This window comes from Nannobrachium achirus, assembly GCF_963921795.1.
Source record: "Nannobrachium achirus genome assembly, chromosome: 7".
NCBI classification, from domain to species: domain Eukaryota; kingdom Metazoa; phylum Chordata; class Actinopteri; order Myctophiformes; family Myctophidae; genus Nannobrachium; species Nannobrachium achirus.
Window position 1 is genome coordinate 30,316,848 of NC_137816.1, and position 72,089 is coordinate 30,388,936.

The 72,089-nt window shown below is 43.0% G+C and overlaps 1 protein-coding gene across 1 annotated transcript; it reads left to right on the forward strand.

Annotated features, from left to right (window-relative positions):
* Window positions 1-1,865: 1,865 nt before the first annotated feature.
* Window positions 1,866-37,671, forward strand: aldh1a2 (aldehyde dehydrogenase 1 family, member A2). Its single transcript, XM_080729838.1, has 13 exons — window positions 1,866-2,055; window positions 17,625-17,729; window positions 19,217-19,357; window positions 21,703-21,832; window positions 24,480-24,541; window positions 25,957-26,085; window positions 27,381-27,494; window positions 31,419-31,521; window positions 33,763-33,947; window positions 34,484-34,648; window positions 35,185-35,342; window positions 35,803-35,877; window positions 36,724-37,671. Exons 1-13 carry the CDS (start codon window positions 1,939-1,941, stop codon window positions 36,794-36,796), a joined length of 1,557 nt encoding a protein of 518 aa, XP_080585964.1. The 5' UTR covers window positions 1,866-1,938; the 3' UTR covers window positions 36,797-37,671.
* Window positions 37,672-72,089: the final 34,418 nt, after the last annotated feature.

Consider the following 72,089-nt stretch of genomic DNA (forward strand, 5'->3'; position numbering starts at 1 on the left):
ATCTGTCGCTAAATATATAGCCTACATATAGGCCTACATGCCTAAGTACCTTTCTCTGCTAATAACTGACATTGAAAAATGAAAAATGGTGATGTTCATTTGAGTCTCTTTTCTCCTCCCCCCAATTCTTAAAATACAAAAAGTAGGCTATCTATAGAAAGTAGTCATATAGCCTATGCAGAATTATCCATTCCATACGTTTTCAAACATGAAGATATTTGAAAATAGCAGATAGGCCTATATAAGATTTTTTTTTCTTCAAATAATTGTAGTGGAGTAAAAGTAGGCCTACAATATTTGCCTGGAAATATTGCAAGTAAAGTAAAACTTAAAATTTAAGTACAGTAGCCTTACTACTTAAGTAAATGTAGACTAGGCCTACATTAGGCCTACTTTACACCACTGCTGTGGTGGGCACACAAAATACCATAGTCATAAAGAACACGTTTCGTATCGTTTGACATGTTTAAATATTTGCCTGTGCCGTTTATCAAAGTTTATCTAACCCAAGAAACACTAAGCGTTTGAGGATATGAGCGTGTTTTCAATGTGTTAATACATGTGTAGCCTATGTTAATGTCCTGTTGTTTGCACAGACACCCTCGCATCAGGCTATTGAGCCCGCGGCCTCCAGTTCATTAGAGGAATGTTTATTGAGAAGTTAGGAGCAGACGTGCTAGTGGGAATGATTATCACCTGGCTGGCAGAGATCACTGAACGCACCGTAGGACGCAGTGATGACTGCTAATCCTCACACATAGTGGCCTAACATTTGAAGTGCGTGTAGAATACGCTAAATCAGCAGTGGCAAACTGAAAGCCAAGCCATCAAAGGAGCTCAGCACAATCATGTCATTTAAAGAACAAAGCATCCAGCAATAATGTTCACTTAAGATCCTGTGAGTGCGATTAGAGTGTGATTATGTGAAGATCATACATTAATGATCTGCTTCACTCACAAAAAGTTATTTATTTATTGCTACTTTACCAAAACATTCTACAATAGGCTAATAGCCTACAATTTAATTCTCACTTTCACGTTTATGGACGGTCACTGGAAATGTTATTCTAATCCATTGGAGTACAAAGGGGCCCCAATAGAAACAATCCTAACGGCTTTGTTGTGGTCTATCCTTTTTAGTTGACCATGTAGGCCCTCCTAGGCTACCAGTGAACTGTAGGCTACTGTCCGGTAGCCTACTTTTTCCTATAGGCTATGTAAACTTCTAAGCAGTCAGTCAATCAATCAATCAATCAATCAATCAATCAATCAATCCTGCAATTATTCTGCAAAACGATAGACAACTAATATTCAAGGACAAACTAATTTTGATTGCGAAATTAATATTGGCATTTGTTTTCTTCTTTAAATAGGCCGACTACAGCTAAATCAATTGCCGTGTTTATTTTGAATTGATTGATTGGTTGATTGAATAGGCCTACTTTATAAGTTTGCATAGGAAAGGGTACAGGACTCTGATACAAGGTCAACTAAAAGCATAAAGACAAGAAATCTGTCAGGATTGTTTAAATTGGGTATAGTAGGCCTGCTGCTGCTGTATCTATCTATAAATGTTCCCTTTTGGTAGCTGAAGTGAAAGTAGAACGCTTTCCTCTGTCGGCGGGAGGGGGTGGGCTATAGATGGATTTCTCCTCCTCAATACGCATGGCTGACACAGAGAGAGGGAGAGAGAGAGAGAAGAGGAACTTTATGTAAATGTGGGGATTTAATTTTCAAAGAGGGACGGCCCTTTTCTTTTACACCAATAAAAATGCACCGCGGTTGACACCTGGTTATAAACCCCAGGAAGGGATCCAAAGTCCTAATCAGAGAAAAATTGTTGAAGGGAGGGGAGGAAAAAAAAGCGAAGACGCCACTTGCAAAAAAGACGCACTGATCATCCACGACAGACAGACAGACAGACAGACCTGTAGCATTATGACTTCCAGTAAAATAGAGATCCCCGCTGGAGTGAAGAGCGACCCCGCTGCGCTCATGGCCCAGCTCCAGCTGATGCCCCAGCCGGTGCCCGACGCCGAGATCAAGTACACCAAGGTACGTTTTGATAACAGTGGTTCCCCGGGACCTAAACAGTGAAAAAACAGCAGATCGGCTGTTTTCACTAAACTTCTTAAACATTTGTGTTCTAATTTATGGAATTTCTTTGATTTCTCTTTGATTTCTTCATGAAATTACTGGGGGGAAAATATAGAATTTTGTATTTGATTCATGAAAAAAATAGCTTTTTTGGGGATGTTTTTTGAAAATATTTTTGAATAGGCCTAATAATAATTAAAAAACTAAATGTAGGAAACAAAAAACAAAGGGACCCATACAAATCTGTCTGCGACCCACAAATGGATCCCGACCCACTGTTTGGGAAACTGTGTTTTACTTCTTCAGAAGCAGTGGTTCTCAAACTTTTTTATGTTGTAATTTTCAAAGGAGCTCCCAATCCATAACTCTTGGGGTAGATGACTCTGGTTCCATTTGTAGACTACACTCTGAAGAGTCAGAGTTACAGACCTGCCATGGTCCATTTGGAGAGGATCACTGCGGACCACATGCACTTTTTGGGAACTGATCCATTTGCTTTGAATCTGTGATAGGCTAAGTTCGAACAAACACGTTTCCAATGTGTCGATCGACATATTTTGAACTCGTAGCCTAAAGAAAAAGAAAAAGGAAAGAAAGAAAAAAAAGTTTGATGTGTCCATGGTTGTTGAAAGCGTAAAGCCGGTGCGCCGCTTTACGCACAGGTGATAAACTGTGGTATGTTGGTGTTTTTTAGCAGCGTGTAGCCGTGTAGCCTACCTGTAGGCTTTAGTGACAAAATGAGCTGTCGGCTGTTTTCGTTTAGAATCGTATCTCAGATATTTTCCATCGGGCATCGGCTTATAGCTGGCCTCTGAATGCTTAAAAGTTTGGCTTTGCGTGACTTTTAGGAATAGATGAAGTCTATCGATTTACAGTATAAAGATCTTCAACATTGTAGGCCTGCCTATATAGTTTTTAAGCTGTTGGAAATGAATATTATCTCTATTGGCAGTTGGTGAAAAAAATCAGCCTTGTCCATAGCAAAAGCCATATTAAAAAAAAAATAGTGGAAAATAGCAGATCTGTAAGCCCACAACGCGTTGCATCTTGAAGCGTTGTGAGCGTTATAGATCTTCTCCTTTTTTTCCCTTTTTTTTCTTTTCTTTTTTAAATATATAAAAAGGGAAAGAAAAAACGTCCATAATGACGTGCCCAAGATGTGGGCGCCAGGTTGAAAGTGTTTTGGATACACTTTTTGCACACTGATTTAACATTAAAAATAACGGTGTGTGTCAGACTCAGCAACCTTAGGCCTATTTTATTTATTTATTTTTAGCTTAATTTGCTATTCATAGGGTGTGTCATGATTGTGTGTGTCGTGACTAAGAGGAATATGGTTTTAATCACAAAGTAGTTTCTTGGTGATATAATGAGCAGTGTCAGTTTTCCACTCTGTTGACAATGAAAACATTGGCTCCATATCTCAGAGATTATAAGAGGATCCATGGGCAGTAATCCATATTCACTTTGTTAAAAAAATCACTATTTTTGGCAAATGAAGGAGAAAAAAAAGATTTTATAGAATTTGGACTGACATAATTCTTTACAAACAAAGTGATGTTAGGTCAAACCACATGCAGTGTTAAGGTGAACATCAACTGCTCGATCTACAGTACCTTTTGTCAGTTTTAATTTGACTTTTTACTGTAGAGTATAATATTTAGTTTAAATGGGATTATAAGGAAAAATGTTGCCATCAATCAATCAATCAATCAATCAATCAATCAATCAATCAATTTAAAATGCTCATAATTGTGTTCCATCTTAAAAAAAAAAGAAAAGACGAAAAAGCATTACGTAAACACAGTCTGCATTCAGGATGGTTTTGTAATCTATGGACTCCTGCAGTTTCACCAGTTGCCTTATCTCATTATAAAATGACAATATATCATACATAGCATGTTACAAAATCTATTATAGCCACATCGTAGCCTTATAAAACATGGTCCCATAGCACAGACATTAAAGGAGTAGTTCACCGAAGAAAAAAAAAACGTATTTCCTATCAGTTACACATCCTACGAAACCTTGAATTCACAGAGAATTTTAGTTTTTTGTCACATTCCGAAGCCAATCATTTGATGCGCGGCGGAGTTTCCGGTAGGAGATGAGTTGAGACTTGAGTCTCCTACTGAACAGCCACCCGGTCATTATTATTGGCTACGAATACGAATTATTGGCTTAGTAATGCGAAAAGAAAAAACATAATTGAAGGCTTCATGTGGTGTGTAATTGATAGGAAATAAGTCATTTTTGGGGTAAACTACTCCTTTAAGTTTAAATGTTCATGTTGTTGATGGAAATCCACTATCAGAGTGATTTTTGGATCGGTCTACTCTGCCTCCTCGGAAGTGTGTGGGTGGGAGAGAGAGGGGATTCAGAAACAGCTGGATGAGGGCTTTAGTAATGCAAATATTACACTTTCAAAGCCTCTGTGCTAATTTAACATCTGAGCGCGTACAAATGTAACCAAATGGACCCGTACAGGTCCATTTGGTTATGTTTACTCGCTCAGAGTCACAAATGAACACATTTTTACTGTGTGAACATATTATGTTTTCTCCTTCACAGACAATTTCTCTTTCTAAATCTTTCTTTCAAAGTGGAAAAGGCAAAGTGATAGTTCTGCTTGTGGTGATGCAGACTATGTGGGGAGAAAAGTACTGAGGCACTCTTTCTTCAGGTGAAAAAAACATTTATTGCCGTGCAAGGCAAACATAGAAGGACCAACGCGTTTCGACACTTGGGTCTTCAACAGGGTCAAGGAAAATAATAGTGTTTTCCATATTGCAGACCAACATCTCATATGAGACTACAGTCCCAATAATTAAATTCCTCTCACTGTACTCTAGTGTAATTTAAAGCGCTAATGAACTTATCTTGTTAACAATTTACTGTAGAACCAAAAGAGCCTTTGTGTGTTTCATATGACCCCTAACTTATGAACCAGCCAACACATATATATATAGGCTACATGGAGACTGTTGAAAACAGATTTTGCAGTCCCTTTATCACCCGTAAAAAACATCTCTGTGAAATCTCTTGATAGACTTGTTTTGCGTTTTACAGACTCTTTGGGCCTTTATGTAGGCTATGTTAAGCCAACTCTGTAAATTACGTTTGGGGTATGACATGAGAGCATGCTGATTAGCTGTTTGTGTATAAAATATTTTCTGATAGGCCCAGCATTGAATGGATGTATTGCTATTAGATGACTGTACTGCTTGGATTCTGGCAGTGTTTTACAGTCGCTGAAGTGAAGTTGGCTGGGAAGAGTTATACTCATCCTAAACAGTCAGAGATATAACGGCGTCCTGGTCCAACCGAGACTTGATCTCTCACTGCAGAACAAATGCTTTTATGATTGTGAAGAGTAAAGGGCAGTTTTAGATGACAGTTAAATCATGATAGCGTAGCATAACTTCATTCACAAATCTCTACGTTTTAAGTGCAAAGGGCACATTGCTGGGGCGCTGTAAAGCGTAACGGGAAATACAGTGGATTATGTTAAGGGTTGGACATGAATACTTGATGTGCCACTCAAAGCTTTCCGTTTGCTTTCATAACGTCCAAAAATGTTGTCTAAAGGATCAGACTCAAAGGTGTATGGGGGAAAATTTAGAGTGCGACTTGGTGAATTAACCCCCAGGAATTTGGATCATCCAGTCCCAGTAGGTTTGGTGGACGTAGGGGGCAGGAGGGCCCTGATTTATGGGCACCCCTAGCGCGGGCTCCCCTCACACCCTGTTCCTGTTCTCTCCACCCCACTGCCTGCTAAGGGAAACATGGAACAGCGGTTTTATCTGAGCTCCTCCAACCCACTAGGGCTTGTGGACGGGGGCCTTTCTTGCCTATAGCTTTTTTTTTTTTTTTACAGAAACCTCTTATCTCCACATTCTAACTTTTTGTGTTTTTTCGTAAATTAACGTCCTACTTGATCATACTACAGCTTCACACAAAAGCATCACACAAAGTAGCAGGTCTACAAGCTTGTAGATCTGCTACTTTTGCTGTTTTTGAATTTGAATCCTGAAAAGTAACAGTTTTGGACATAATGAGGTTTCCACCCGACAGAGACGATATAACACATCTTATCTATGACGATATGGGTTAGTCTATGACTGCATTGGTTATGCACTATGTCACCTTTTCTTTATATTTTGCAACACAAAGGTCGTGACTCGAGTGGCCATGAAAATATCAACGCAGATATAGATACAGGCTGCGATCATTACTTAACAGGTTTACTTCGGTAACAGATGCAGAGGTGAGATAAAGTAGTGTTATTGCAGTAGTGTAAAAATGCCCCTTGGTCCCTCTCACCGTGCGGTGAACTGTTCCCCCAGCCGTGAACTTGTCTTATCGAAACAGTTTGGTGCGATTGTCAGTTAAAAGTCATCTTCTTTGCGGAGTGATCGTGTGCATCATGCAATGCGTAATGGGGTTGTGGGCCTTTTTTCCAAGTCTAAAGCAACCAACGATATTGAATAACATTACCAGGAATTACCAATGTATGAATTACCTAGTACTAATTCAGCTAGTGTAAAATATTGACCCGTGACCTGGGTACAAAGGTCAATTCTTTGCACTCAACATTAAATGAAACACAAGAGGATATGACTGTGTAATGTTATTCATTATCGTTGGGCACTTTAGAATTGGAAAAAAGCCACACTTCCCATGTCAGCAAAGACTGTCTCCTATACCCCCGTGTTACTATTATTTCTAGCAGCCTTAAAGCTTGGTTTATACTTAGCTGCTGTTAGGTGTCACATACCAAGAAATAGCAGATCTCCAAGCTCTACAATGCGTCATGCTTTGATGCGTTCTGAGCTTGTAGATCTGCTATATTTTGTGCACAGCACCCACCAGCAACTAAGTATAACTCAGGCCTAAACCCGGGGTTTTAACCACTTAAACCATAGCATCCGTAATGCGGGGAAAGCTTTCGCTGAAAATAGCAGATTGACAAGCGTTGTTCTGCTATTTTCAGCGAAAGCTTTCCGCACAATGACGGTAAACGTAAAAGACACTGGTGTAGAGCCCAGAGGGACTCCGTTCAACCATATGGGTTTAAGTGGTTAAACTGTGTTTGAGTGGCTACAGGTGAAAGGAGTCAGCCTGTGTGAGCTATCTGTCTGCTGGGCTGATAGTACCACTAAGGAAGCCATAAATTAGAAAACCCTGATGGCTATTTATTGATGTTTTTCACTTGTGATGAAGTAGAGAAAGGCTAAAGAGTAACTATGCTTTATGGGTAATTAACACAAACAGAGGAAGCCTTCTCCAGCCTTTACTGTGGTGGCTGCCCATGGCCCTGGTGGTGGTTTGTCACACCATTCAATGATGAGTTGTTAAACTTAACACCCGGAGGGATAAATCTTACAGGATTGGAGAAAAGCACACCTCCGGATCGTTTACTTTTGCTCTGAAAGACTGTCTGTAAAAAAAGAACAGTCTATAAAAAAGCTGGTTGTGTTGTAAATAAAGTATAGGCCTATTTCCAAGTTGTCGGCTAGGTTTGTAACTGCCGTATTTTATATAATACAGTAGCATTTTTTTATCAGTCACTCACTAAAGGACTAGAACAGAAGCAACATTCTTAGAAGTTAATGTTAAACTGGACCCACTCACTGTGGCATGATGGTAGTTGGGATCACACTGATGCATGTGTTTGCTTACATGTGTAGAATGTAGTTTGTAATTTAATACTATTCAACTATGTAATGGTAATCATTTCTTAACAGGGTCCCCCAGTTGTCTATACTAGCCCTCCTCCTTTTGTCCCTGTACACTAAAATCTCTTTGCTGAAAATATCTGATCTAAACGTGCCTCGCCACGACGTAAGGTCTGCTCGTAAATATGCTGTTTGTGTTTATTTCGCAGAATGTTAGCCCCAGGCAGTGTTGTTTTTGACAGCACATTTTGATTTCATTTTAGTCATAGTCTTTTGAATAAAATGTAATTTAGTTTTAGTCATAATTTAGTCACCTGCAAAGTTTTAGTTTTAGTCTAATTTTTAGTTTTAGTCTAAATATCATAAGATTTTAGGTGACTAAATCTACAGTTGATTTAGTCAACTAAAATGTATTTTGGCAGGCCTTGGTGGCATCGTAATGATTTTACACTTGGTTGCGTGCTGAAAATAGCCGATCTACAAGCTCACAATGCGTCGCAGCGCTTGTAGATCTGCTATTTTCAGCACGCAACAGCTGAGTGCAACCAAACATAAAATGACTCTCTTCTCCATTAGTCCCTCAATAATGTTTTAGTCTAGTTTTTATTTTGTTGACAAAATAGTCAATATTTAGTCTTAGTTTTAGTCATCACAGTTTAGTTTTTATTTACGGTAGTTTTTATTTAGTTTTCGTCAATGAAAAAAACAGTCGAGAAACATTTTTCGTCATAGTTTTAGTCGACGAAATCAACACTGGCCCCAGGATAGGGCCGCTATAGGGCTCATGTGCTTTAGTCTAATCAACGGTTGTAAATTTTCTTTGTTGGTTTGCACGTGTTGGCATTAGTGCATTTTCGCCATAGGCGCCTATGTGGAGACCTGTCCATTGTAGACAAGAAGTTTTTGTAAAGTAATCTATGAAGAGAAGCCCCAGTCAGTTCGGATGAATAAGAGGCCCCATCAATCTGTCACTGATTGAGATAGTACAGATGGGAGGTTGGGGGCTGCTGTCCGCCAGGGTGTAAATTATGGCCCCGTCTCACCGTGTGGGTCAGTGGCCCTGCCTTGCCAGAGATTGACCTGCAGTTCTGGAGTTTTTCACTTCAAAACCACCATCTTACTGCGATCAACATCAAACGGAGCCAAAGTTAGAGGATACTGTGCAACCAAATGATTTATCACAACAAGCACAGCTAGTGTTCCCTTCTTCTTTCTCACCCGTTTCCCTCGCTCATTTTCCTCTCCTGCTTCCCTCCCTTCCTCCCTCCTGCTATCCCCCCCTCCCTCTATCCCTCCCTCTATCCCTCTCTCTCTTCCCCCCTCTCTCTCTCTCACTCTGTCTCTCTCTCTCTCCCTCTCTCAATCCCCCCCTCTCTCTTTAAGCTCGCCTTCGCTTACACAACCTCCCCGTCTCTCGCATATCTTCTGTAAAACACACACATCTTTGTGATTGTGACAGAGTAAAAGCACAATTCGTACGCCAATCGCACCCGGCGGTGTCGATTTGCCTAAAAACAACAGATCTTCAAGCTAAACGACACGTCATTAAGCTTGAAGAACAGCCATAATGGCCGGCAAAGCGACGCTGGAGTGTAAATTTTAGGCCTAAGTGTGCGCCAGCCATGAACATGTCGGTCGGTGTGAAAAGGCAGTTTGGTGCGGGTCAAGTGTAAATTATCGTCCTTGTAGAGACGCGTCAGCATCGTTGTCCCCTGTCTCTTAATCACTGTGCAGGGAAGAGCGGTGACAGGGAGGTGACAGGGGAGGTTGCCCCTGTTAACTCTCCATACCGTGGCTCTTCAGCCCCCACTTGACATCAACGTGTAAATCCTTATGGTGACATTATGAAAAACACTTGGCTCCATAAATCCATCTGAAAAAGGGCCCATCCACCCCCCCCCCCCCCCCCCCAGCGAGACCCCCGAAACACAGCAGGCACAGCAGAAGCTCTTCTAGGTGTTTACTTATTATTGGCACCAAAACTTTGAGGTGCACGTTTGGGGACCCTGACTGGTCCATTTGGTTACATTCTTTTGTTGAAAATGGATAAATGGACAATAAAGATTTTGCGGCATAGATTTGCTCACACTAAAAAAGACCCACAATAAATTAATTCCTTGAAAAAGATACAAAATAAATAAAAATGCTATAGCACAGAATGACTTACAAACTTACAAACTACCACAGCCTAAACATTAAATCCATATGCATATCAGTTTCACCCATTGGTGCATTCATGTCAAGTTGTCAACAAGTTTGACTGTTGCCTATAGTTTGTCTTTGAGCGAGGGTTGATATCTTTGTAATTAGATTTTCATTACTGTGCATTCCATTAACTTAACATTCGGGGGACCATGCTCTTTATCCATGTCCAATCTTTAATAAATAACATCTGTATCATATAATAATAATGCTGTATCACTGGATTGCTAATTGAGAGGTGACGTTCTAGTGTTCTTGTTCTCTGCTTGATTCAGAATGACTGGAAAAGTGCAAAGCAATACGAATAGATGGGAAGTGAGTTGGAGGGAGAAGGGAGGGTGTTATGCAGAATTATGTCACTTGTTGACTGCCCACGTTCTTAACTTCCACACAGATGAGGACCTAAGTCGAAAGTAACCACTTAATCCCTATATAAGTTGTCGCTCGTGCCTTTCTTCCCGCAGCTGATCTACAAGCTCACAACACACCACAAGGTGAATATTTGTGTGGTAACGTTTTCCTATTACCTCTGAATGTTGGCCTACAAGGACATTATGCCCAGGATAGGGATGCTAGGATTTGTGTGGTTAAAGGGGAAAACCACCCATTTTCAACATTGAACTATGTCATTAATATACCTGAGAGGAGAAAAAAAAAGTCCCCCCCCCCCCTTCTGTGTTGCAACTTGCAACTGATTGATTTTCACACCGTGATGACATCACACTGGTGTGGTTTGCAATACAAACCCCAAAATCAATCCTCCTGTTCTATAGGCAACACAGAAGGGGAGGAACCTTTTTATTTTTATTTCCACACAACTCCTCTAAGGCATATTAATGACATAGTTCAATATTGAAAATGGGTGGTTTTCCCCTTTAAGTTCCCCCTTCTTTTTAGGCATATAAAATACAGGCTGCTCAGCTGGAGAAAAAAAAGAAATAGAAAGAAAACCTGACCAATGAGCAGTAATAGCACTTTGTTTGACTGAAACGCCATTGACACATTAGCATCACATAAGACGGGCTACTGTTTATAAAAAGGCACCTCAACTGGGCACTCTAATGACATGCAACAGCCTGCCTTTTCGATCTTGAGCGCCGGGCCGGGGCGCACAGTGGAGAGAGGTTATTTCTGATCGCCCTCTTTGCATCAAAGTTTTGTTTTCACATCACTCCGGAACAAGAGGGAACAACTCTCTCACCATTTGCCCACACACAGACGTGACAAAGACGTTTTCCACTGGGTGACAGCGGAGGTCAGCCCCTTGCCAAGCGCCAGGAGTGCAGGGGTGGCATTGTCTGGGTGTGTGAATGAAAAACATAACGCCGCCGTCCGGGGGCCAGAAACCTCGTATCTCCTCCACATTTCAACTTTTTAGTGCTCTGAGGCCGATTCTACAAATGACTTTAGCTATAGTTAGTTCTCACTCTTTCAAGACTAACAACAAAAACAAGCTCTTAGGCTTGTGGGAAGTAGGTAACTTTCTGCTGTTTTTGAATAGCCAATGCGAAAATCTAATCTCTACTATCTAATAAACTATACTAAACAGTGTCACACAAAAGTAGCAAAAACAACTGCCGATCTACAAGCTCACACAACGTGTCGCGACACAACGTGCCGTGAGTTCGTAGATCTGCAATTCTTTAGCTATTTATTTATCAGTATAATTTTTCAAGTGGAAGTGGTTTAAGTGTATAGCCTATGTGTGGGGTGTTTATAAACATTTAACCAATGAAAAGTATGAACAAGAGCTATGTGTGACTAAATAGTATACGATCTATTGGAACACAGATTATTAATATTTTTTATAAATTTCCTGATACAGTCTTGGGACATACTAGGTTTCCACCGGACAGCGACGATAAAGGCTCTGCAGAGTCAGACATGCGTGGAGGGGTGTGAGGTGGGTTTGGGGGGGACGGGGACCCTAGCAGCTGGTCTCCAGTTTCACATGCTCTCTGGTAACAGTAGTAATTATTATATAAATGAAACACACAGAGGAAATAGATAGGAGAGGATATGAAACTTCCTGGACAGACATGGTAAAGGTTGCAGGTGCCCACCGTTAGAATTCTGACTGACTCGTGCGTGTGGAATCTTTGGGTGTGTTGTGTAACATCCAACATAATGCACATTCACTCACACACACACACACACGCACACACACTCACGCACGCACGCACGCACGCACGCACGCACGCACCATATTATGTCCAAAACTGTTACTCTTCAGGAGTAAAAACAAAAAATAGCTTAAACAGCAGATCTACAAGCTTGAAAAGTGTCACTTTGTTCTATGTTTCAATCAGATCAGCGGCTTTTGCTTTTTATAAGGGAGTGAATTTATGTAAAACACAAAAACTGAATGTTATGAGAGAGAGAGAGAGAGAGAGAGAGAGAGAGAGAGAGGCAGAGAGAGGAGAGAGAATATATAGTGTTCTATAGTAAAGTATAATGCAACCCATTCCAAAGAAGCCATGAGCTGAGTACCATTATATATTCCTTAAGCCGTTAGCATGTGAGCCGTGAGAAGATGTTAGCAGCCAAACAGATGTTTTGCTGCAGCATTCTGGCATACTCTACACAGCCATTACTTCCATGTGCATTTTGCTGTGAAAAATCACTGAATAAACTTGTCACAACTAATTCGCTTAAGATGGGAAATGTACTTCTTTTTCATTTCTATGTTCGTTTTTACTACAGCCTGCACTACTATGGTAATGTACTAAGGTCAATGTTTTATTATGATGTCATTATAGACACATTATAATTGCAATACAGGTTACAATAACTTTTGTTGAATGAACAACACACATAACACAATGCAGCACAATAACCCACTGCAACTCAAACCTAATTATATTACTACTGAATAATAACTGACTAAGAAGTAAGCAATGTGGTTATTATTTGTACATGATTTGAAACATTTCTAAAAGTGACTGCAAAAATGTACACACATTTACCTCCACCACCTGAAATCACGTCTACACACACGCACGCACGCACGCACGCACGCACGCACGCACGCACACCTCATCTGCCAAAACAGGTTCTCTCTGCCATGATGTGATGGACATGTTTAGGGGGTTTCCGAATGGAAGGTGGGGGTCCGCGGCCAAATACATATTATTTTGGGGGTCCTTTAAACGAAAAAGTTTGAAAACTATGATATATAAGGCATTTGTAGAATTGGCATCATGTTTTGATGGGTTAAAACATTTTCTAGTTGCCAGTTCATAATGATTTCAAGTGTCTCATGTGCAGCATCTGAAAAACCTAGGAAACAGCTTATTTATTCAGATGTTATTGTCTACTCATGGGGTACCAACGTTCTCGTTAGAAGTGTTAGGCCTACATGATAATGATTTTTCAGCCAACATGAAACCCAACATGTGAGGCGGTTAGTAACAGCCCCCGCTGGGAACGGCCAAGGGGGAAAAAAAGAACACCATTTATCATCTGAAAATGTGCACTTTTGCACTTAGTTTTTCATCCCTGTGCCCCCCCTCCTCTCTCTCTCTTCCCAAATGAACCTAAAAGCAATTTTAAGAAAAACCTTGAGAGTTTGATTTATCACGCAGCCGTGTCATCTTAATCAAGTCGCTCAATGGAAACGAGACAAAAGTCCAACAGCGCCCGAGCCCCGTGAGAGGGTCGAGCACAAACAGGCAGGGCCTGACGGTTGTCCTTTTCTAGGCCATGATTTAGGTGGCGGCCCTGGTCTCCATGCAGTGTTCTCCTCCGTGCTCCTTCAGCCCTGTCTCCTTTTAGCAGGGCCTTGTGTGGAGAGGGGTTACACCGTGCATAAAGCTAACCAGAGACGTGCAGAGAATGTTACGAGAGGCAGGGGCTTACATTTTTAAAAGGGCCTTTGGTGAAAATATTGAAAATAGCCGACCTCCATGCTCACATGTTGTGAGCTTGGAGGTCGGCTATTTTCGGTACTTGATACCACACTAAACTAAGCATAAGCATAATCAAGTGAATACTGGAGATGTGGCGTAACGGCATGGATTTCTACACAGAGACAGAGAGTGCAATTCTTTCAACATAAGATGCTGCATTCAAGTTCAGGAGAGTTTGGACAAGGCAATTCTCTTGAATGCTGCCTTCAGGTATGGCATGGAAAGAGGAGGGCATTTGCATTTCTCTCACCATAGTAAAAACTGCATTCATGGTCTGGAGAGGGCACTTTTTACAGATGGATAAAAGAGCAGGGGCTCAAGCCCCCTTTGGTGTCTATGTGCCTGAAGCTAACCCACGGCTCCTGCATTCTTGCCCAGCACTAGTTGAGCCTGTCAGAGGACACCCTCGTGATTTAGGGGCGTTCCACTAACAGTGGCCTCTATAAATTTTAAAAAAACTAATTCTGTGCTCTACAGGGCTTTCTGTTTTTGTTAGCGGGAGCCCTCTTTGCTCCTTATCGTTACTGACAATTTTATGAAGTGCCCTTAATGAGAGGCAGATTAAAGGTATATAGGGCCTCTGGTGGAAGGAAGGCGCCATGAGAACACTATGGGCCCGGGTGAGAGAAGAGGAGAAACCCACTGTGGTTCTGTGTCTATCTTATTGTCAGTCCAGATAGGGGGGTAAACGTGCAGATGAATAGAGAGAGGAATGAGTCTTTAGTATAATACGTTGTGTGTGTGTGTGTGTGTCTGTGCGTGCGTGCGTGCGTGCGTGCGTGCGTGCGTGCGTGCGTGCGTGCGTGTGTGGAGTGGTACGTGCAGATACCAAACACCCTGAGATGGGTTTTTTTTTCGTGTGAGTTATTCATGTTCCTGTGTGTGCTGAGAGTTGGAAGCTGCGCTCCTATTTCATGCCTTCATTAAAATACACTTCAACCCTATAGTCTCTGTCGGTTGGAAACCTCATTATGTCCAAAACTGTTAAAGTAGCAGATCTACAAGCACAAAACCCATTGACTCACTTTGTGCCGAGTTTGGAGCTTATGGAGCTTATGGATCTGCTACTTTTGATGCTTTTGTGTGACGCTGTAGTAATAGTATGATCAAGTTGGGTGTTCATTTACGGGGGGCGGACAGAATATGGAGATAAGAGGTTTCTACAGCGACAACGATGACTTAGACTAACACTTAGTTACTTAGTTGACCGGTCTCCCCCAAGACTCTCTCTATACATGGTCCGCAGGTATTCCCCTTCTACACCAAATCTCCTCCTCGAAAATGGACGATCACGTCGCAACAAGCGTGTAGATCGGCTATTTTGGCTGAATCTTCGCCCCCTCCTCACTACAAGAGACACTGGGTTTCAAGTGGTTAAAGTAAACACTCCTAACAGTTTACAGCCAATTAAATAGTACTTAAGCCTGTAAGTTTATGTAGGTAAACATGGTGGCGGAGTTAGTGAGGCCTAGGCCAGTGGAACACTTGAACCCTGTCTCTCAAAGGTTTGTGCCGGGCGTATGGCTAGCTCCTCTCAAGTAGAAGAGGACGGTAAGAGCGTGTGTATACACAGAAGGATTTGTGCCAGTGGATGTTCTCCTTGCACTCCATGTATCACGCAGACTGACAGCCATTAACAACAGTGTGTGAGTAGCCCCCCACTAATGGACCTAAACATGTTTTATAACCAGCACTGGAAAGTAACCAAGTACGTTCACTCAAGCACTATGTACTTCAGTACAATTTTGAGGTACTTTTATTGTACTTGTCTTTTTTTTTACTCGACTACATGATCAAAGAGGAAAATATCTTACTTTTACCTTTGGTAGTTAAAGTATTTTGATTGTACTTTTCCCTCAAATTAAAAAACTTTGTAACAGACAGTATTGCTACATTGTGGTATTGCCACTTTTGCTAAAGTAAATCTAAAATCTGAGTTTTTGTATATACTTCTTCCACCACAGTTTATAATTTACTCACTTCTTACGTAAGTTATCCTCTCAATTTCCAAAGCCACACCTTGTGGTCATGTTGATCTTGCGTGGGCCTTTCTGCAGTGAAAACCTTGCGATGGACTCATTGTTGGAAAGCATCTCTCTGTAAACAGCCGCTCCACCACAATTCCCACCGTGTTTTTTCCTTTGTTATTTGTCTAAACATTTATTTTTCTTTTGTTGCCCTATTAGATCTTTTGACTATGTTCCCTGTTTTTGGAAATCCTGGGCGGTTGTTTAACGGGAGGCTTGCTTTAACGCATCACAGAGACCAAGTGCAGCACGTGTTTTATGATCTCGTAAACGAGCAGAGATGTTGTGAAACGTGTGTCTGTGCTTGAGGGGAAGGGGCGAGGGAGAGGGGGGTGTCTGGTGTCTGATAGGGATTTATCTGCCCCCCCACCCCTTTTGTCTGGATGGTGGAGCACTCCCCAGAGAGCCATGCTGGACAGGCAGGAATCTCTGTCCAGATTTCCCAAAGATTCCCTCCTCATATCCCTCTCTTACACAAGACCAGGGCAAGAGGTAGGCCTACTGGGCAGGGAGGAGGCCCAAGGCCCAAGCCTGGTTGGTTGTTATTTTTCAAACAATTCAGTTGGTTCCCAAACGTTTTAACGTTTAATGGACCCCCAAATTGATATGTATTTGGCCGCCGACCCCACCATCTGAAAAATATGTTGTGTCCGGGACCTCCAGATGAAAACGCAGAATGAGTGAGTGAAAATAATGTCAACAGCTAATACACTGCAAGTGAAAAAACTACACGCCAGCATGAATATTAAAACCATTTAAACCCTATACACATTGTTGACCGGGGCCGCCAAGGGATCTATACTTGGCCTCAGTGTAGTTCTTTTCTCCTTGCAGCGTATTAGGTGTTGTCATTATGTCACTCAGAGTTGAGGAAATAATTGAGATGATTCTGCGTTTCAACCCTGCCGTCAGAGCAGTTGTCATTTCGAAATCTTCAATGAGCTACTTCCCGTTTAGTTCTAGAATCCCCCTGATGGTTGCTCATGCATTTACCAGTAGAGAGAGTACGTAGATCCCCATATTGTAGAAATCAGCAGAAAACTACTTATTACAATTCAACTCAATAAAGAGTTTTATTGGTGTGAAAAAACATTGCCGAAGCAAGAGTCAAATAAAGACAATCAAAACGAAGAAATGTATGTACAAATAGTACAATAGCAGATCTACAAGCTCACAATGCGACGCGATACAGCGCATTGTGAGCTTGTAGATTAAAGAGTTTAAAGATTTTTGCTACATTTTACATTTGTGAAATTGGACATTCTACCTCTACAAAAGGAGTTCTTTTTACTTTTGGTATACTTTAAGCATTATGTATGTTGATACTTATGTACTTCTATCAAGTACAATTTGACCTCTACTTGTAACAGAGTACATCTACATTGCATTACTGATTACTTAAAGGAGCTATAGTCAACTTTTTCTTGAAAAACGGATGCTAAAATAAAAAGAATGTTTCGAAAATATTTTATAAAAAAATAAGCTTCATATATGTGTTTCAATTAAAAAATGACCACAAAAAGCGTAAAATAATGATAAAATAATCATTTTGGCCCTTTGTTTACATTTACAGGGCCCGTACTTTGTTTACATCCTAGTCTGTAGACTAGGATGTACACCTACAATGAAAAAGTTGACTATAGCTCCTTTAAGTAAAACATGTGAGTATTGTCCCATCACTGACAAAGAGCACTATCTTCCTCTCCCTGCAGATCTTCATCAACAACGAATGGCACGACTCTGTCAGTGGGAAGGTGTTCCCGGTCCAGAACCCCGCTACCGGAGAGCAGATCTGTGAGGTCCAGGAAGCAGACAAGGTATTTTGTTTATTTTAGACACTTTTTGCATAAACTATTTAAATGAAAAACAGTCATTTCTCTCCATTATCGTCGCTGTCGGGGCAGAAACCTCCTATATCCATATTCCAACTTTTTTAGTTTTTACAAAAAAAAAACTGCCTAGGCTACTTGATCACACAAAAGCATCAAAAGTAGCAGATCTACATGCTCGAAAATGCGGTGTGAGCTTTGCAGATCGGCTGCTTTCGCTACTTTTTCATTTGAATCCTGAAAAGGAACAGTTTCTGGACTTACGAGGTTTCCACCCGACGGAGCCGATATGTTATGAGAATCAGATACGTTCTCTAAGGTAAAAACCGCTCCCTTGTTTTCCACATTCTCTAAGTAATCCGCCGTACCCTCTGGCACCCGTTCCCTCTCGTTGGTGCGATGCACGTGTGAACTGTTTGTGTCCAAGAAATTAAGAAAAGCAAACGCGGTATGGATGAGTTTAGTCTAATGTGGTTTGGTTGTCCTGGCAGTGTGTCTGGTCTTTCCCTAAATCAGCACCTCTGGTGGAATAAGGGGGGAAAGGCAGAAGGGGGAGGTGGGTTGTGTGTGTATACTTGTATTACTGTACTTGTGTGAGGGCCAAGTGTCCCCATTGCATGCACAGTAGATTAGAATATGAGAAATAGACATTGTGAAGAAGACCATTCGCCTGCTCCTCAACAGAACTGCTTGTTTTATGGTAAGAATATATGTAGGATATACACTTGGTGATGAATCTAATGTCGGTGTGCCGGTGTCGTGCATTGAAAATAGCATATCTACTGTACAAAATAGCAGAAAATAGCAAATCTACAAGCTCACAACACATCGCAAGTGCAAACTGTCAGGCTTCAGGGTTACAATGACAAAAAGAAAAAGAAAATATCTTAAAACCACTGTTTTGTGTGTGTGTGTGTGTGTGTGTGTGTGTGTGGGGGGGGGGTCTACAAACATAGTAATGACAGATCTGGAATAGAGACAGATTTCATTCTAGTCCGAGGGTTGCAGAGAAACACCTGTTTATTAGCCCTCTTCCCACGGCGGCCATTTTGGTCTTCTTTGACAATTGGGGGGGGGGGGGTGTTAGTTCCCACCCGCGGAGCATATGACGCCCCCCAGGTGTGAAGGAAGAGCTAAATGGTCCGGAGACCCCCCAAGTGCCCTTGAGAGGGTTCCAAGGGGTCCCTTTTCCTGTTCAAATATAGGCGATGAGTAGAGAGATTGTAGCAGATGTACAAGCTCAAAATGCGTCGCTTCATGCCACATTTTGAGCTTGTAGATCTCCTACCTTTGATGCTTTTGTGTGATGCTGTAGTACGATCAAGTAGAGCGTTAATTTATGGTGGAAAACAGGTTCGAATATGGAGATAAGAGGTTTCTGCCCGACAGCAACAATATCAATATTTGGGAGTGGTTGACATGAACATGTTCCTGATATAATAATGATCATGTCATTCAAACGTCTCCTGCTACAGGCTGATGTCGACAAGGCGGTGCAAGCGGCTCGTCTGGCGTTCACCCTGGGCTCGGTGTGGAGGAGGATGGACGCCTCGGAGCGGGGGAGACTGCTGTCCAAGCTGGCAGACCTGGTGGAGAGAGACAGTGTCTACCTAGCAGTGAGTAGTACACAAGATACCTGGTGGAGAGAGACAGTGTCTACCTAGCAGTGAGTAGTACACCAAAGACCTGCTGGAGAGAGACAGTGTCTATCTAGCAGTGAGTAGTACACAAGATACCTGGGGAGAGAGACAGTGTCTATAGCAGTGAATAGTACACAAAGACCTGGTGGAGAGAGACAGTGTCTATCTAGCAGTGAGTAGTACACAACATACCTGGTGGAGAGAGACAGTGTCTATCTAGCAGTGAGTAGTACACAAGATACCTGGGGAGAGAGACAGTGTCTATAGCAGTGAATAGTACACCAAAGACCTGCTGGAGAGAGACAGCGTCTAGCTAGCAGTAGGGCAGTCACGATTATGATATTTTACATGACAATTCATTGTCACTCAAATAATAGCGATTAACGATTTAATTGTGTCTGACATATTTGACAACTTTATACTTAAAAAAAATAATGTTGATATCGGAAATAGCCGATCTACAAGCGCACAACGCGCCGCATCATGGCACGTTGTAGATCGTCTTATTTCCAAAAATGTTGAAAATATGTGAACATTGTTCAACATGGAAACGATTATGACGATTATGACAAAATAATTGCGATTATGCCAAACAATTGCGATTAGACGATTATGTAATAATTGTGACAGGCCTATCAGTAGTAGCAGTGAGTAGTAGTACACAATAGGCTCAGTTCAAACAGCAGGCAGATCCCATTTGCCATCGGTCTCTCAAATACACTCTTCAGGACTAACTGTCCACTAGGGTTGGGATCCGGAACCAGAGGAACTGAGGATCCGGAATCGGTTCCATCACATTTGGAAACCGTTTCTAGAACCGGCTTTATCTACACTGTCACTCAGAGCTGCTATGTGGACTTCACGTCTGCTATACAATTCCAGTGGTTCTCATCCTTTTTAGTTGGCCCAAATTATATAGATCAGGGGTCTTCAATGTTTTCAGGCCAAGGAGCCCTTAGTTGAAAGAGAGATGAAGCAGGGACCCCCACAACCTAGATTCCATATAGTTCCATTGTTTGACAGCACAATCAGTGTATTTTGGATTCAGATATTTAACCACTTGAGCCGTCATTACCTGACAAACTTGACCTTTTACTCTGTACTTAGTCTGCTCTTTTCCCCCTCTACACCAAACCTATTTGCCAAAAATAGCTGATCTACAAGCTCACAACGCCTCGCAGCGCGAGGTGTTGTGAGCTTGTAGATCAGCTATTTTTGGCTACAGTTCTCAGAATGTGGACACTAGGGTTCAAGTGGTTAATATCCACAACTTTCCAACATCCCATAGTGCATTGCGCAGAAGTTGTACGGAGCTTACGGCACCGCAGCCGAGTGTGATCTACAAGCTCACAACGGTTGCATCTGCGACGCGACGTGAGCTTGTATGTCTGCTGTTAACCGGAAGTGTGGTGCAAAAAATTCTACCAGTAAATTCCCGCGGAAAGAGGTGGATAAAAAGGATTGGAAGATTTGGAAGACCCCCTGTAGTAACTCTGAGGACGCCCTTGGGGTCCCGGACCCCCTGTTGAAGACCCCTGGTATAGATTGTTTTTAAATATTGTTAAAGGGAACCGTTAATGAATCAGACCATTAAGAGGGAATAGTTTAGGAACCTAATGGATCCCAACCCTGTGATTCACACATTATTATTCGCAAGTGATCAGATGTGTGTATTCATAAATCATGGACATATCATGTTGGTTGCTGTGGTGTAACAGCATAACGACGTAGATCAGGTATTTCCGACGAGAGACACTGGTCGTACGTCAAAGTATAAATCTGGCTTCAGTGCTTGAAGTGTCCAGACTGAGGCACGTCTTTAGAAATTAGACTCAAATTTCGTTTCAAACCACGTCTACTGTAGGAAAGTGGTTCAAATCTGTTTGGCAAAAAATAGGTTTGTGTTTTTTTTTTTACTGTTTTGGCTGTTTAGGCTGTTTAGGCAAACATCTGGATATGGGGCTGCCGGTCTGAACACAGCCTAACTACTAGCAGCAACAGTGAACACCGACCACATCTGTACTCTTAAGTAATGGACTATGAAAGAAAATATCGCCCCCTTCTTTTTGTGGTGGTGGGGCCGGTTAAGATCTTTTTTCATGTGTTTATGATGGTATTAAATCATTTCAGCCACTTTATTGTGTTACTTAAAAGGAACGCAAGTGCCATAACTTAAGGGCTAGTGCGTAGGCCGATGTTATCTTAGTATGATGTTTCACTCTCGAGACGAGGAAAACACTCGGAGCTTGGAGTGAGATTATATTAGGATTTGTTCTATTACAATATTTCCCAACCGTGTCTCTCCCTTCCACTCCCTTCAGACCATAGAGTCATTGGACAGTGGGAAACCTTTCCTGCCCACCCTGTTTGTCGACCTCCAGGGAACCATAAAGACTCTCAGATACTTTGCTGGATATGCAGACAAGATCCACGGCACGTCCATTCCAATGGGTAAGCTCAACGGCACACATCTTTTTTGAGTGTTTTTTTCCCCTCTTCGTGATTGTTTAATAGAAACTCGGTTAATTAACGGTTAGTTAACCCAGTGGTTCTCAACCTGTGGGTCGGAACCCCCAGGGGGGTCCCCAAATTATTTTGGGGGGTCCTTAGATGATTGACTTAATGTGCAACATTGTTTTCTCACTCAACAGTAAACAAACCAACATAAAGTTTAAGTGTATAGCGGGTATCTGCACATTTCTAAAGTGACAATTTAAGGGCTTTTTAATACCTCTGAAATGACAAATTAAACATTGTCCAAATTGTCAAATATTAGAGGTAGAAATTGTGAAAACAGCCGATCTACATGCTCACAACGCCTTGCGTTGCGAGGCATTGTGAGCATGTAGATCTGCTATTTTCACAATAGAACCGTGTTATACAAAATGTAATGCCTCAACTCTTAGTGCTCGTCAGGTGGGGGGTCCCCAGTTAAAATATTATTATTTTGGGGGTCGTGGCCTAAAAAGGTTGAGAACCACTGAGTTAACCGATTTGAAAAATGCTCTGTTTGCAATGCACAACTCTGCTGTGAAGTACCATACGAAAATTACCAGTACAAATAATTTTGTTTTCCATAAGAAAGGAGGTTTATTTTGTGCAACAGCAGAATAAATAACAGGATTCACACATCATAGGCTATATCGTTGTTGTCAGGCAGAAATCTGCCATCTCCATATTCTAACTTTTAGTGTTTTTTGTAAATGAATCGCGCAAAAGTAGCAGATCCACAAGCTCGCGATGCGTTTGAAGCTTGTAGATCTGCTACATTTGCTACTTTTGAATTTGAACCTTGAAAGTAACAGTTCTGCACATATGATTTAACAATATACAGTGTTAAATCAGTGTTCAGCTAATATTAGCCCTCCTTTCAAATACATAATATAACAAATTAAATTACTCGTTTAACCGGTTGTATTGATCAATTTGAAGTTGTGTTATGCGTTAACCGTTAAACAGACCTGGTAAATATCATATACATAAGACGATGGTTTGCTCTTGACTACTGATGAAATGGAAGCCACCAGGCAGACTGGCTGCTTCTTCTTTATGGGGGGGCTGTTGGAGATGAACGCTTGAAGGGTTGAGAAGGTAAACAGGCCTGCTCCCAGGCCAGTTATAAATCTGAACACTAATGATGGCTGTCCTAAGGTAGACTGCCACCAGCGCAGAGCAGTCTAAAAGCCTGCCATTCAGCTTGGGATGGGGGGTGGGGTGCTTCTTTTTTTCTGTCTTGGCTAATTTAACTGTTTAACCACGTGAACCCTATATATGGCAGGGGTCTTCAACGTTTTCAGGCCAAGGACCCCTTAGCTGAGAGAGAGATGAAGCAGGGACCCCCCCACTACATATATTGGATTCATGTTAAATGTGTGTTTTCAGACATTTAACAACGTAAACCCTCAATACTTTGTAAACTTGACCTTTGGCTCGCTACTTGGTCTGCTCTTTTTTTTCTCCCTCGGCTCTACACCAAACATCTTTGCCAAAAATAGCTGATCTACAAGCTCACAACGCACTACTGATGCTTTGTGAGCTTGTAGAACTGCTATTTTCGGCTAATGTTCCCCCCAGAATAGGAATGCTAGGGTTCAAGTGGTTAGGGTAAAAATAAAAAATAAATAAGTCCATATCACACAAAGATTTTGCGGACCGCCTGCAGTATCTCCGAGTACCCCCTAGGGGTCCCGGACCCTCTGTTGAAGACCCCTGTCTTATAGCATCCCTATTCTGGACAAACAAATAAAATAGGCAAACATTAAGCAAAACATAGGCAAACAAGGGGCAAACATTGGGCAAAAATTGTACAAGCTCACAACGTGTGTCACGAACCAGCGATATTCGATTTGGTGTAAAGGGGACCCCCTGGGGAAAGAATAGGGTTTAAGTGGTATAAGTTGATGAAACACAACATGATATACCGTACACACAATACATATTCAGAGTATTCCACTTATTTCGAAAAAAATAAAAAATAAATAAACTGCTATTTTGTTGCAGAGCTTCTGTGACTGTGGGGCACTACGTCGTCAGTCCATTTTGTGTTGGTTTGTGTCGCATTGTGAGTTTGTGCTTCTGCTATTTTGAACCAGATGTTCACTTATTATGACATGCCCAGAATAGGGACACTAAAAAACAAGGGTTCATGTGGTTAATGATGACTCTTCATTATGTTCATTTTGCGGTATCTCTTCATGAAAGTGACTATTGTGACATTGTGTTTAGTACCACTGTAGACAATGAATAAGCATGACACACCCTCTTTGTAGTAAGTGCCACTTTTTACTTGTGTAATGCAAGAGGAATGAGCCACTGGGTGACACCTCCTTCCCATGTCACACTCATCACTTTCTCTTGTTGGGTGTGTTGTGTTTGGAGTAGTGTGTGCGAGTTCATCTCTCCAGAGAATGTTGTGAAAAACACGTTTAATTTGAAACTAACATCGATTGGTACTGAAGAAATGATTGCACTCTTGATGCAACATCCAAGTATCAGTTTCCAACATTTTAAGCGTAAAACGATAATGGCCCTGATTTATTTCTTTGTGTGTGTGCCGGTCTTTGTGTTTGAACATGTGTGTGTGTGTGTGTCTCCACAGATGGAGAGTACCTAACATTCACCAGACACGAGCCAATCGGAGTGTGTGGGCAAATCATCCCTGTAAGTATGACCTCACGTAGGGCTGACACCCGCTATGTGTACTGAGATACCGGGGCATGGAGTTAATTTAACCCCTTTAAACCCGGTGTTCGAAACGGCCAGATCTACAAGCTCACAGCGCGTGGCATTGTGAGCTTGCCTTGTAGATTGACGTATTTTGAAGACAGGGCTTCAGTTGGTTAAAGGAAATGTTGGTGGTGAGGTAAGGGACAGAGACATTGCCCATTTGCTGAAAACATTGTACTGTTTCCTGGAATTCTGTGACGTACTGTAAATCAGTGTATATTTGGGTAAATCCGTTGGCAAGCTCAGCGAACAGAGGTGCCAGCTGAGAGGGAGAGCGAGAGACAGGGAGAGAGAGGGAGAGAGATTATGAGATATAAACAGAATGAAAGACTAGGAGAGATAAAGCAGAGCAAACTGAACCTTTGGTAAAGGGAGAACGGTGAGAACAAAAAATGGATGAGAAATAGACACTTGCATAGTAAATTAATCTAGAGCGTGGATTTAGTGTAAAGAAAAGCGGAGGGTCCATTTGTTACATGAAGTTCCATCAACACTCCGTATTTTCCTGTGTGATGTAGCTAGTGTTGATTGCGCAAGAGTTTTAGAGAGAGCATGTGGTTCTGTTGCAGAGCCCCATGGGTTCCCGTGTAAGGCAGAAATAACACAGGACTGTGTGTAATACAGTGATACGGGCTCTAAGTATTGCACATGTGTTGCAATTTCCCCCGTGCTGTGGGAAGAGAAAAATACCGTAGAAGTGCCGAAAACCCCTTTTTTCTTCGACTTATGTTTAGACAGAGTTAAAAATGAGAGTAAAGTGACTAACAGCAATGACTTATTGGGTTTGACTTGTGACCACCCAGTGTGTCAAGTCAGATGCATGATGTCCTCTTCCTGTGTGTGTGTGTGTGTGTGTGTGTGTGTGTGTGTGTGTGTGTGTGTGTGTGTGTGTGTGTGTGTGTGTGTGTGTGTGTGTGTGTGTGTGTGTGTGTGTGTGTGTGTGCGCGCACACACAAATGTACTTGTTTTACTATACTTGTGAAGGCCAAATGTCCCCACAAGTTTAGTAGAATTTTTGAGAAACAGACATTGTAGATCTGCTATATTTTGGGACACGACACCAGCACACAAGTTCAAGCGAGTCATTAGGGCAGTAGTTCTCAAAGTGGGGTCCCTCAGAGTTCCTTGAGGGGGGTTCTATACAAGTCTGTAACTCCCGTTTGTGGTTCCATTTGTACACTCTCAGAGTTATGATGGTCCTTGAAATTAAAACGTTTGAGAACCACTGCTTTTTGTGGGTAAATTGGGTTAAAAACTATTCGTAAAATTGTCCATAACATGTTTATGTCCTCACAAGTATATACTACTGATACAAAGTAATACAAATACAAATGTGTTTGTTGTTGCAGTGGAACTTCCCCCTGATGATGACGGCGTGGAAGCTGGGTCCGGCGCTGGCGTGTGGGAACACGGTGGTCATTAAACCTGCCGAGCAGACGCCACTCACCTGCCTCTACATGGGCGCTCTGATCAAAGAGGTACAGCACAGCTACGCTGGTGGACAGTAGATAGCATACTGTACTTAAGTACAACTTTGAGCTATTTCCAATACTTTTACTTCTACTCCACTACATTTAAGAAGCAAATGTTGTACATTTTCTTCACTACATTTATTTGAAAACTTTAGTTACTAGTTACTTTGCAGATCTATATGATTATACATATATACCGGTATATATGATTATATATATATATATATATATATATATATATATATTAGGGGTGCAACAATACATGTATCGATATCGAACCGTTCAATACGAGGGTGTAACGAACCGAATGACCCTGTACCGTACCGAACAATACAATACAATACCACTCCACACACCCACATTCCCCTGGAACCCCCTCAAGGACCCCTAGGGTCCCGCAGAGCCCACTTAGAGAACCACTACCCTAGAGGTTGGGTACCGTATTGTTCAAAATACGTTATAAAAATCAAGGACATTTCATCGAAAAAGTATCGAACCGTGACACCAAAATATCGAACCGAACCAGCAGTATTGATACTTTTACTAAAGTAAAAAAATTTAGTACTTTTTCCACCACTGTACAGCTACTCATTCTGCACAATAGCACTGCACCGCACGGAGTAGGGCTGCGACTATCCATATTATTTTATTCAAATAATAGGGATTTTTTATATTGTCAGGCAAAAACCTGCAAACTCCATATGCTAACCTTTTGTGTTGATGCCCTACTTGATCATACTACAGCGTTACACTAAAGCATCAAATGTACTTTTGCTGTTTTTCAATTTGAATCCTGAAAAGCAACAATTTTGGACATAATGAGGTTTCCACCCGACAGAGACTTATTGAGATTATTGTCAACGAATCGACCAACCTACTTACACACATTGCTGTCATGCAAAATATAATGAACATAGCTGATCTACATGCTCACAATGTTGTGAGCTTGTAGATCAGCTATTTAAACTAAGTTTATGTAGTTCTTTTTTGCCTATAATGACATCAATTGCCTTTTTTTCCCCTTTTTTTAAATCAATGATGATCGATTCGTTCATTGAAATGTTGGAAAGCCACACAGCAACAGCCCCTCCGTTATCTCTCGCTTCGCAGGCCTCACCCCATTTTTCGGAGCCTCCGTGTCTGTTTGCTTCTTTTTTTTTATGTTCTGTGGATTCTGTATCGGGGCCTGCTTGGTAGGGAGGTTGGGTTGGGTCCGGATTCCCCCCACACTGCCTGTGGTTTTGCTTGGCTCTGCTGTCATCTCCTCTAAAGCTTGTTTCCTCCCCATATTGTTTTGACAGGCCGGCTTTCCACCGGGAGTCATCAATATTTTGCCAGGATTCGGGCCAACGGCAGGAGCTGCGATCTCTTCGCACATGGGCATAGACAAAGTGGCTTTCACGGGATCAACCGAGGTAATTTCATCCTAATGATATGGATCACATTGACGCTTGCCTATACCAGTGGTTCTCAACCTTTTCAGGCCGCGACCCCCCAAAATAATCATGTTTGAACTGGGGTCCCCTGCCCAAAATAATCATATTTTAACTGGGGAGTGGGGACCCCCCACCCTGACAAGCACTTGGAATCGTAGGAGTTGAGTCATCATTACGTTTAGTTTAGTTTGACTCGGCTCCACAGATAAATATTGTGAAAATAGCAGATCTACAAGAAGGTATTTGGTTGAGAACCATTGGCCTATATACCGCTACTCTGCTTTTTGTGACACACAAGTGACCAAACATGTGCGGAGCATAAGAGCATGGCTGCCGTGTCATTATGGGGGACATTGTGTGCACTGAAGTACTGTAAATGACAAACAAATGGGGTCTCACTGTTATGTAAGTTAGCTGCTGCATGCCCTGTCATTACTTCTCGTGACAGGAGGGCTCTCTCGATTTATCTCGGAGCACATGTGCACGCAAAACATGCGCACACATGCGTGGTCATCAGGAACAGACATAGCACGAAAATCTTCAATGAACAGTCAAAATGTGTATGTCAAAAGGCAGGCAGATAGGAGGGAGAAACCTCATATCTGCCTGCCTCCTACTGTATCTGCCGACGATATACCGCTAGAGCTTCAGACACTGGCTACAGCCGCCCACCTCCCTCCCGGGGATTAATACTACAATACCTCTCTGCTGTATCTTTCATTCTTTCATGGAGCTCAACACACACACACAAACACACATGCACGCACGCACGCACGCACGCACGCACGCACGCACGCACGCACGCACGCACGCACACACACACACAGACAAGATGGCTTTGCAGGGTTGGGACGAAGTTAATGGAAAACTAAATGACCAAGGGCATACCATGTTAGGCATTGAGCTCTCTGAGGTGTTGTGGTCAGAACACATTCCTCAGGCCGGTGACAGCAGATTCCATTTCTGCGAAACATCTGTTATTTCTAAAAACCACAAGGCAAAACCTTCCTGGTAAAAGTGTATACAGCAATCTTCATGTAACATGTCTATGTTTTGATGTGGCCTAGTCTATATTTCACATGTATCTCATGGTGAAATGAGCCAGGGATATGTCGTGTTTGGAGTAGCCTTGAGGTTTATAGTCTCCCTGTTTTGACTCTCTGGCAAGCGTGTCTGGAGAGGGAGAGAGGGAAGACATGGCCATTACAATAAGCACACACATGTTGTACGCTGTGTAGAATGGTTTCAATTTGACCACAAAAACAAATTCTTCTGGCGATGACAGCTGGCTTCCGGTCAGTTGTTATGTTCGAGCAGAAACGACTTGCTTACTTGTTGATCGTTTGTCGAGGCCAAAGAAAAAAACAAAACAAATTTAAAATGATGGATCAATTCGTCTGTGGAAGGGAAGGGAGATTTCAAAACTTGCAGACAAAACCAGGACATTTATGTAAAGTTATGGTAGATTGAAGCCAAGAGCTCTGCTATCCACATGCGTTCAGGCTAACAACTTAACAGTAATGAACAGTAAATGCCTAAATGGTTTATCTCATTCTCTCTGTAATTCTGTCACATAGTTCGTATAATACCCTAAAATAACGCGAGTGGATGCTGCAGAGTATTGCTAAGCCCTACTGGGACTAATGTTAGATGGAGACCTCATGGTTTTAATAATTCACTTAATGTAAGAACAAATCTCAACGGCGGTCCCAGCTGTTCCAGCACCATATCAAACATTCCACCCAATCCATCTATAGACATCATAGATTACTATCAGCGATAAGAACGCAAACAGACACGGTAACCAAAGCAAAATGTCAAAACATGACGAGAAAATATTTCTCCTAATTTTAGGCCTGAATGAATCCAGATTGAGGAGTTTTGCAGATTTGTTTTTGGATCCTACAGTTTGACTCCAATAACTCAAGTATTAAAATATGAGAAGTATTAGGCTGCAAGTCAGTTTTCTAAGTGTTTATCTAGACAAGATAAGTGATTTAATTATGCCAATGAATCAACCTTGAACCAACATTGTCTTTCCAACATCCTACCTAGTCATACGTTCGCTCTCATTTGAATGCACTTCATGATGCTCTCTTGCGTGTGCGCATGCACGTGCTCGCACCGCACGCACGCACACACACACACACACACACACACACACATCTGCGGTGAGTGAACATTTCCTATGAGTGGCCTAGTTTTCTTTAACTAGTTTTTCTGTTGTTTCCTGCTGATCTGGAGTCAATTAGGGCCCGCACGAGCCTTGTGCTCTCTAAGAGGCTGTCAATGCCCAGACAGTGAGTCACCATAGTAGCAGTCCCCACTGAACCAGTGAGCATCCCTGCCGCAGGGTGCAGGATGGCGGTGTTGTAGCTACAGGTGCATTTCAGGAACCACACAACTCATGCGTGTACTCACACCATGAGTGATTAAAGGCACTGAAGCTGTGCCTTTAGGATGACCAGGGCTATACACCGGTGGCACCACCATACACAACAGAGCCCTCCACAGGGTTCTCAAACTTTTTCATGCCAAGGAAGGACCCGCACATTGATATGTATTTGGCCGCGGACCTCATATTTGAAAAGAGTTTGAGCCAGGGAACCCCAGAAGTTATTCAAAAATCAAAAATAGACAATGTAAAAGCTCATGACACGGTGTGAGCTTGTAAATCTGCTATTTTTGAATAGCCAGCAAAGCATGTAATGTTAGCTAAAGTAGTTAATTGTAATGAACTAGCTGGGGACCCCCTGGGGTTCTAGTAGGGTCCTCATTAAAATGAAGAACAGTTCTAAACAGTTTTTGAGCTTGTAGATCTGCTATGTTCAAAGATTTTTTACTAATCTTGACACATTTTCTCTTCTGGGGGGTCTCTGCAAAATATTTAAAATCGGGGGAATGTGAGCCAAATTTGGGGGCCCTTGCCATGAAAAATGTCTGAGAACCACCGTTCTATTCTATTCCATTCTATTCTTACACTCATTGAGAAATGTACTCATTTCAATATTAAATATCCTTTTTTGAGTTCCTTTCATTTTCCACTTAAGAGGTGTAGAGTGACATGGAACCGGTATCCCCCCACCCTCTCTGTCCTCTCCTCTCCATTCTCATTTTTCTTGGCTCTTGGAAAACAAAACAGACTGTGTCAGTAACACGGAAATGAGCTTGTTTGTTTAGAGGTATGAGGGCCTGGTTGTTGGGGTTTCTATGACTCGCTGTTATCTATCGAAAGTATACAATACCTCACAGCTCCGAGAGATTACAGTCACATGAACATCATGTTCCATCACACTTTGGGTCAGTAAAGAAATATGTCTCCGAGCTACAACGAGACCAGCTGGTTAGCCTCAAATAATACTCAGGATTTGTTATCTCAGAAATTGTACACCATAAAACCAGGACTGCTGCTCCTGCATATCTGAACTCTAAATCTGGAGCTTGGGGGGGAGAAAGAAAAGATGGATTTCCAGTAATATTCTTGTTATGAGACATCAACACTTTTGATGAAAAACCGGGACGCAAAGTCGTATATTATACCACAAGCACCCTCTCAGTCGCACGGCATGTTAGCTTAACTAACTACCACAGTCACAGAACCCCATACCACCCACAAGACCCTGTGGTTGAGATCCTTCGTTAGACAGGCTGTAGGATGCCGTTCAATGCTGAAACATCACTTTATTTTTCCGCCGTTGCCTCTCAAAAGCGGCGTAACAGATATTCAGTCTATATATTTGAAGAACTCATGTTTCACCGGGTCTACATTGGGCAGCATCAGCCTGTTTGGAGTGAACCAACCTGCATGTTTTTTTATATGGTCGTATCCAGCTGATTTACTGAGCTGGCCACAGCCAGGCCTGCCTCTTCTGTGAGTAAACCCGAGATCTGCTTCCTCCCTAGGTCGGAAAGCTGATCCAAGAAGCAGCTGGGAAGAGCAATCTGAAGAGAGTAACACTGGAGCTGGGAGGGAAGAATCCCAACATCATTTTTGCAGATGCTGATAGTAAGTTTTGACTCAGTGTTTTATTAATTGTGCCCATTTGCCTGTCATCAATAACCACTTAAAGCCTAGAGACCAACCAATATGGATTTTTGTGACCGACCAATAACCGATTTTAGAGAAGGTACAATGACCGATATCAGATATGCAGCCGATATTGGTTTTAGCTGGAATGAAAACTGTGTGGATTTTGCAAAGAATTCTATTTAAGACTTATAAAAACAATTGTACTTTTCCGAGAAAAATAGTAGTTTGGAGTGACACAGACACTAACATGCATTTTTTCATTTTGGCGCATAACGGTGCATATCGGCACATACCGATATGGCCAAAAAAGACATATCGGTAGTCACTAAGCCATATAAGTGGTCACTGTTGACCAAGTAAAAAAAGGCAGATCTCCAAACTCACATTGCGTTGTAACGAGTTGTGAGCTTGTTTGACTGTTTTTTGCAGAATGTCCGCCTATATGTTCAGAAAATTTGACGCTAGGGTTCATGTGGCTTACAGACGGCCCGCTAGATGCAGGGTACAGGTGGTCACAACAGTTGCTAGTTCCCCTCATGGTCCAGATCGAGTCTGTCCTGCCCTGGAGGAAAGAACGTATAGCTCTGTCAGGGAGTGTTTAGTTTAGTTACATGTGTCCCATTATCATGAATTTTTATCCACTCGAAAGTGGATATAGGCTGCAGGTACAGTACATACATGGACTGCAGAGAATCCTGCAGTTGCTTCAAAAGCTTTTGTAGTGTGGTGCTGTGAATCCCTAAACGGATGGACAGTTCTCATGTATGCTCTCTCTAAATGGATGGACAGTTCTCATGTATGCTCTCTCTAAATGGGTGGATAGTTCTCAAGTATTCTCTCTCTCTAAGTGGCTCACCAAACTGGGGGTGCCACGCAGGGGCGTCACAAGGGGTAGGCAAGTGGGACTGAGTTACTGGGGCCCAAGGTGGAGGGGCCCTAATAACTTTATCTATTGAAAAATAGCAGATATACAAGCTCACAGCGCGGCACCGAGTGCCACGCTGCGAGCTTGTAGATCTGCTATTTTTGAAAAGTTGTGAAAAAAATGTGTGAAAATCTTTGAATATAATGTATTTTTTAAGCGGACATTTCTAACTCAAATTTTGCTTCTGGAAGGTCCCTGGAACTAAATATTTTGAGATCGGGGTCCGTGGCCAAATACATATCATCTTGGGGGTCCTTGACATAGGTTTCTTGCACACATTTTCACGATTTTTCAAAAATAGCAGATCTACAAGCTCGCGGCGCGGCACTCGGTGCCGCGCCGTGAGCTTGTATATCTGCTATTTTTCAATAGTTAACATTCATGGGGGGCCCGCAGTGAATCCTTGTACCCAGGGCCCAGAATTTGGTGTGACGCCCCTGGTGCCACGGCTCTCAAATGCTTTCAGCAGCCGTGACACGGGGCTCCTCAAGGCCTGTAAATCAGGAGAATGGAACCTGCCCCAGTCGGCCTGCTTCTGCCGGGATCCATAAATCACGTCGCTCCGTTTAACCCCTCGTGCAGCACCATGCAGCAGGGCCCTGTCTCTCAGGTGTCCCGTATCACATGTTCACAGAGTAGGAGTTATTACGGGCTATTGGGACAAATCTTGTTCCTGTAACTAGCCAGAGATTTTTCAGCCCCTGTTGTACAACTCTATTTCCTCTTCATTTTTCTTTTTCTTTTTTCGTTTTGCAATTCAGTTTTTGTTGCATATAACGTGATAGCGCCAGTTGAATGTAAAGGTTAAATTAACTGATCGCAATCATTGATATTTAGTGTTGGTTACAGGAGTCTCCCTATTTGAAAAAATAGTCGAAAATGTTTAAAATATTTTGAATAATTTTGATTTTAAAAAAAGAAAGAAAAAAAAAGTATATATATATATATATATACACACACACACACACACACACACACACACACACACACACACACACACACACACACACACACACACACACACACACACACACACACACACACACACACACACACACACACACACACACACACACACACACACACACACACACACACAGTATATCTCTTCTTGGTGTCCCTGGCACAAACCCTTTTCAGATGGGGGGTCCGTGGCCAAATACATCAGTTTGGGGTTCCTTGACGTGAGAACCACAGATCTAAAAGAAATGGTTGAATCTGTTTTCACTGAAACAAGCAGGTTGTTGTAGTAGCTGTTTTTTAAGCCCTTCCCTGCTGTTCTTCCCCCGCAGTGGAGCTGGCAGTGGAACAGGCCCACCAGGGAGTGTTCTTCAACGCCGGCCAGTGCTGCACGGCGGGCTCTCGCATCTACGTGGAGGAGCCCATCTACGAGGAGTTTGTCCGTCGCAGTGTGGAGAGGGCCAAGAGAAGGATAGTGGGAAGCCCCTTCGACCCCACCACCGAGCAGGGTCCACAGGTGAGAACCTAAGCCATGGTTCCCCAATTAGTTTTCCCCAAGGGCCGAATTATGTCTAGGGTACCGAGCCGAGGGCCACAACATTGCAGGGGGCGACGTTCCCGCTACTCCAGCGACAGTTCAGATATTGTCGTGGTCGGGTGAAAATCTTGTATGTCCAAAACCGTTCGTTTTGCATTTATCATTTATTAAATTATTTAAACTAGTGAAAACAGGTTGGCTCAAGGTAGAAGACAGGTTATACGCAAATATCAATGGGATTGGGTATCTCAAAAAGAGAGAGCGCCCTCAGTACCCTCATAACCGTCAAACTGCTTTTCCAAAGTGAGATCTGGTCGCCCAAATGGAACCAAAATAACCCAAATAAGTGTCCATTGGGTTTTATTTGTTCACTCTGAGATAAATTAACACCGGTGTATACCGTGTATACTTCTTCTTTCCTCTCTTTTCATTTGCAGAAATTCCCCCTTTCTCTGCCCAACCCGTCTCTCACATTAATTTCTATTACATCTTTTCCCCTCTCCGTGCCTATACAGATCAGCCAGGAGCAGCAGAGCCGCATCCTGGAGTACATCCAGAGTGGCATCAGTGAAGGAGCCAAGCTGGAGTGTGGAGGCAAGGCTCTGGGCCTGAACGGGTACTACATTGAACCCACAGTCTTCTCCAGCGTGAGCGATGACATGCGCATCGCCAAAGAGGAGGTACAACAACACCGTGTTATGATTAGCATTGTTCATTATTACTGCTTGACTGCTGCAGATAGGGGCTAATGAGCAGACTTAAAGGGACATTTTAACGTCTACTCAGGCTTTTGTGAGCACTCCAGACAGTTTTTAAGTTGCTTGATTCAGTATTTAGATATTTGATATTCATTTAATCACACACGCCCCCCTCCCTATACAAATGAAACTACATTTTAACTATGATGTTTTCATCAACAACATCCCTCCTTTTGTCTGTTTTTGTTGGTTGTAATGTTGTTGTAAAAGTAGTAAAAGTAATAAAAATACTTGAATGACAAAAAAAACATCCCTCCTTGGTTCTGGTGACGGACATTGTCCTTCTAATACGTGAGGGGCAGTGTTTTTTTAATTACTTATGATGACATGTCCAGAATTGGGATGATAGGTTTCATGTGGTTTATGAATTTGTCATTCCCAAGACATGTTTGTTCCCACTAGTGTGTAACTGTGTGTCCTGATGTCCATATTAATCATATATTCTTGAATATTTGCAGATCTTTGGGCCCGTGCAGCAGATCATGAAGTTCAAAACTATTGAAGAGGTGATAGAAAGAGCCAACAACACAGAATATGGCTTAGCTGCTGCTGTATTCACAAATGATATCAACAAAGCAATGACCATATCCACAGCCATGCAGGCTGGCACTGTGTGGTAAGACACATTATTTATTCTACCATCATAAGTGGCCACTCTGGTATAGTCAGAGGTATTGTTATTATATCAGATTCCATAACCCTGAAATATTTGTCTTTCATTTAGAGAACATTGTATAGCTGTATTGGTGTCCATTGGGCTAGTTGTTTAATGATTGCAATATTATTACATTCACACATACTGACCTTTTCCTAATTATAAGAGTATCAAGCTAAATGGTACAATGTAAATGACCTGTGCTATTTTTTTACATATTTTTAAATATATTTCTTTATATACAAAATTGTTTTTAATACATTAAAAAAAGGTACTTGTGCACCTACTGTAATCTAAAACACTGCATGTTAACTCCACTGTGCTCTTGACAGTGACTTCACCGTGTAACATGATACAATGACTAAACAAAACACATGCCTGGAAATGCAGAAGAATGATGTATGTTTTGTATATGCCTTAGGATAAACTGCTTCAATGCCCTGAGCACGCAGTGTCCATTTGGAGGATATAAAATGTCTGGCAATGGACGTGAATTGTGAGTATTCATTTTGGTTGCTGGCCCTACCGTATCCACACTGTAAGCCAGGCTATAACTAATATTGACTGTGTGCTTTGAAATCCGCCATGGGCAAAATTGCATAATGTAATACTTTGTATGATTATATTACACAGTACCTGCAGCAGTGTACTGTGTCTACATAGTGCTAAATTGTACATTACGTTTAAAGGAACTATGTCTAAGGTTTTGTGTTTTTTGGTCAATTAAGGGCCTACTTGATCATACTACAGTGTCACACAATAGTAGTAGACCTGCTACTTTTGCCATTTTAAATTTGAATCCTGAGAAGTACGTTTTAGACACATGAGGTTTCCACCTGACAGAGGCGATATTAAGACTGCACACACAACGTGCCTATAGCGTATATATACTTATACATAGTACTGTAGATGAATACGCACACATAAAACATATGGATACTGTTAAGAAATTAGGTTCCATGCATCACTTTTCAGCACCTGAAATTAATGAAAATAATTTACAGAATGTTCTGTCTTCTACATACTATTGTTGGTAATCTTAATTATTTTTTTGTTATTGTTGTTGTTACAATGTTGCGAAACTAAAACGAAGCGAAGCTTCTCACAGATAACAGAACAGTGTTGGCACTTGGCAGACTGCGTGCAGCCCCCATAGAAGTGTCACAGAGACTAGATTTTTTTAGGGAGCATTGTGAGCATTTCAGTGAAGATATTTAACGTAGAGCAAAAAAAATAAATCACTACTATAGGGCCTGAGGGCCTCCGCTCAACCGACTTTGGGGTGTTTTCAGTGTTTTTTTAAGTCCCACATTTCCCTTATTTCCAACTTTCTGTTTTCCAGGGGTGAGAGCGGCCTGAGGGAGTACTCGGAGGTGAAGACCATCACTATGAAGGTGGTCTGCAAGAACTCTTAGGAACGTGTCCCCTATAGCCACCTTCTCATCCACTGACCCGCCTGTTGGCCCAAACCCATCGATGGTAGCAAAAACACACACACTAACAATCCCAACCTGTGTCATCTCCATGGGTAATAACTACAGACTGTGACCCACCACCCAAACCTGCCACCGGCCCCCCTCCATCCATCCACCCAGCACCACCACCCTGCTCCACCACGGATAGTCAACTAATCTCCGTTCAAGCTGTCTCCGTCGCCTGCTTTTACGCTCAGAGGCAGCCATCTTTTATTGTTTTTGTCTAATCAATGTCAGCAACCCACCCCGTCTACCCCCATACGCCTCCTCCAACTAACTACACTAAAGCACTCCAAGAGACAATGGGGGAGGGCTGTATGGTCTGCCACAACCCTGACTACCCCCCCTCCCAGGTGCATGCTGGGTATACATACCTGGAGACTGAAATCAGCGCACTTCCATTCATCTCTGATTCACTGTGTTATAGCAACTTTGTCCTGCGTTCGGGAGGCAGAATGGTTTTGTTGTATCGTTCAGGGCAGCAGTTTACAACCTTTTCTTGGACCAGGGGGCCCCCACTTGATCTTGAAAGTGTTCGCGGCCCCATGTTAATTTTAATGATCAATCAAATTCATGTGTGTTCCAGCTTGGATCAATGGAACGAACGTTTTATTATTAATGTTATATTATCATTAAAATTGTAGTGTTTTGCTAATATTTGGGGGCCCACTTCCAATATCCTCACGGCTCACAGGTTGGCCCCGAACCGCATGTTGGGAATCGCTGCTGTAGGGCATCATTGTCAGAACCTCATTCTATGATATGTGTATCGTTGTCTTGATTTGACCAGGTAGACAGTCAACATCCTAGTTCATTTATTAAAGGCAGTGTGTAAAGTGATCTTTTCTTTGTTAAATTAAGTGTTAAACAGCTCCCTGTTCCGACAGTGAACTTTGTTATAGGGTGTTTGTTCAGTAACAGGGTCTACCTGTCTCTCCAGCTCTTAAGTAAACACACAAAATACATTTTCCAGTTTGGGATGTTGATTTTATCCAATGATGAGACAACTCATACAGGATTACAGGATAAACAAGTAAAAAAAAAAGGAATTAATGAACTGAATGATCTTTGTGGATTGGATCAAACTGGTATTGTGACTCAAAATGTTATTTTGTGTTTTACTAAAGAGCTGGAGAGATGGGGAGACAAACACTCGATCTGGAGCAATGGGAATAAAGAGCTTTAACATTAAAAAAGGGGGATTTTTGTTTTGTTTTGCACAAAAACATATCACTTACACCTCCTTTAACTCAGATTGTGTATGAATGGAACCAAAAGGACCCTTACAGGTCCATTTGGTGCCATTTGGTACACTCTCCGAGTTAAATTAATGTCACTTGTGCAGATGTTATGTAAGCATATCAGCTCATTCAAGGCAAGTTGTCAAGCTCAGACATGAATGGATGAATCCATAATTGTTTTGTTTTAATTCAGAATATAAATTGATGGTTTCTAATTGTCTTTGTGTTATTATGTTCTAGCTTTTGCCACTTAACACTGTATGTCAACCTTTTGACCGAGGTAAACATGAGAACCAGAATTTAACCTCTTAAAACGATTATACTCATACCTGCTAAGAGGGGAGTAAAAAAAGGTATTTTAAACATGTAATAGATCCTCATTGATGTCCATGTATGTTCCTGTTTATACAATCATATACTATAAAATTATAAGAGTTAAAAATTGACCATAGGTTTGTTTGTTTGTTTGTTTTTCAGTAAATTTGATTTATCTCCAAACCCTTTCCAAGTGTGTTCACTACATTGTCAATGGAAGAATACTGTCTCTGTCTCTGTCTAAAACTTACTTTTCAGGATTCAATTATTCAAAAATAGCAGCAGATCTACAAACGTTTCGAGCTTGTGGATCTGCTAATTTTGAGTGACGCTGTAGTATGATCAATTAGGGCGTTCATTTATGAAAAAACAAAAATTGGATCCAATGTAATTATTATTTAGTCAGAAGCTCTAATTAATGCTGTCATTGGTTAAATGGGAGTTGCATACCACAAATAACAGATCTACAAACCCACAAGAGCATGTAGATCTGATACTTTTGATGCACAACACAGGAGCATACGGTAAGTATAAATCAGGCTTAGGGGTTCTGTTGCCACTTGTGTTGCAACTCTCTTGTCATGCACATATAGTTATTAATTATTTGTCTACAGTTCTATCAGGATCTGAGCAGAGTTATGTCTCATAACTGAATACCTCTGCTTTTGATATTTCCCAAGATTGATTTTTATGGCTGGGGAGGTATGTTTTATGCCCGCTTCTGGCCAGACTGAATTAAATACATGGATCTCCTCTTGGAAAGTGTAGACTTTCTAATATGTTAGATAATTATTTTAGATTTCTTTATAATATCTCAATGTAAGAATTTAATTTAAAAAAATCACACCCAGTGTGAAATGAGTGGTGCTTTTTATGGGTAAATCATTCATTAAGCGTCCTGCGAAGCTTGGCCAATGAGCTAAGTGTGGGACATACATACGTACAAACAGACAAAGCCAGATGTAGGAGCGGTTAGCACCACTCAAAAATAATTATGTTAACCACGTTAACCCTGGCATCCCTGCACAACTTTTCTAAACTAGAGGTTCAGGCCACAATGCAACAAACGAGCAATCAGATCTTAATGCCACAGGTAGCCAGTGCAGTGAGGCCAGAACATATACTGTATAATGGAGATCTCTGTACCATGATATATCTGACCATAGTGACTTTCACACATATTATGGAAGTATTCCAGACTTTAAATGAAGGGGCATGCAGCATGAACGCACCATTTTTATTAACCCCTTGAACCCCAGGATCCCGAGGAGTGTACGCATTGTGAGTTTGTATATCGTCTATTTTGATGAATCGAGTGTAGGACCAAATGCGCTCTTTACAGGTCATAAATGTTGTGCAAGAGTGTGTGTGCATAGCTCTCATTCCAGTGTTGTGTGGGCAAGGTTTATTGAGTTATCATTTCTTGAGAGTAGACTCCTCCACAAAATGATGCCCTGACATGCTCATGCCTACACAGCTACAGTATGAATAAAAATGGCTAAATGATGTACATAAAAAATTGTTTCACTGTTTTAGCAATGACAGATGATGAGAGAGAGAGTACATTGCAAAACACTGTAGAATGAATGAGGAGATAGCAGGTAGCATACTAGATAGACAGAAGGCAAAACTTCATGCTTTTCAGAAAATGTAAACAGGGCTGTTGTAGCTGAATGCGTATAGATAGCTTGGGAAGGGATTCCAAGAACCGGAGAAACTGATTGATTGATTGATTGATTGATTGATTGATTGATTGAAGAATGTATTAGAAGGTTGCATAGGAAAAAGTACAGTTTCATGACAGTACAATTCACTGGTACACGGTCAACTAAAAGGAGATCCTCGTAAGCTTTTCGGCTTATTTACACAGGAACCACTTCATGTATCTCATATAACACTGAAAGACAGACGGATAGAAAACAGTACTTTACATAGGATAATAACAAAAGGGAAAACAGCATTCAAAAAGAAGAAAAATTAAAAGAAGACATTTTAAAAGGTTAGGGATTTACGTGTTTCTGTTGTGTAGATGAAGCAGATAAATTGACAAACTTTTGTCTTGATAACCGAAATTGTAAGAAGAGTTTAAAATCTGCCATTATGAGCAACATAATAAAGACAAGCATTTTAATATCCACAATCCCTCAGAACTCTGCTCGGCTGTTTCCAATGCTCATTTGTCTCTCAAGTTCAGTCTATTATGTTTCTATGGCTTATTGCGCATGCATGCATATTGCGTTTTGCATATTGTATATTGCTGCTAGCAGCTATATTTTGTATTATTTTTGTAGGTTGTGTTATTTTCTGTTCCCACCTTATGCCGTATGGCGGTCAATCAATGATCAATCTTTTCTTTCTGTAAAGACTGAAGCAAGGACTAAAGTGCAAGAACATCTTAGGCCAAGTTTTGAACTCCCAACCTCTGCCTTGAGAGGGCTGCAAAACTTTATTTTGTGTTTTATTGTCTTGCCTACTCTTCAGTGAAGATACAAATGTGGGTGGAAAACGCCTCTGTGGTTTTGAACCTAGAACCTGCTGTTTACAAAGTACCAGTGATCAATCAATACTATACAAGTTAAAGTTAAAGTCCCGTATTCAAAATGTGCGTGAGTAAAAGTACAAAAGTAAAGTATCAGCATTAAAATATACTTAAAGGGGCACTCCACCACTTTTCAACCTATGTTCATATAATTGGTCCTCACTCAAAAATATCTTTTTTTTTTTTTTTTTTTTTTCAGAGGAGGGCTGTGGGCAGGTCAGAAACCCATCGTCTTGTGACATCATCGATTGCCAATCCAGCTTATAGAAACTGCAGGCTTTCTATTCCTGAAAAGTTGCAATTTTAAAGTGGAAGCCATTTTCAAAAATATTGATTACATTTCTTTTTTGGAAAATGATGATGACGATGGATTCTGAACTTCCCACAGCTCTCCTAGGAGACTTGGACTGAGTAGAAAAAAAATGGGATATTTTATCATGAACATTAGTGAGGACCTATTATATGAAGACAGGTTGAAAAGTGGTGAACTAGTCCTTTAAGTACCAAAAGTAAAAGTAAAAGCAGAATGTCCCATTTCCCAAGTTCAAAACATATGCAAAATCTTTTGAAAATGGCATCTCCAAGACATGGGAGTTGTTTAGTGACAACCAAATACTCCTACCTCGTAGGATTTAGATGCAGAGTAAACATGCTCTAAACAGTGTCTTTGAAACAAGGACATTTGTATTTCTGGGGCACTGACATCTCCAGCACCACAGAGGGACTGGAGGTATTGATGACAAGTAAATATTTAACCTTGTAGGATTTGGGTGCAAAGTTAAAAAGTGGTGGCTTTGAACCTAGAACCTTTCTGATCACAGTTCTTTGACACATCATCTGTGCTGCAGATGAAGTGGTGACACATCTAAAACCCAAAATGTTCACGTTGCACAGAACTGGCGTTTCAACTCAACTTTCTGCTGGGTTGCAGAGGTGAAATAACCAAGAGCCTTTATTGAGACCACGTAGGTCGCAGTTTACTGTGAAACCCGGCAGATCCTGCACTGTTTTAGACATCTCTTGTACCACCAATGAACAGCGTAAATGACCACTGGAATGTAATTTCTTTTTTTTAAAACCTAGGTATTGCTTTTGTTGTCATTCATTAATGACCAGTGATGGAAGAAGTAGGTACTCACATGTTTTACTTAAGTAAAAGTACCAATACTGCATTGTATTGGTATCAAAATGTGCTTAAAGTAAAAAGTGGAAAGTAATCATTATGCAGAATGTCTCATTTCACAAGTTTTCAAATGTATTTGTGACAGTTGGTCGCATTTAGTATGGCAATCTGCAGATCATGTCCCTGCGTGCGTGCTGGGGCGTGTTCTCTCCTCCGCGTCATCAGCACCAATACTCTAGGTGGGGTTGTCGAAAGGGCCTTTCTGTGTGGGGTTTGCATGTTCTCCCCATGTCCCCTAGGGTAGGTACACTCACAAAAACATGCAGTAATCCTGGTCTCTATAATGTCTCCCCCTGGCCTGCTGGGGCGCCTGATGGAGAGGAAAGGAACTGGTTGGAATAACGTGTTCCTTCCATGTGCTACATCCTACCCGGGAAACCCCCCCCCCCCCTGTCAGGAGATAAGAAGTGGGGGGGATCTCCCCAGGTTGGCAGAGGGACTGATTTTGAGTGTTCCTGCGTCATAGAGCAAGTCTTATTGTGTCTTACTGGTAATAAGGAGATATGTCACGTGAAGCATGACAGTATTGTGATATCATGGTCCTTCTCATCAACGCATACTTGTTCAACTTTTCTAACAAACCACAAATCATTTGACTACTTGACCTTTCCAGCAGACTGAGAACTGAGAAAAAGAAATAAGGAAGTGAAATCTCAGCCATATATGTATTTGTGTGCTAGAGCTCTGTCATCATTAAGTATTTTTTCTGGTGTAGAAGGAGAACTCGCGGACTAGCCAGTCGTCATTTTGACGAGACATTTCCAGCAGACAGAGAACTGAGAAAAATAAATAAACTAAGGAACTGAAATTATAACAATCTTTATAGATATTAAAGCTGTATTCAGTGATAATGAAAGTGGCCGGGGGTCATCTTGTCACAGCGTGGAAATGTTTAGTTTTTTATAGATTTTCTACACCATTATAATGTTCTCGTTTTGATCATTAGACCCAATCACTGAATATCGGTAGGCCTACGTCTCCAGCTTCAGGATATGTATGATACTGATTTACTACGAGACTGTGGCATTTTATGAGTTCAGTAGTTTACAATCTAGATTTAGCAGACGTTCTTAATTCAGAGCGACTGTGGTTCTCAAAACTTGTATTTTGACCATCATAACTAAACATCATAACATAACTACGGCCATACTCTACCCTGATTGGTCGAGGACTGGCTGGCCACCTCTGAAACCTGAATCTAACTATGCTCGCAACACGGGCCATGGTGGAAGTCCTTATATGGTCATTCTAGTGAGGAGAATGAATGGAAAATGTACCAATTATATTTTTATTTGAATGAAATACAATCACTGAATATACCTTTAATCTATTGACTTATTGTCTTTGCAATATATGAATCTAAAATAAGATGGAAGGGCAGTGGCTAAATAGATCTCATGCCCTCAATGAGACTGTAAAACATCTCAGTACTTCTTCCATCACTGTGCCTTTTGTCCAAGTATGCCATATTATTCCTCCAGTGCACACAGGCCTGTGAGGTGTTTGTGAACACTGCACTCAACCACGTGCTACTCCTCAAACCTTATTTATATCTTGCTCTATGACGCATACCTTTGTCACTTTATAGTGGCTTTAAAAACAGAGGAGCACTGGGCTTGTGGTTTCTTAATTCTGTAGCTATCCAAAACGTGATGCCAAATCTGTTAGGTTTGGGAATGTGCACTTGGTTGGAAACAGCTGTTCATCCATACTGTCGTAGGCAAATCTGTCATTTTCCCACAGCTATCACGCCGTACGTGATGGAGCAAACATGACGGCCTGCAGACACGCAGGTCGCGTCTCTCGAAGAGCAGGAATCTTAAATGTCTTTGAAGTGGTTCTCTGGTATGGTCTGGTCTCTGAATCATGTCACCGCGTATCCACTTACTGTTATTGTTCTCCCATTAATTGACACATCAATGTCATACTTTGTTATGATGGAGTTTATCCATTAAAAATGGGAAAGCATCTGTGTCATGTTTTTGCGTTGGCTATTCAAAAATAGCAGATGTACAAGCTTACAGCGCGTCACTTGGTGCAGCGCCTCGAGCTTGTACATCTGCTATTTTTGAACATTTTTGTGAGAACTACTGGTTTAGAAGGCATTTGTGTAATCGGCCTCACAACGGGTTGTTGTGAACTTGTACTGTAGATCAGCTATTTGAGGTAAAGGGATTTGTGTAGAGAGAAAAAAAGGAGCAGACCTAGTACAGAGCCCTGGGGTACCCCGGTCAACTATATAATGGGTCATGGGTTTTGGGTTCATCATGGCTAAAGGGCCAGCTAAAACATAGCCTCAAGCCTCAAGACCCCATTTATCAATGTATAGTACTTGGTGTCATACAGTGAAAACCTCATTGGTGCCATGCAGCTATATTCATATTGTACACTTTACCATTAAAACTGCTGATTATGAAATACACTCATACTGCTAGGCATGAAAGGTAGCTCCACATCCATGGTGTTATTAAAATGAACCAAAATACATTTGAAACCCTTGGAGCATGATCCAGTGTGTGAACCTTATTTTTCTTATGGATTCTGACCTCAGCCCGGCACCTGATTTTTAGTGAGTGGATGCGCGTGCTTTACTGTTCCTTTCTTTAGCAGTGACCACCACCTCATGAAAATGAAAGGACAGTGATCCCATGTCATGAACAGATTTATACGATTAATAGGCTACTGACACCTCAGGTTTAATTTGAACCATAAAACACATTTTGCATTAAGAAGTGCTATCCTTAAAGACTGGTCAAAGCCTTTATGGGACATTTAATGAATGGGTTGATTTAAGCTGCGTCTTGGAATTACTCCAAGGTTAATGGTAATCCCATATCCATCAACATTTGAATCCCCATATAACTGCTTTGCACTATGTATTTATTGGGAAGAGCACTTATGGAGTCTGATAAGAATCATTCACTAACCATTACCCTGTGCTCAGAAAAATGATCTATGTAAGCCATTTGCATATGAATCTCTCCATCTACTCAATAGGCTTCAGGGTTCAATATTGCAACACGATTTCTTGGATTCAACCAACGAGATATATCTTCTTAAAGAATAAAATGACTAAAATGATGTATGGATTTTCCATGGTGTGCCAAATAGATTCTGAGACTAATGAAATGACTCCATTGTACCCTGATGGCCTAAATGAGATGGTGACATTGCTTCCTAAACTTTGTGCTTGACAAGTCCACTGCCAAGCGCGAGCACAGCACAATCCTCACTGTTACACTAACTATAAACATATACACATTTAACCAAATGGACCTGCAAGGCTACCTGCATGCTAGCCTCGGAAACCAAGGCTTATTTTGCCGATCGGAAGAAAGCCTGGGCAAGCCCCCCTATAACTGTGCTGCCTCATGACATTTTAATTGTATAAAATAAATGTAGCCGTTCAGATATCTTATTTTACATCAGTATTGTTCATGTGAACTGGTTTGTTTAGGCTTATCCATTATAATGATAAAATCGCTATGATTTATCATCACTTGTTTTCCACCGCAGATCACTTCCTCATTTACTCAAAGCGGATAGCAGCAGGAAACATTTCGAGACATCGGAGGACCCATGCAGAGAGATCCACCGGCATACAAATGTCCACGTTAGCTCAGAGTGCCTGCATGCATGGGTCCTGGCTCTCAGAGTTACTACAAAGAGAGTTGTTTAATATAGTGGTTCCCAAGAGAAATTAGACATTTTCCAGGGACCCAAACTAGTGAAAACAGATCTACAAGGTCACAATGTGTCGCTTCACACCGCTTGTTGGGGGATTTTTTTTTTGTTTTGGAATAATAATAAATAAGTAAAAAGTAGGAAACCAAAAATTAAGGGACCTATAAAAATGTGTCCGCGACCCACAAATGGGTCCCAACTTAAGTCCCAACCCAGTGGTTGGTATGATTTAATACATAACAGCACAAAACATTTAATTAAACTTTAAATAACTTTTTTGTATTTCTTATTTTAATGTTATTTGCAGTATGATATGCCGTATGACTAAATTACTGTGTTCCTCAAAGTCAGAACAGTGTTTGGAGGTCAAATATGCATACGGTAAATCCATTCAATAATAGGAATTTGGCCACAGTTTTAACTGCAGCACATTCTTTCCCCACTTTCCTCTAATTAGTTATACCAAATTAGACACACATTAGAAGGAACCCTTGTTTATTTACAAGTAAAGCGGGTTTTTAAACTGCAAACTAATTGAAGACATTCACTGCCAAAGTCGTTGCTGTTTTGGTCCTAAGATCTATAAATGTCAAGAGAAGATATTTGTATGATGATAAGAATGTAACTTCTTGAACATGATGACTGCGCTTTGGATGATTTAAAGGAGCATTTTGCCAGAATAGATTTTCAGTGCTGGGTGAAGATAGGCCTGTCACTTCTTGGGACGGACATCCCAAGAAGTCAAACATTTGAGTCTCTAGGGACAATAAATTGACCAGCGCTGAGTCGGCTTAAGCGTACTTCGCAAAGCTCGGTATGGTGACTCGATCGCCTGACGGCATGCTCAGCGGTGCCTTTACTGGCTCAAGTCTGCTTTAGACGGCACGACTCCATCGTTTAACGTTGCCAGGGAAGGCACCGTTTGACTGGAAGGATGCCCCCTTCCATTCAGCGTTTGACTGGTAGGATTCCCCACCATCCGTTTGACTGGAAGGATGCCCCTTTCCTGTCACCGTTTGACGTTCGGTCACATTTGTCCCAAGATGTCACAATATGCATTTTGGGGAGTGAGAGTGTTGCCCAGGCAGCACCAGTCAATGAGATCCACCTGTGTTCACTCTGAGGAGCTCTGTGGCCAAACACTGTGGAATAGCTGGCTTCTGTGATCGCCCCTCCAGAGCATGGGAGCTTCTGTGATCGCCCCTCCAGAGCATGGGAGCTTCTGTGATCGCCCCTCCAGAGCATGGGAGCTTCTGTGATCGCCCCTCCAGAGCATGGGAGCTTCTGTGTGATCGCCCATCCAGAGCATGGGAGCTTCTGTGACCGCCCCTCCAGAGCATGGGAACATGGGAAGCGATAGCGGATGATGGGAAAAGAAGGCTGTCCTGTTCAACCATTCGAACCAATCATCAAAAGGTCCAGCGAAAGGCACACATTTTGATGAAACGGCCGCTTTTCGACATGGATTTTTCAAATGTTAATCCCAGTCAAAAACATATTAGCATGAATTCAACATGTTGTTAGCAAAGATAATGTGCAAACAAACAAATATGCAACATGGCAAATTTGTTGGTATATCACATTTCAACAAGGCAATTCAATGTGCTTTAAAAAAAAAAAAAAAGAGTTTAATTAATTTAATGCTGTCAAACTAATCTATGAAGCCATGAAAGCTGCATTGCATCAGCTTTGATGGCTTCATCAAAGCTGATGCAATGCACTTGAAAGTCAAACCTGTGGAATAGTTCCAACTTCCAAGCTATAGTCTCAAATCTCTCAATTGTCAATGGATGAGACATTCAGCTAAATATGGTGAGCTACATAGCTTCATATCAAGTTGAAGAAGATTCTCAATCAAAATGTTACAATTATATATGCAGTATAAACCGTATATTAGGCTATTTATGGAATGCTACGGCAGATGACAACGGTAACTGGAAATGATCAGCGCTCGATCTAGTGGCAGAAGCTACCTTTCAATGTAGCATCTGCCACGTCTGCTGCGTAGATGCGTCACCATGGTAACCAAAGCGGTCAGTAGACGGGGTGGGAGCCCGTCAACGACGGCTGTTTGCTTAACGATTTACCGCAACGGCGATTGCGTCATAGCAGCCGTAGTCCCGCCTCACGTCACGGTAGTAGAAACGTGCTCCTTAAATTCCCTAATTTGTCTTTGTTGGGCAGAAACCTTTTATCTCCATATTTGTGCTTGTTTGTAAATTAACGCCCCATTTGATCATACTACAGCTTCACACAAAAGCATCAAAAGTAGCAGATCTGCAAGTGGCGTGAAACAACGCGTTTTGAGCTTATAAATCTGATATTTTTGATGCTTTCGAATTTGAATCCTGAAAGATAACAGTTTGGGACTTCCACACACACAATATGTAGTGGGGGTCCTCGCTCCCCCCCCCCCCCACTCTCTCCCTCTCTCCCTCTCTCTCTGATAAGGACGACCCCTGTTCCACTCCACAATGTTGACACATCCGAACCGCAATTGACACCTTCTTATACCAAGAAGAGAAGTCGTAACTCTTACTTCATCAATGGGGAGACAGACACCAGTTCCAGATCATATCTATTATGGCTATTGCAAGTCTTACTGGAAAAACTGGCTTAGAAAGGGATGAGCACCTTCAATTTATAGTGATGTAACAAAGTCTTGGATGAGTAAGTTATTTGAAATTAAATCTGTTTTGCAACCTCCGAAGAGATAATAAATGTGGGCTTGTCTAGTAAGGAATCATCTCCAAAAATACCCACAGAGTGCGTGATTTACAGAATGATGTCAATAGTGTGATTATAATGTTCACAGTTGCTACTGATGTTGAAATAGTTTCCATCCGTCTATACAATATGCTCATTCATGATTCAAGGAAGGGTGGAATGACAGTGACATAACCTTGAAATCAACTCTCTCTGTCTCTCTCTTTCGGTCTCTCACACACACACACACGCACGCACGCACGCACGCACGCACGCAAATACATTATTACAAATGTAGCATCAGCATTTGGCCTACACAGTATTAGTGCTGGGAAGTGATCCTAGCCAGCAAATAGCAAAGCAGATCAGCAATGCAAGAAGTGTCACATGTAGTTCCAAAAGGTCCATTACAGCGCCAAAACATTTAATTAAACTTTAAATAACTATTTTGTATTTCTTATTTTAATGTTATTTGCAGTATGATATGCCGTATGACTAAATACCTGTGTTCCTCAAAGTCAGAACAGTGTTAGGAGGTCAAATATGCATATGGTAAATCCATTCAATATTAGGAATTTGGCCACAGTTTTAACTGCAGCACATTCTTTCCCCACTTTCCTCTAATTAGTTATACCAAATTAGACACACATTAGAAGGAACCCTTGTTTATTTACAAGTAAAGTGGGTTTTTAAACTGCAAACTAATTGAAGACATTCACTGCCAAAGTCGTTTCTGTTTTGGTCCTAAGATCTATAAATGTCAAGAGAAGATATTTGTATGATGATAAAAATGTAACTTCTTGAACATGATGACTGCACTTTGGATGATTTAAAGGAGCATTTTGCCAGAATAGAGTTTCAGTCCTGGGTGAAGATAGGCCTGTCACAATTATAACATAATCGCTAATGACAATTATTTGGGATAACCACACTGATTCTTTTTGCATGATCGTCATACTTGTCATAATTGTTTCCATGTTGAACATTTTCCATATTCTTTGAAGCATTGAAAAAGAATAGTGGAAATAGCCTATCTACAAGCTCAAAATTCTTCAAGATGTGACTTGTTCTGAGCTTGTACATCGGCTGTTTCCACTGTTCATGTTTGATTTTGCGTATAAAGTTATTATTATGCAATTTATTTGTCATAACTGTATGTACAGTACACCTTTGTTTACGAAGCCTAAAGGCTAAACAGAAATGCAATTTATATTCATAATGTTCCAAATGACATAACCACAATTAAATTGTTAATTGTCAAGTAAAATGTCATCATGGTAACAGCCCCATTAACACATGTTAGCCTATCAGAAAGCTTCTAGCGACTCACCGTGTGCAGACATCACTTCTACACACAGCAGGAGCAGAGAGGGACACGTTTGCCTTTCACTAAGAATTACTTTAAGTCCAAACCAGTGTTTGTGGGTGGCGAAACCTCACAAAAAATGGCAAAAAAAGCAGATCTACAAGCTCAAAACGTGCCACGTTTGATGGTGTTGTGTGACGCTGTAGTGTGATCAAGTAGGATGTTAATTTACGAAAAAACATAAAAAGTTAGAATATGGAGATAAGAGGCTTCTACCCCGACAGCAACGATATGGCATGTGACGAAATACACTGAAAACACTGACGGATATCGTCACTGTCGGGCAGAGGCCTTAATATCCCAAACTGTTACTTTTCAGGAAATGGAAAAGGGAACCTGTGTTCCAATGAACCAATGTGGTTATTAGTCATAAGCTGTTGTGTAAAATATGTTTCATTGTCTCAATATTTATCCACAGACACACGGAACCACTTTCACATTCACCATTTTTTTTGTAGTGAAGATAGCAGATTTTCAAGCGTTTGGAGCTTGTTAATCGGCTATTTTTAGCAACTTTGGTGCGTCACTCTTAGCAGGGCACTCAGTTACGAAAAAACAGAATGCCCCAGTCAAAATATGGGTATGTACAGGGTTTCTGCCTGACAGCAATGATAAATCATACATCGTTTTAGACCTAATTTCCCACCATCTCTCCCTCTTGTTACACCATTCTGGTGTATTCCTTTAAGATGAATATTTGGCCTGCATTACTTTGGCAACGAAGCCTGTCCAAGGTGTACCGAAGGCATCTCCAAATCATGATTGCACTTAGTGGAACAAACTACACGCTTTAATGCCTCATTAGTGCTGTTCAACATGCATGCCTCCCAGAGTCATGTTGAATCTACAATGCCAATGTTGGTTTTGTGTGCTGTACAAAAAAAAGACAGAACACTCGGGTGCTCCCCTGTACTCTGTAATTGTTGCACTGGTAATTTTTTCTGCCAAGGTGCTTGTTAATTTTCCTATAGGGCATTGGTTCTCAAAGTGGGGTTCAGGGACCACCCAGGGGTCCACGAGGGGCTTCCAGGGGGGTTTCACAGATGAATGATTGATAGTTAGGAACAGAATGGACCCAGTAACATTGAGACGGTCAAGTTGGTTCCACTTGTACACTCTCAGAGTTAATGGACACTGAGGATTTTAGGCCCAGAGATAAAAATACAAAAAAAGTATCAAATGGGGGTCCATGGCCTTATGCATATCGTCGTTGTCGGGTGGAAACCTTGTTATGTCCAAGACCGTTCGTTTTGTATATATCATTTTAAAAATGAACTAAACTAGTGAAAACAGCCGATCTACAAGCACACAACGCCTCGCGGTGCGAGGCGTTGTGTGCTTGTAGATCTGCTGTTTTCACTACTTTCGTGCGACAGCCTTGTATGATGAAGCAGGGCTTTACTTGGTGAAAAGACGTACACATTTGAAACTCGGAGATACAAGGTTTCTGCCCGACAGCGACGATATGGAACTGGGGGCCCTTGATATAAGACAGCTTGAGAATCACTACTATACTGTTGTAATGTGTTAGTGTAAAAATAAAGAAAATGTAAAAACTAATCTTGTCAGCTTTGATATGACTCTTCAGAATATTCATGTGATGCTATCATCTTAGAAAAGAAAAAAGCATTTCTCCTTTTAATACATTAAATGCTGTTGATTTTCTTTTCTTTTTGTTTCATTACAGATGATGGAAAGCTCTCTCTAATGTGGGGAATAGAGCAGTTTGTCCATCCATCCATTTGTCTCAATTTCATCCTTTTACAGTGTGTTCCATCAACGCGAGGGCCCATTCATCTGGCCGTTCCAATAGGAAAAAGCTGTTATCTTTAACCCTAAAGTGACAACTATTGCTCCATTTTAATAAACGGCAGGTCATAATCAGATATGCCAAAGGAAGCACTGTCCTGTCTGTGCAGCCCATTTGAAGGGAGTGACTATGCTTTTAAGAAGAAGGAAAAAAAAGTGCAAAAAAAAAAGATGGGGGGGGGGGGGGGGAGAATAAGCAAAGTCTTTTAAGCCAATCTGGGTTTCTGCCAACCTTACTGTAACCTTTGCTCTCTGGGTTTGGGAGTTAGCTAGTTTCCTTTTTCCTCTGACATCACCCTCCAGGATCTGCACAATGATAATATGGTCCCAGTTGCACGACATTACTGCTTCCCTGCAGAATGCACATGGGAGAGCCGTGTTAAAGATCCCTCACGACTACATGGAGGCGAGAGCTGCAGTTCCCAGCAAGCACCAGCTGCACAGCTGGTGTCCATGGGAGAGACCGGAGCGGATACACAGATTCCACACTGTTATGAACCAGGGAAAAACATTTCCTTGGGCAGGGATTTCTCTTACATTACTACACTACACTGTGTGTGTGTGTGTGTGTGTGTGTGTGCGCGCGCGCGCGTGTCAAAACATTTTAACTAAGGGGGGGGGACGTGATATTTCTTTGCAACCACATATATATATACACAATTTCTGGCAAATAATGCCCACAAACGCCTCAAAAACAGCCATGTGACACTGTGTTTCATGAAGCTAAGAAAGAGCATGTTCACTCAGACAGACAGACAGACAGACAGACAGACAGACAGACAGACAGACAGACAGACAGACAGACATGTCATGGCAGTACCGCAGTGTGAAGTACAGGACAGAAAATAAAATAAAATAGATAAGATACAGCCCATAACAATATGTATAGAGTAAACCCATTCAATATTATCACAAAAGTCTTTTGGCCACTGTTTTAAATGCAGCACATTTCTTCCCTCCCTCCCCCTTTTGCTCAAATTAGTTATATCAGTTATTGTTATTTATGACAGAAAACTGCCTTCAAATTAGACACACATTAGGAGGAACTCTTGTTTATTTACAAGTAAAGTGGGCTTTTAAATTGAAAGCTAATTGAAGACATTCTCTGCCAAGTTTGGAGCACAGAAGACAGAACCCGCTGTTATCTTAAGCCCTGGTTTTATACTTCATCCTATGACGTGTCAGTGTGTCGCGCGGCACAAAACAGGCGATCTACAAGATCACGGGGCGTCACGGACACGGCGCTTTGTGGGCTTGTAGATCACCTGTTTTGTGCCGCGCGACACCGACATGCACCAAAGTATAAAGCAGGCGTTAGCATCTCCAGGCTGCAGTCTACATCGTAATAAACCTCGGCAGAGCTCTTAAAAGCCAGTGTCTAGCATATCCAGACCTCCGGGGAGTCTGGATGCTGGAAATTTAAAGCAAATTGGGGGCTAGAAATAAGTGTTTTTTCTTTTTTTTTTTTTTATGTCTCAGATCTTAATTTGTTGTTGTAGCCTATTTCAGAAATATGAGCCAAATGCTAAAGTAAAAGCACACACACACACACACACACACACACACACACACACACACACACACACACACACACACACACACACACACACACACACACACACACACACACACACACACAAGAGAGGGGCAGGGAGGGAGGGAGGAGGGAGGGAAGGGGTGGAAAAAAAATGCACCTTGTGTGATTTTTTTAATGCAAGCCAGATGCGGGCGAGGGACCATGGAAACAGGTGATGATAGCATTACACTGGGATTACTAACAGATGGAGAAGGGCTTGAACCTATTCTCGTGTCACTGTTGGGGTCATAAATAAAGATTTTTGTGTGCGTGCGTGCGTGCGTGCGTGCGTGCGTGCGTGTGTGTGTGTAGGTGTGTGTGTGTAGGTGTGTGTGTGTGTGTGTGTGTGTGTGTGTGTGTGTGTGTGTGTGTGTGTGTGTGTTCTGATGAAATGATTTCTGTGTGAATGCGGGGCTAGAGCGACTCTATAGGTGTTGGGTAAACAAGGAGAGCCAAAGGGGCCTCTCTTGAGGTGGGGAGGGGGGGGGGGGGACATGTATTTAATTATTTATTTTTACACGAAAAACAAACGATTCTCACCCCCTTTTAAAAAAATGCATTTTATTGTTACCAAAAGGATTGTTGTGCCCGTGTGAAGTGCTAGCTGGCCTGTGTGTGTGTGTGTGTGTGTGTGTGTGTGTGTGTGTGTGTGTGTGTGTGTGTGTGTGTGTGTGTGTGTGTGTGTGTGTGTGTGTGTGTGTGTGTGTGTGTGTGTTTGTGTGTGTGTGTGCGCGCGTGCGTGGAGGGGGTCAATACCACATTTTACAGTGACAAAGCTGAAGATTAGCTCAACTAAGCCCTGAGTGACATATTGTGTGACACACAGAGGTTCACACACTGTGTGACTGTACATGTGGTTGCAAAGAAATATCACATTTTCTCCCTTAGTTCAAATGTTTTGCCTTTTTTGGGATTCAAACCCAGGACTTGAGGCAAAGCCTACCGGTAGGTACTAGTATACAGTATGCACCTTAACCACTAATTCCGTATTACTTCCACCAGCAGAGCGCGCAAGTACTGCGTTCGGCTGCGTATGTACAGTATGTATGTCGGTGTCTGTGTTTGTGTGTGTTTAAGCCCGTAGCCCAATGAGGGACTGGAATTTCTGGCAACGTCATCATTAACAGCCAATGAGGGACTAGCATTCCTGGTGATGCCAGCGGTGATGCCAGTGGTGAGCGCACCTTGTGCACAAGACGCAAGTTGGCACCTCAACATAGTGCAGTTCTAGTTTGTTTCATATAGGTGGTACTGCCATGACAACTAAATGTATCTTGTGGGAACATAACAAATCTGTCTGTCTGTGTGTGTAGAAACATGCAACAGGATGTTGCTCTGGTTTTAACCATGCTGTTGCGTAGCATCAGCTTCGCTGTTGGACTTGCCTCAGCCTGTAAGGATGCTGGTCTGGTCGTCTGCTTCACATCAGGTGAAAGACTCTTGTTGGGTGGATGGAATGTCTCCAGCAATCAGCCTTGATGAAGCGACTGGTGGAGCTGTCCTGAGAGACAAGGGGAAAAGCCACTGTACGTGTTAGACACCAGCGGCCTCAGAGCACTGGGAAGGAGGACATTGTGCAGAGCTCTGGCCGTATGGCAGGTTGGCCACCCCTGAGAGATGGTTATTTAGCCAGCCAATTACCTCTCACAGGACCAAGGGAAGCCAATGAGACCCTTGAACCCCTAAACTAGCTGGAATGTTCATCTTTGTGACCTCATCTCGTCGTGAAGTAAACGTTTTTTTTTTTTTTTTTGCGTGTTCAGTTGATAGAACATCTGCAGCAGTGATATAAAAAAGGGTCAAATGTAGCTAAATCTGGATCTGCGCTTTGAGTCGCAACAAGTATGTGCGGTTCATAAGTCATAAAACATTTTTATATCAGTTTAGAGAGTTATGAGCAGATAGAGTGACTTAGTCGGCTACAATAAAGGGATTGTAGTAGTGACATTCTCCAGGCTGTCCACTGTGTATATTTACTCAAATACTACTCCACCAAGTACACATATTATACTACCCTACACTACATCTCACAGGCAAATATTGTACTTTTTACTGCACTACAATTATTTGAAACTTTTACTAGAATCTAGATTTAGATTCTTAACATAAAACATACAGTATCCACTTAAGCCCCGTTTTACACTGCGTCTATGCAAAAATAGCAGATCTACAAGCTCATAACGTGATGAGTTGTTGTGAGCTATACTTTTGTACTTTTGATGCCAATACTTTAATTAATTACTCAAGTAATTATTTTGAATACAGTACTTTGAATGGCTACATTGTGGTATATTGCTACTTTTACTTAAGTTGATATAGAAGTTGATGTACTGTATATATATATATATATATATATATATATATATATATTAGCGTTACATTTCAGAATTCAAATGCATCAAAACTAGCAGATATCCAATCTCGAAAAGCGCTGCTTTGCGCCATGTTTCGCACAGCGCGTCAAGCTTAAAGATCTGCTACCTTTGATGCATTTGTCTGACGCTGTAGTACGGCGTTGATTTACGAAGAAAAACACAAAAAGTTTGGGATCACTTCACTTTTCGGGCTTGTAACCGGTCTGGAGCGGAAACCACAACACGTCATGTTGTAGTACTCAAAGACTACAATTTGGCCGGAACTATCCACCGGAAACAGTTTTAACCCAAAATAATTCCACTGCGCTCAAGGACCTACTTTTAGGGCCTACCTAATAAACTCCTTGATGCGGAGTAGTTTTGCTTTTGAAAAATTTGTTTGGTATATGCATCTTTTAGTCCAACTCGTAGCGACTGGAAAGACTACACTAGGCTACTCAAGCATTTTAATAGGGATTGGGGAAACAAACGGAGGGAACCAAATCAAAGCGACGCCGCTTCTTCTAGTGGTTTCCGCGTTGGGCGAAAACCAAACGGCCTGTTGTGAACGAACACCAGGCTTTCCCCCAGAAAGCCTATTAGGCGAGGTTACATACACACACACACACACACACACACACGCACGCACGCACGCGCACGCTCGCACGCACGCACGCACGCACGCACACACACACACACACACACACACACAGGTGTAAATTCCCACAGAATCAAGCCGCCGACGGTCACACACAGTGTCACCCTGCCACCCCCCAAATGGGGGCCTCCTCCTATGCGGCCATTTGGGGAGAGTTGCAGTTTCACAGTGATGGCCTTGTAAGAAAGAACGCAACACCTTGGCCCCAGCGTGGTGCCACTTGACAACGTGACAAAGAACGAGCTCTTAAATCATTAAAATTACAGTGTGAAATGATTTATTATGGGACCTGTGGCAATAAGACGAGTATTGTCCGGGGGTGAGAGAGTTATAGGGATGCTCTCTCTAACTCCGCTTCGGATTTCACACATTCCGTAACGTGTTTATGCAGCTGGATTGTTTTATTGGGGAGCAATTTGAATTAAGTTGTGATAATTGAGCCTGAAGGAGCGTGCTCTAGGGTGCCATAGAAACGCCACACCTGTCACAGCGTTCTCTCGGCTCTCCGTTGGGTTTTTTGGCCACACAACGCCTTTCACATAAAGCCTGTGGTTCTCAAAGTTGGGGTCCGGGAACCCCCAGGGGTCCTTGAAGAGGAGGGGGTTCCAGGGGGTCCCCAGCTGAAGTAGTTAACACAGCATCACAATCATTTGAACAACTTTACACATTTATACATTGGATATTAAAAAATAACAGATCTACAAGCTTGCAGTAAGTCACTTTGTACCACGCTGCGAACTTGTATAATTTGTATATTTTGTTTTTGAAAATTATTGAAAGTGTTATTATTGTTATTTTATGACAAAAATCTTCTCTTCTGGGGGTCCCTGGAGCAAAATATTTTTAGATGGGGGTCCGCAGCCAAATACATATCAATTAAACCTGCATACGTACATCAGCCATTAGAAGCTGATACAGTAGCTATTTTCAAAAGATCTAGATTATATATTTAGTTTTACATCCTAACAACACTAATTTAACATATCAATTTGGGCGTCCTTGACATCAAAGTTTTTGAGAACCCCACTGACATCATCCTGCTTCAAATGAAGCATTACGGGTCCTCTCATTTAGCAGTGTCATGAATTCACCAACACTTTTAGTTTTTTTTTTGCCTTTGCATAAGCCTGCAAGGTGGTCAAGGCTTGGCCATGCTACAGGCTAAGGTGGAGCCTGAGGGGATGAGTCTTCAGAATACGGCGGAGGATTGGGAGTGAGTCTGGCATTCTAACTGCAATGGGGAGTTAGGGTTAAAGGGGAAGACCACCCATTTTCAATATTGAATTATGTCATTAATATACCTTAGAGGAGTTGTGTGGAAATAGAAAAAAAGTTCCCCCCCTTCTGTGTTGCCTAGAACTGGAAGATTGATTTTGGGGTTTGTATTGTAAAGTCCAGAGTGTGATGTCATCATTCTGGACTTTACAATACAAACCCCAAAATCAATCCTCCAGTTGTAGGCAACACAGAAGAGGGGGAACTTTTTTTCTATTTCCACACAACTTCTTTAAGGTATATCAATGACATATTTCAAAATTGAAAATGGGTGGTCTTCCCCTTTAAGCAGTGTGGGTGCCAGAAGGGAAAATGGTCTGGAACGTGTGGAGCGTTGTCCTGCATGTTTTAGGGAAGGTTCTGACAGCTTCCCGGTGTTAGCTGATCCCAGTGAGCAGGAGGGGAGATGGGAATTTACATAGTGGTGGAAAAAGTACTCAGATGTTTTACTTGAGTAAAAGTATCAATACTGCAATATAGAAGTACCCTGTTACAAGTAAAAGTCTGGAATTCAAAATGTACTTGAGTAAAAAGTATGAAAGTGTTGGCATCAAAATGTACTTAAAGTACCAAAAGTAAAAGTACAAAATGTTTGAATATAGCTGATCTACAAGCTCACAACGCGTTGCGATGCGACGCGTTGTGAGCTTGTAGATCGGCTATTTTCAAATAGCCTAGGTATCCACAACTTTCCAACATCCCATCGTGCATTGCGCAGAAGGCCGAGCGGCATTTCCGGCGTCGCAGCCGAGTGTGATCTACAAGCCGAGTTGCATCTGCGACGCGACGTGAGCTTGTATGTCTGCTGTTAACCGGAAGTATCCCGCAAATAATGCTACAGTAAAGTCTTGCGGAAACAGGTGGATAAAATAGGGCTAAAGTGGATTCATGTATGTTTTATAATATAATTATTTATATCTGCAAAGTAACTAGTAACAAAAGTTTTCAAATAATTGTAGTGGAGTAAAAAGTACAATATTTGCCTCTGAGATGTAGTGGAGTAAAAGTAAAAGTACTGAAAACTGGAAATACTCAAGTAAAGTACAAATACCTCAAAACTGTACTTAAGTAAAGTACTTAAGTAAATGTACTTAGTTACTTGTGGTGTCCTGAGTCCTGATTTTTTTTCCAGGCCAATTTTGAAAGAAACCATTGAAGCACATCCTTTAATGTAATGGATGGTGTCTGTCAGGGCATTGCACATTTTGGTGGCAGAGTAGTAGAATGAGAACTTTCCCATGTTCGTTCTAATTTTAGGTGGTACCAGATAATGGTCTGTTCCCTCTAATGCTGTGGCTGTGGGTGACCAGACGTCCTGCTGGTGTGCCTGGGATTGACCCGCTTTCAAGCTGCGCGTCCAGAGTCCTGACAAATATCTCTAAAACCCCTAAAAGTTTTCAACATTCATTACCACTTACCAGTCCTGGTTTTCACCACAATAAATGTTTTGACTCAAAACGTTGAGTGCTTACACACAAAAAATAAATAAAAATAGAATATAAATACAAAAATTGTCAATTGTCAAAAAAAAAGAAAAGTTGGTAAAAAGTTGCAAACATATCAGATCTGCAGTACTAGCTCAAGTGTCGCAATACATTTTTTAAAACAAGTTATTAAGTGATTAATGGTTCCAGTATACGTTTCTGAAATGTGGTCACCCTACAGCAGTTGTTCTCAAAGTGGGGTCCACGGACCCCCAGGGGTCTTTGGGGGGTACCAGGGGTTAGGAACAAAGAAGGTAGCTCGCACTCACTTTCTGGTCGCTCCAAACTTTTCTTTTTATTAACAAGCAGCTAAAATAGACGTTTCGACGGGAAATCATTGTCCGGGTACCAGGGGTTAACATAAGCAGTATGTTTAAAGTAGTTAACATAGAGTAGTATCACAATCATCTTAACCAAATATCCATTTATATGTTGGCTATTCAAAAAGATCTGCTATTTCTTTAATTGTTTGAAAAACATAACTCAAATATTCTCTTCTGGGGTTCCCTGGCACAAAACATTTACAAATGGGGGGGGTCTGCGACCAAATACATATCAATTTGGGGGTCCTAGCTCAACACAAAAAAGTTTGAGAACCACTGCTCTACAGTATGTATGCTCTGTAAAAAGCTCAGATTTTCTTTATTAGATACCATTAGCACTCTGTAACTGGCTCTTACAAGGCCGTGTGTACACAAGTATATTTTGTTCCTGGAGGCTGTGTAGTCTCCCCTGTGGAAGCTTGGATTAAGCGAAGGCCGCCGTTATAAAAAAGGCATAAAGCTTAGTTGCGGTCTGCTCGAGAGGATCAGCTCACTTCCTTTACCCCCCCGGCAAACACAGTGTTGGTGAGGGGCAAGAACTTTAGTCTAAGGAGATCAACGTCTTCTCCTTTTGTCCCCGCTAGTCATGCTAGCTTTCTGCGTCTCACAAAGGCACGAAGGGGGGGTCGGGGGGGGGCTCAGCACTCGATTGGAGAGCTACAGAAAAACACCTGACCTCCCACTGGTGCCCCCGAAGAACACGAACCACAGCTGCACCCCAAAACAACTTAATGCTGTCCCTTTCTGCCCGGTGACAGCGGACTCATTTGAGCGCTCGTTGCGTCCCCTCCCTCTCCTTTAGAGCAAGTTAACACGCATTATTCTGCGTTGACATACCAAACTGCATACACTGTAATGGCCGCTCTACACACACCACCCCCACTCGGTGGAGGTCTTTGAAACGCTATTAAAAAGAGAGACTGCATTTTCAGTTGCTTTGAAACGACGAAGCTGTTATTCCGTTATTGAATTTATTCATACATGGTTTGCTATGCATTCCACCTGCTCATCCCTCTGCAGCCCTCTTTGCAAGTTAATTAATATATCTTTGCTGTCGGGCAGAAACCTCTTATCTCCACATTATAACTTTTTGTGTTTTATCATAAATTAACGCCCTACTTGATCATACTACAACGTCACACAAAAAGCATCAAAAGTAGTGCTTTTGCTATTTTTTTATTTGAATCCTGAAATGTCCGTTTTGGACATATGAGGTTTCCACCTAACAGAGACGAAACATGTACGCATGTCTTTATTGTCTTCCATTGTAACAGTCATGTACAGTATCAGATGTTAATGTCATATTCACAGTATACAGTACAGTAGCATACTGCACCTACAGGCTCAATGTAGCCTAACTGCGCAATCGCGGGTTCGCGTCCCGATCCCGATGGCTTTTGCTGAGTGTCACTCCCCATCTCTCTCCCCATACTGTACTGTGAAAAGCCCAAAAATACATCTAGAAAAAATTAAATGAAACCCATATTGCCCGCAATGTTGTGCATCAAATAGAAAGAGAGTGGCTGAAGTTTGTCTGAAGCTGAAGTGAGTTTATACGTTTTTAAGAGAGACTTTCCTCTTTCCTGGATTTGTTGACATTTTTCCCTGGTTGCGCAGGAGATGAATTGAATCTTCACCATCAGGTCAAAATCTTTGTCAGATCCTGTGTCTAGGTGAGACATGATGACACAATCTAAATGTATAGAAGAGCAGGGAGACAAAATACAATCACCCCAATTGTCTAAATTATGTTTGATTGTAAGTTATATATACTATATGATACAGACTGGACAAAATTTCATTTTATTCATTTAAAAAAGTTAAAGGGGAAGACCACCCATTTTCACTATTGAACTGTGTCATTAATATACCTTAGAGTAGTTGTGTGGAAATAGAAAAATCAAACCTCGGTTCGAAGTGGAGCGGTGAATTTGAGCAGCTGTACCCTATGTGAGTGAGTGAGTGAGTGAGTGAGTGAGTAAACTGTGCCTGTGAGTGAGTGGTGAGTGTGCCTGGCCTGCACAAAACAGCGCCCCTCCTTTAACTAGTATGTTGTGTGTGGCCACTCAAGGTATTGCCAGGCTACGGACACGGCCAGCCAGCCACCCACCCACCCACCCACGGACATACCCACGGACATACCTGTCTATTGGGAGCGCTTTCACCGCTCCAAAAAAAGTTCCCCCCCTTCTGTGTTGCCTAGAACTGGAGGATTGATTTTGGGGTTTGTATTGTAAAGTACAACTTGATGACATCACACATTGTACTTTACAATACAAACCCCAAAATCAATCGTCCAGTTCTAGGCAACACAGAAGGGGGGGAACCTTTTTTCTATTTCCACACAACTCCTCTAAGGTATATTAATGACATATTTCAATATTGAAAATGGGTGGTCTTCCCCTTTAAGTATCTGCTACAAGTTTGATTGATCAAAGCTATTTATGTACCCTGTCAACTCCTCTTAGCTAAAATAGCTGTATGATTTTGATTTGGCCTGTGTTCTGTGTAATTTCCTCATAAGTAAAATGTGTCTGACAAATATTTTGTTTTCACGTATTCACTAAGTAAGCTTTGAGCACACGCTCAAAGCTTGTGATTTGGAAAGGCTGCTTAAAGACTAGATAGAAAAACCAAATAAACAAATCATTCTTCAGTGAGTGAAAGAATGTTTGAGACAGACCAGCACTGGGAGCCTGAGGCCTGCATGGTGATGACACCTCTGATCTGCTCTCTGCAGCCCTTCAGCCTTGACGAAGTCCAGCCACACACACACACACACACACACACACACACACACACACACACACACACACACACACACACACACACACACACACACACACACACACACACACACACACACACACACACACACACACACACACACACACACACACACACACACACACACACACACACACACACACACTAATCGTTACTGTCGGGAAGAAACCTCTTATTCCAGTAGGGATGGGACGATAAGCGATATTATCGTTATAGCGATAGTATCGTGATAATCGTATCGTGGAGATTTAATTTATTGTGATATCGTCCTCCGTCATGCACTGGGATCAATTCACCTTTTATTTGCCGAGCTACAGCCGATTTACAAGCGATTTACACGCGTCACAACGTGACGCGTTGTGATGCGTTGTGAGCTTGTAGATCTGCAGTTTTTTGGCCGAGCTACAAGCCGAGCTACAGCTGATCTACAAGCTCACAACGCGTCACGCTTCAACGCGTCGTGAGCTTGTAGATCTGCTGTTTTTTGGCAAATGTTCCGCCCCAGGATAATGCATTTTGATTAATCGCGTTTTCTTTTGTCACAATAATCGTGATATAAAATGTTCATATCGTCCCATCCCTAATCTCCAGTTGTCCATATTTTAAACTTCTTGTAAATCAACGCCCTACTGACTACAGCGTCACACAAAAGCATCAAAAGTAGCAGATGTACAAAGCAACGCGTTTCGAGCTTTTAAATCTGCTGCTTTTTGCCGTTTTAACATTTTAATTCAGAAAAGTAACAGTTTCGGATATATGAGGTTTCCACCCGACAGAGTCCAAATGCACACTCAGGTGCGCAGCCTCTTGCGCACACACACACACACACACACACACACACACACACACACACACACACACACACACACACACACACACACACACACACACACACACACACACACACACACACACACACACACACACACAGGCCATTTGTTTTGTTAAGTATGTGCTATGCTACAAGGTGATTATCTCTTATGGGGGAGGGGGGGGGGGCTCTTAGCTCCATTTTCTGCAGGAACGGAGGAGCTTAATGTGTGATTTATGCTTCATTGTATGACGTGTAGCACGGTGAACATAGACCATCTACAAGCCCAGGTACAGTAGGTTATTGTGGGCCAGCAATGTTCTGAAGTTGGCAATCAGGATGGACATTGAAAAATCGAATGGATCCGTCTTGATCACGACTATAGAGATAATGTGTACTGATTTGTGTGATGTTTGGACAAAAAAAATTACCTTTTGCTAAAATTGGCCCCCTGGTGGCGCTATAATAAAGACAATTTTAAAAGGATGGCAATTGTTCCTCTAGGGATTGCGCATAAAATGTTTTACTGTACACTGATTGGTGGAGTTATAAGTAAAAACTCGACTCAGCCTGTTGTAGCACCACCATGAGGCTGATTGTAACATCTTCAAGTGGCATTTCTTCCTCGGCCTAATGGGAATTTGCATGCAAAAGTTCACAGAAATCACACGCTGTGTTCATGATTTGAGGCATTTTGTTCAAAACGGAACACTCCTGCAATTTTGGAAGCCAATCGTAGCCAATTGGCATGGAATATGAAAAATCTTTTATCTTAGTTTTCAGCAGCAGAAATATTAGGTGCTGGCATACATAATGACATCCCAGATCCCGTTCTTTTCTATCAAAAGTAAAATGACAGAATTATTAAAGCAGATACTGTTGCTGTTGATGTATTGACATATTATCTTGTTTATTATTGTGATGTTTTATCTGCTTATTGTAAGTCGCTTTGGATTAAAAGCGTCTGCTAAATGCCTAAACTGTAAACTGTAAACTGTAGCAAAAGATCTGAGGTCTATTATTGCATTACTAAAAAACAAATAGTAAAAGGAAAAATACTAAAGACTATGTGTCGCCCAGCAAGGGCTCCAAATATTCAATACCCCTGAGGTACCACAACAGCAGGCCAGTCGTTGATAGAAAATGTACAAAACCTTTATTAACAATCTAGATTTCATAAAATGGTTGTGTTGAATATAAAATGATCAATACACAAGACAAGCAAAACAGTTGACAGGCTAATTAATATACAGAAAGGAAATGCAATAAGATTTAGCAATTAGCAGTGTATAACGGGCAAGCAATAGTTATCCCCCTTAATCAGCCACAGGAAATAGGTTTTAAACCCAGCGCTTGTCCCCCCCCAAATCCCCACTAACAGCCCCAAGGATCAATACACTTCACAGCACTCCACACTTCAGTAAAAAGGATGTCACCGCAAATCAAGTCAAATGCACACGGCAATACACTTCTAATTAAATTGGTTCAATAATAAAACCCCAAAATGTGCACGTCCACCATAAGGGGGCAGTAGAGGACAGGTGATGGACCCCACTGAGTATAATTCCCCTTCTGCAAGTAGCCCCTCTCAAATAACTATAGCCGTCACACTCCCAATACTAAAATAGCATTAGGATAATACAATACAATTTCCATAGCATCAAATTCATAAGAATTAATAATAAAATAACAAAACCTATTATAAAACCCCCAAACCTCGGCCCCAGAGCCCAACCTTCCGATAGTCTGTTCTCCTCCAATCGCTGCCCAGTCGGGTCGGATAATGTCACTGTCCACCGGCTCCACCCACTCGTGGCTCTAGGTGGATGGAAGCCCCGTGGTTGCCTGGCAACGAGTCCCGGAGAACAGCGTGGTGTCGATGGTGGCTGAGGAGGGAAACAAAGGCTCGGTAAGCGATGGAGTGAAGAGATCAATGTGGCATCACACTCACACAATGTTAGAGCTCGGATTGACCGTCCCTTTTAGGCCGGGTTGGCTGGCGTGTTACAGTAGTCAACAGTGCTGTCGTCACGGCGAATCGGGCGTCCCTGGCGGGCCGTCGAGCCGTCGGCGATGCTGCTCTGAAGCACACGGGAACACTGAAGGAAGCGGCGATCCTCGTCGAGCCGTCAGCGATGAGCTCCGCGGCGCACGGGAACACTGGGAAAGAAGATAGGCCGTCAGCAACGGTAATCTATTGTCAATGTGGCGTCACACTCACACGATCGTAGCTCAGTGGAAACGTCCCTTTAAAGCAGGGCTCGTAGGCCTATCAGCGGGTCTTTGCATCGGTGTTCTCTGTCGGACGAACGGCGTGGCTTAGTTGGACGTGGACCTGGTCACAAACAGCGTGGTGTCGGCGTCTGTTCGGTTTCAGCGGCGTGTCTCTCTCGCGCGCTGCCGAATGCTCGCTCCTTTATGCTCTTGCCATCCAATGGCAGAGCGACAGGTATCACCATCACGTTACCTGCAGCAGGAAGGAGGAAAGGCACAGAACCACCCCACTCTAACCCATTATCTCAGTCCATAATGCCATGTTATATTCCCTCTGTTCTTCCTCTAATTCATTGTCTTTAATTCATTGTCTCTTCATATCCCTCAGTAACAGTTTACAGTTCAGTACAGTACATGTCCATAGGTGACATAATTCCCCCCCACTTTGTCAGTGGTCGTCCCGACCACTAGAGTTGTCGGAACCGTAATGGGCGCATACCAAAGTTCGCACGCCGAGAGCAACGAAGGTTAGTTCCCACCGATTGACCCTTCCCTACATTGTCTTGGTCCCGGCTTTGGTCCTCTTCAGGCTCTGGGGGGTGAAACGCAACCCTCCCACCCAACAACGTAGGGGCACCGCTTACACTTCTATCAGTAGAAACAAAACCCTCATTAATGACCAACCTGCTAGGACCTGCTTGGGCGGGCTCAGGAGAACCGGGGACATCTACCGGTTCAGGGGCAGGGGAGACAGTGGCCTCCTCTAATGGGAGAATGGGCACTTTGGGGATATCTGGGGTAGGGGGTGCAGACGGACCCGGGGCATTGGCCAGTTCAGGGGTAGGGGGCATGAGGGGCTCCTCTAATCGAGGAATGGGCGCCATCTGGACATCGGGGCCAAGGGGTATTGCTTCGTGCTCGACTTGGATAGGTCCAGGTGGCGGAATCGGGGATGCAGCTGGACAATGTGGACCCATTTGGGTGGCAGGGTTAGGTGCAAGCAATGGGAGAAAGGGAATGGCGGGGCAGTTGGATTCCCCGGGAGGTTCTTCAGGAGGAGTACAGGGTGCCGTTTCTTCTGGCCCGTTTCCAACATCTGCAGGACATGGCCGCAGATTATTGCGATGGAGGGTACGAGTAGGGCCCCCCCTTCCTTCGGGACGGACGATGTACACCGGTTGCTCAGGACGTAGTTGGGAGACAAGCACATAGGGGTTCGGAACCCAACGTGGGGCAAGCTTCCCCTGGGCCCGCCACCTGAAGTTCCTCACTAGAACCCGTTCGCCTGGCAATAACGGGAGCGGTCTGGCCCTCTTGTTGTAGCGGGCTTGATCCCAGGCCTGACGTTGAGAGGCATTGTTCTTCACCTGGGTATAAGCAGCTGTTAAGCGTTCATGGTGGTTTTGCACCCATCCTTCTAAGGAGTCCTTCTGTTGCGGGGGTGATACTTCATGAAGCATGTCAACGGGTAGTCTGGCATGTCGGCCGAACAAGACGTAGTGCGGTGTCATCCCTGTGGTTGCATGTGTTGAGTTGTTATATGCTTGAACCAGGAAGGGGAGCCGCTGGTGCCACAGGGGTTGGACTTCAGGCTCCAGCGTGCTCAGCAGGCTGATTAGGGTCTTGTTAAAGCGCTCACAAGTCCCATTCCCCATGGGATGATAAGGTGTGGTCCGGCTCTTCGTGCAACCATAGAGGTCGCAAAGCTGCCGCATCAGGTTGGACTCAAACGCAGGCCCTTGGTCTGTCACAAACCTCTCTGGGCATCCGAAAGGTTGGATCAACGCTGACCATAGCGCCTTCACTGTAGCTGCAGCCGTCTGGTCTTTGGTTGGCACTGCCAAGGCGTAACGGGAGAACAAGTCAGTTATGACCAGTATGTACGGATACGTATCGTTGGGCCTGCCCAAGGACAAGTAGTCCAGACCGACCACCTCAAAGGGGTAACTGCTTTGAATGGACATCAACGGGGCACGGGGCTCAGTTCCGGCCTTACTCACGACACACCTTGGACAGTCTGCAGTCCAACCCCGCACATCCTTCCCCATACCAGTCCAGAAGAAACGCCGACGCAGGATAGACAATACCTTCTCAGCGCTGGAGTGGCCGGCTGCTTGGTGGTACTCCTTCCAGAGTGCATACGTTCTGGCAGGAGGGACTATCAGCTGACGTGCCACAGTCTTGGTATCGGGCTCCTCCCAAACCCGCACCAACAGATCCTTATGTAGGTCCAGACGGTCCCACTCCAGTAACAGCTTAGACAGGTAAGGAGATAGGCATCGTCTGACATCTCGAGATGGTGGTTCACCTGCTTGCAGCCATTTCCGGACGTGACCCAACTCTGCATCCTCCTGCTGCCATGCTTGCCAGAGCATCGTCTCCGGGGTGGTGGTGGTGGTAGCCGGCTCCGGCCTCAATCCATCTGTTGGGCCGTCCGGTACCTCAACCACCTGAGCCATTGCAGTCATAGTCTCTGGCAGTCTGGACAACAGATCTGCGTTTTTGTTGGCGGTGCCAGGGCGGTACTTTATGTCGAATGAGTAGTTGGCAAGTTGAGCAGCCCACCTCTGTTCGACCGCCCCTAGTCGGGCCGTGTTCAAGTGCACTAGGGGGTTATTGTCCGTATAAATGGTGAACTGCGCCCCCCACAGGTAGTCCTTGAATTTCTCGGTCACTGCCCAATTAAGGGCCAGCAATTCTAACTTGAAGGAGCTATAGTTCTGATCGTTGCGTTCAGTTGGGTTGAGGCTGCGGCTGGCATAGGCAATGACTCTCTCTCGTCCATCCTGCACCTGTGATAGCACTGCGCCCAAGCCCTCCAAGCTGGCATCAGTGTAAACCTTGAAGGGCTGGGCAAAGTCGGCAAAGGCCAGGATAGGGGCACCGAGGAGGGCCTGTTTCAGCTGCTCAAAAGCCCTCTGACAGTCTGGTGTCCAATTCACGGGGACAGAGGGGCGGCCGGTCACCCCTTGGAGCAGGTGATTCAGTGGGGCTGCCACTCGGGAAAAGGCCTTGATGTATCTCCTGTAGTAGCCTACGAACCCAAGGAAGGAGCGGACCTGCTTCACTGTAGTCGGGACCGGCCAGTTGACGACTGCATGAGTCTTCTCCGGATCTGTGGAAACCCCCTCGGCACTGACCACATGTCCAAGGTAGGTCACCTGGCGTCTGAAGAGCTTGCATTTAGCCGGTTGGAGCTTGAGGCCATGGTCTTGTAGGCGCTGGAACACTTGCTCTAGATGCTTGAGGTGGCTCTGGAAATCAGGGGAGTACACGATAACATCATCTAAATAGATGAGCAGATGGTCATGCACCTGTCCTCCCAAGCAGCGTTGCATGAGCCGCTGGAAGGTGGCGGGTGCGTTACACAACCCAAAGGGCATCCTCTCAAACTGGTAGAGCCCCAACGGAGTTGTAAAAGCAGTCTTTTCTTTGTCCTCCGGAGCCACCTCCACCTGCCAGTATCCGCTGGCCAGATCAAGGGTACTGTACCAGGCTGCTTGTGTCAAACTGGTCAGGGATTCCTCGATCCTGGGCAAGGGGTACGCATCTTTGTGAGTGACAGAGTTCAATTTGCGGTAATCGACGCAAAAGCGCCAGGAGCCGTCTTTCTTGCGTACTAGCACCACCGGTGCAGCCCAGGGACTAGAGCTCTCTTTGATCACCTTGCCATCGATCATCCCCTGCAGCAGCAGCCGCAGCTCAGAGTACAGTTTAGGGGGAACAGGGCGGTAACGTTCTCGAATAGGGGGTGCCTCAGCAGTGGGGATCTGATGACGGACTGCGGTGGTGTGGCCAAAGTCTTCCTCATGGCTGGCAAAGACATGTGTCCACTGACCTATGAGGGCGGTGAGCTGTTGTTGTTCTCCCGCCGCAAGCTGATCACCCTCCAACTTTAGGGCTGGGTGGTCCGCGATCGGTGCATGGGTCACGGATCGCACATCCACCTCCAGCACCCCAGGTTCGGTGTCTCTGATCACCAGCTCTTTCGCTCCATGCACCTCCAGCGGGTCGATTCGGGACACTACAGCCAGTGCTTGTTTCTGTGGGAGGTGTACAGGAGTGAGGTTAGGGTTGCAGATTCGGAGAGGCACCTTGCCTCCTCGAGCCCAGCTCAAAGTCCTGGCAACCCGCCAGCTGCGCTCTTCCATGCCCTGGCCGTCAGGGAGGTCTTCGACCAGCACAGGGCAGTCTTCTCCACCCAAGGCCTGAGGGACGTAGGCCCAGACGATGATCTCGGACTCCGGCGGCACCAAGATGGGTGCCTGTCGTTCCAGTTTGGCCACGCCTTGGGTCATATCTTGGGTGGGGGTGACTTGTATTCGTCGGCAGATGGTGAACGCCTTTTCCCACACCTTCCGGGCAGCTGGGGAGAAGAGGGACTTGAAAGCGGCCTGCCTCGGACGGCCTTCCTTAAACAGGGCCTCCCAGCATTCGGACATCACGTTCATGCCCAGTAGTCCATAGTCAGTGCTCATACAGTCATCTTTTACGATCACGATGCCCCGACCCGGCACCTCTATCCCTCCAATGGTAAAGTCCAGAACTGCGTACCCTACATAAGGGATCTGTAGGCCGTTAGCTGCCCTAAGAGTCAACCAGGAAAGGTCTTCAGCTCCCAGCATCACAGCATCGCCGAAGCATCGCTTAAACAGGGACTGGCTGAACAGAGTCACTTGAGAGCCAGTGTCCAGAACACAAGGAACCCTCTCTCCACGTATCAGGACCTCGACCTCTGGACAGCGGCCCACCATGACAGAATGTTCTAGGGACTCGGAGGATGTTCCCATCCCGGTCACTCGCCCTGCAGTGACCGGTGGGGCCGAAAACCCTGCGCAGATGTTGGCCTGCGTGGGCAATACCGCTGTACGTGCCCTGCTTCTCCGCAGTCCCGGCAGATGGGACGTCCTTGGTCGTCCCACTGATAATCTCGTGGCTCCCGGGCGTCGGGACGTCCACGTCGGCTGGACGGCGGTGCAGTAGCTGGCCTGCCCCACTGAGATGCTGGCCTGGGATCCGGCTGCGAGCCTGAAAACTGACCACGAATTTCATCAACAATGGTCTTTCCCAGCAGGGTCACCTGTTCCTGTATCTCTTGTTTCAGTTCTGCTCGAAGGGACTCTTTTAACTGCTGTAAGGACTGTGTTTCTGGTGCAGAAGGCTGTGGTGTAGCTCGAGCCTGACAGGCCATGGCCTCCCCCCCTTGGGCCTTTCCTTCCTTCTCCAGGAACTTTGCTTCTCTACAGACTGCATCAAAGGTCAGGTTTGGGGTTCTCCTCAGGTGGCGTTGTAACTCTTGTTTCACCGGCCCTTCCTTAAGTCCCCTGGAGAACTGCGACCGCAGCACTCCATCTATAGGCCCAGCGTGGCTTGGATCGCTCATCTGCCACTTGTTGAAACTCTCACGGAGGCGAAGGATGAAATCCTCAACCCCTTCCCCCGCTGCCTGCTTACAATCAAAATACTCTTCTCGGAGAGTCTCTACGGAACGGTGGTCCCCATACTTTTGACTTAGGGCCTGCAAGATCTGATCAGCGTTTTTATCAGCGTGGGGTAATAACATGGCCTCTCTATGGGCACTGCCATCTAGGGCACTCAACAAGAAGTCCATTTTCTGTTGGGGGTTTAGCATTTGAGCCCGTAGAAAGGATTCAACCTGAGCCCGCCACTGGCTAAACTTAACCGCCCCTCCCCCTCCGCTGAATTTAGGAACCCAGGAGGCCCCCATAAACCAAGGCATCATAACTGCGTTCATGCCTGACGTACGTAATGACTCTGTTGAATCGTTATTAGATAAGTCTAGCGGTTCGGTTGAAGGCTCTTCTACATTTTCCATAACTGACTGCTCCTCACTCATACTGTTGTGGGTGTCAGGGGTCCTGCCGACAAACGCCAATTTATGTCGCCCAGCAAGGGCTCCAAATATTCAATACCCCTGAGGTACCACAACAGCAGGCCAGTCGTTGATAGAAAATGTACAAAACCTTTATTAACAATCTAGATTTCATAAAATGGTTGTGTTGAATATAAAATGATCAATACACAAGACAAGCAAAACAGTTGACAGGCTAATTAATATACAGAAAGGAAATGCAATAAGATTTAGCAATTAGCAGTGTATAACGGGCAAGCAATAGTTATCCCCCTTAATCAGCCACAGGAAATAGGTTTTAAACCCAGCGCTTGTCCCCCCCCAAATCCCCACTAACAGCCCCAAGGATCAATACACTTCACAGCACTCCACACTTCAGTAAAAAGGATGTCACCGCAAATCAAGTCAAATGCACACGGCAATACACTTCTAATTAAATTGGTTCAATAATAAAACCCCAAAATGTGCACGTCCACCATAAGGGGGCAGTAGAGGACAGGTGATGGACCCCACTGAGTATAATTCCCCTTCTGCAAGTAGCCCCTCTCAAATAACTATAGCCGTCACACTCCCAATACTAAAATAGCATTAGGATAATACAATACAATTTCCATAGCATCAAATTCATAAGAATTAATAATAAAATAACAAAACCTATTATAAAACCCCCAAACCTCGGCCCCAGAGCCCAACCTTCCGATAGTCTGTTCTCCTCCAATCGCTGCCCAGTCGGGTCGGATAATGTCACTGTCCACCGGCTCCACCCACTCGTGGCTCTAGGTGGATGGAAGCCCCGTGGTTGCCTGGCAACGAGTCCCGGAGAACAGCGTGGTGTCGATGGTGGCTGAGGAGGGAAACAAAGGCTCGGTAAGCGATGGAGTGAAGAGATCAATGTGGCATCACACTCACACAATGTTAGAGCTCGGATTGACCGTCCCTTTTAGGCCGGGTTGGCTGGCGTGTTACAGTAGTCAACAGTGCTGTCGTCACGGCGAATCGGGCGTCCCTGGCGGGCCGTCGAGCCGTCGGCGATGCT

What these genes read in the sequence shown, in the direction of transcription:
- aldh1a2 (XM_080729838.1), top strand. Translation starts at nt 1,939, where the DNA reads ATGACTTCCAGTAAAATAGAGATCCCCGCTGGAGTGAAGAGCGACCCC. An exon ending in GAGACAGTGTCTACCTAGCA is followed by an intron (nt 19,358 to 21,702) that starts GTGAGTAGTACA and finishes CACTCCCTTCAG; the next exon opens with ACCATAGAGTCATTGGACAG. An exon ending in ATGCAGGCTGGCACTGTGTG is followed by an intron (nt 35,343 to 35,802) that starts GTAAGACACATT and finishes TATATGCCTTAG; the next exon opens with GATAAACTGCTTCAATGCCC.